This window comes from Aegilops tauschii, chromosome 2 (assembly GCF_002575655.3).
Source record: "Aegilops tauschii subsp. strangulata cultivar AL8/78 chromosome 2, Aet v6.0, whole genome shotgun sequence".
Taxonomy (NCBI): Eukaryota; Viridiplantae; Streptophyta; class Magnoliopsida; order Poales; family Poaceae; genus Aegilops; species Aegilops tauschii.
The window spans coordinates 526,023,856-526,095,944 of NC_053036.3; the positions used below are offsets into that span (position 1 = coordinate 526,023,856).

General features: G+C 48.9%; 2 protein-coding genes across 2 annotated transcripts; both read left to right on the plus strand.

Moving 5' to 3' along the window:
• The first annotated feature begins 29,283 nt into the window (after window positions 1–29,283).
• Window positions 29,284–34,303, plus strand: LOC109772218 (putative glucuronosyltransferase PGSIP8). Its single transcript, XM_020330911.4, has 5 exons — window positions 29,284–29,912; window positions 31,876–32,131; window positions 32,682–32,883; window positions 32,960–33,107; window positions 33,535–34,303. Exons 1-5 carry the CDS (start codon window positions 29,635–29,637, stop codon window positions 34,070–34,072), a joined length of 1,422 nt encoding a protein of 473 aa, XP_020186500.1. The 5' UTR covers window positions 29,284–29,634; the 3' UTR covers window positions 34,073–34,303.
• A 2,176-nt stretch (window positions 34,304–36,479) lies between these two features.
• On the plus strand, window positions 36,480–39,392 carry LOC109772217 (serine carboxypeptidase-like 7). The gene is made up of 13 exons (XM_020330910.3): window positions 36,480–36,758; window positions 36,854–36,999; window positions 37,095–37,171; window positions 37,255–37,377; window positions 37,488–37,590; window positions 37,694–37,731; window positions 37,816–37,917; window positions 38,031–38,114; window positions 38,208–38,390; window positions 38,486–38,679; window positions 38,809–38,922; window positions 39,021–39,066; window positions 39,155–39,392. Exons 1-13 carry the CDS (start codon window positions 36,598–36,600, stop codon window positions 39,236–39,238), a joined length of 1,455 nt encoding a protein of 484 aa, XP_020186499.1. The 5' UTR covers window positions 36,480–36,597; the 3' UTR covers window positions 39,239–39,392.
• The last annotated feature ends 32,697 nt before the right edge of the window (window positions 39,393–72,089 follow it).

Here is a 72,089-nt window from a genome sequence, read left to right on the forward strand (position 1 = left end):
AGATGCGGTGAAGGATGTCCAAATAGGTAGACAACTCATAGGTTTCCTTCCTGGTCTCAGGGTGGACCTTCCGAGTACAGTAGGGCCAGAGGGCTTGCTTGTGAGTGGAGGTGGTATTCTGGTGAGGACGAAAACCAACTGGAGTCTCGAGCCCTTGATCTTCCACCTCAAGCAGCCCCATGAAGGCCTGCCACTTGACAGCTAGCACCTTTCCATTTGTCATCCAAGTCAGAGTCATGTCTGCGTCAGTCCCTAGGTGAACAGTGGCAAAGAACTGTGCCAGCAAATCTGCATCAAAGTCCTTGTTGAACTGCATGATCCTGAGAATGTTCAACTGAGAGCACATCTGTAGAGCATCACCAAGGTACTCAAGGTCCTTCTCCATAGCATCCGTGTTGATGGAATGAACATTGACAAAGAGATTCTTCTTAGCCTTGATCACATCAAAGTATGTGGAATACTAAAACCGGTTCCAGAACGGGCGGTTGACAAGATTGGGTTCTTGTTCTTCCTCATAGGGGTTGCGCCGACGCCTGTCCCAGAATTCCCTGTTAGACATCTCAGTCACTTTCCTGCCACTTGGCTTTGGTCGGCTGGCAATCTTCTTCGTGCGAGGAGGATTAGCACTTGAGGAAGCACCCCCTGCCGGCTGTGGAGCACTGGAAGAACCACTTGCAGTCTCAGATGAGCGGTACCGCTTCGACGTTGAACGCCCGGGGTTGACACGACGGACTTGCTGCTCAGGATGTTCATCACCTGGAACCAAACACAAGGACACAAGAAACAACCAGTAGAAACGATCAAAACCAAATAAACACAACAAAGATGGATCAACATGTGGTAGGAAACAATGGAACTGGGCATCCAGCGGTAGTACCGTGCCTGCTCAGCGGTAGTACCGCTTATCCACATAAGCGGTAGTACCGCTCCGTGGAGCGGTAGTACCGCTCCAGCGGTAGTACCGTGCCATATGGGCGGTAGTACCGCTCGAGACGGGGCACGGCGGATCCCTACTGCCGTGGTCAGATCCGGCACTACCGGGGATGCCAAATTCAAAAATAAACCTACCAAACATCAATCCAAAGAGTCTAGTTGCCTTCTCCAACCTACTCAAGCCTAGATTTGGCCAAAAATCTAGAGATGCAACTACTATTGCCCCTAAAACGCAAGATCTGAAAACTAGACACGAAGAGAAGAGGAACGGGGGCAATACCGGCATCCATGGCAAGAGGACGAGGTGGGGATCGACTCCACCGAAGGAAATGGAGAGGAACGGTCCGGAGACGGAGGGCCGCCGGAGCCTTCCCGCGGCGAGATGGCGCTGGAGAGAGGAAGAGGAACCAGGGGACGAAGCAAATGGGTATGGGGTGGAGGAAACCACCCCTGCCCACGACTTAACCCCCTGGCCCCGCCCCTCAGCGGTAGTACCGTGGTGAGGGGCGGTAGTACCGCTTAGCCGTATAAGCGGTAGTACCGCTCTGTCCAGCGGTAGTACCGCTCCTTCACAACGGTAGTACCGCCCAGCGCAACACAACCAGACTAAACACACATGGTGCAAAACGAAAGACGGGAAACAACGGCAAGAAGACCAACAAGAGCACTAGCAAGAGAACAAGAATCACACACCTCTATACGAGAGGGCGGTGGCCGAGGCCACCTATGTTTGAGTCACTTGGTATGGCACCGCGAAGAATTATCCTTGGGCCCATGACCAAAGCTCGTCTATGAAGCACAAGTACCATCAAAAATGGCTAATGTGAAAGAGTGAGATTAGTTTATGCATTGTGGGGGGAGGGAAAGTTCATTGAGAGAACAACACTCCCCCTACGTCCATGCCTACACCTAGACAAGAAAGCACAATGAATGTGAGGGGTGTGCAAAGATTCAAACCACATTGCTCGAATCAATGATATTTAGCTCATGCCTTAACTCGCGAAATCTTGCTTCATCCAATGGCTTTGTGAAAATATCTGCAAGGTTATCATGAGTGTTGACATAGTTGAGCTCGATCTCCCCTCGCCTAATATGATCCCGGATGAAGTGATACCGAATCTCAATATGCTTTGTCTTGAAGTGTTGCACCGGGTTGAGAGAAATCTTGATAGCACTTTCATTGTCACACCAAAGAGGCACTTTGTCACAAATGACACCGTAATCCTTTAAAGTTTGTCTCATCCATAAGAGTTGTGCACAACAACTTCCGGCCGCCACATACTCCGCTTCGGTGGACGAGAGAGACACACAACTTTGCTTTTTGGAAGACCAACTTACCAAAGAGCAACCAAGAAATTGGCACCCTCCGGAAGTGGACTTCCTATCCACTTTGTCTCCCGCCCAATCGGAGTCCGAAAAACCTACAAGCTTGAAGTTTGCTCCTCTTGGGTACCATAGGCCAAAGTTTGGGGTATGAGCCAAATATCGAAAGATTCGCTTGACCGCCACAAAGTGGCTTTCCTTAGGTGCGGCTTGAAACCGTGCACATATTCCCACACTCAACATGATATCCGGTCTAGATGCACAAAGGTAAAGCAAGGATCCAATCATAGAGCGATATACCTTTTGATCCACCGCTTTACCATTGGGATCAATGTCAAGTTGGAACTTGGTGGGCATTGGAGTGGAAGCCGGCTTGACATCACTTAGCTTGAATCTCTTTAGCATGTCTTGAGTGTATTTGGCTTGGTTGATGAAGGTTCCTTCTCTTCTTTGTTTGATTTCGAATCCGAGAAAGAACTTCAACTCTCCCATCATAGACATCTTGAACTTTGAGGTCATGAGAGCGGCAAATTCTTCATTGAAAGCTTTGTTAGGGGAACCAAAAATAATATCATCAACATATAGTTGGCACACAAACAACTCCCCTTTGACCTTCTTAGTAAAAAGAGTGGGGTCGATTTTCCCGATTTCGAATCCACGATCTTGTAACAACTCCGTAAGATGCTCATACCACGCACGTGGGGCTTGTTTAAGGCCATAGAGCGCCTTGTGGAGTTGATACACATGATCGGGGAAATAGGGATCTTCGAACCCGGGGGGTTGTTTGACATATACCAACTCATTTATGGTACCATTAAGAAAGGCACTCTTCACATCCATTTGTTGCAAAGTGAAATTATGATGAGAAGCATAAGCAATCAACAAACGAATAGATTCAAGGCGAGCAACGGGGGCAAAGGTTTCACCGTAGTCGATACCCTCGACTTGGGAGTAGCCTTGTGCCACCAGACGAGCCTTGTTGCGAACAATGATTCCATGAGCGTCTTGCTTGTTCTTGAATATCCACTTGGTTCCAATGACATTATGATTCCCGGTTGGCCTTGGCACTAACTTCCACACTTGGTTATGTTCGAAGTTGTTGAGTTCTTCATGCATGGCGTTGAGCCAATCCGGGTCCTCAAGCGCTTCATAAACCTTTTGGGGTTCGACACAAGAAACAAACGCATGATGTTCACAATAGTTTGCTAATTGTCTACGAGTGCTTACCCCCTTTCTTAGGCTTCCAACCACATTCTCCATGAGATGACCTTTGGTGGTGAGCTTGGAAGCGATCTTAGCGGCACGACGCTCCAATTCCTCCTCGGAAGTGAAGTGAAGAGGGGTAACTTGATCATCTTGAGCATCGTCTTGAGCTTGTTCTTGATCTTGAACTAGCTCGAGGGGAAGAACTTGACCTTGGGCATCATTTGGTGGATCAACACCATCTTGAGGTTGATCTTGCCCTTGATCTTGTTCATGAGGTTGAGGGCCTTCACTTTGTTCTTCGGAAGCGTGTGGGTCTTGGGTTGGTGATGGCTCCACTTGAGTGGAGCATTGTCCTTCTCCTTCGGCCACAAGGGGTTCCTCAATGGGTAGGATATAACCAATACCCATTCTTCTTATGGCTTGGGGAGGAATTTCATCACCTACATCACAAGTACCACTTTGCTCCACTTGGGAGCCGTTATTTTCATCAAACTCCACGTTACACGTCTCCTCAATAAGTACCGTGTGAGAACACGGTAAGCATGGGAGTTTGTAGCATAACCAACAAATATGCCCTCATGAGCTCTAGTCTCAAATTTAGACAAATGAACACCTTTCTTGAGAATGAAACAGTTACACCCGAACACCCGAAAGTACTTGAGGTTGGGCTTGTTACCGGTGAGGATCTCATATGGAGTCTTGTTCAAGCCTTTGCGAAGATAGAGCCGATTTGAAGCATGACACGCGGTGTTGATGGCTTCGGCCCAAAAGTTGTATGGAGACTTGAACTCCGCCATCATGGTCCTTGCCGCATCCATCAACGTCCGATTCTTCCTCTCCGCGACACCATTTTGTTGAGGGGTGTAAGGTGCGGAATATTGATGCTTGATCCCCTCATCACTGAGAAACTCATCCAAGGTGTAGTTCTTGAACTCGGTGCCGTTGTCACTTCTTATTGTCAAGATCTTTGTATTGTGTTGACGTTGGGCTTCATTTGCAAAGTCAATGACTGTTTGTTGGGTCTCACTCTTCCTCTTGAAGAAATACACCCACGTGTATCTAGAATAATCATCCACAATTACCAAGCAGTACTTTCTACCCCCAAGACTATCAAAGGATGGAGGCCCAAAGAGATCCAAATGAAGGAGCTCCAACGGCCTCTTCGAGTAAATAAGAGTCGTGGGAGGGTGAGCCTTCTCATGAAGCTTTCCTTCGATACAAGCACTGCAAGCACGATCTTTGGCAAAACTAACATTCGTTAGTCCACGGACATGGTCCCCCTTGAGAAGACTTTGCAAAGATCTCATATTGACATGGGCTAAACGGCGATGCCACAGCCACCCCACGTCAACTTTAGCCATTAGGCATGTCGCGGTCTTAGTGGGTTGCTCCGAAAAGTTAATCACATAGAGACCGTTCTTGACATGCCCAACAAAGGCTACTTTAAGAGTCTTGATCCACAAGAGGGCCACGGTATCAATATCAAAGAAAGTGGCAAAGCCCATGATAGCAAGTTGACGAACGGAAAGTAAATTGTATGCAAGGGACTCAACTAGCATGACCTTCTCGATCGTGAGATCATGAGAAATGGCAACTTTGCCGAGTCCCAGTACCTTAGAAGACGAGGCATCACCCCACTCGACATTGGTGGGCATAGATGGATTCTTGTGCACGTCCACCACCAAGTCCTTGCTTCCGGTCATATGATTTGTAGCTCCACTATCGAGCAACCATGATCCCCCACCGGAAGCAAACACCTACAAGAGATCAATGCTTGGTTTTAGGTACCCATTTTGTAATGGGTCCTTTGATGTTAGCAACAAGGGTCTTAGGAACACAAATAGACCATTCAATGTACTCATGAGGAGAACCAACGAATTTGGCATAAACATGCCCATCACTAGCACGGCATAACACATAAGAAGGATTAAAGTCGCCGGCTTTGTTGGAAGGAGTGGCATTGCTCTTCTTGACACCTCCACCCTTCGCATTGTTCTTCTTCTCCTTGGAAGCACCCTCTCCCTCCTTCACAAAAGTTTGCTTGAGAGGAGGAGGTCGCTTGGTCTTGTCATTCTTCTTCTTGTTCTTGGGATTGGGTGCGAACCCAATCCCCTCCTTGGCCACAACTTCCTTTTGATTGCTCAAGAGGTCGTTGAGGTTCTTCTCACCTTGTATGCATGACATAAGGCCTTTCTCAAGTTGCTCCTTTAGCTTAGCATTCTCCTCAACAAGATGCACATGCTCACAACACGGGTTAGTAGCATTTGCATTATCAATTAACACCATATGAGGAAAGGTGGCTTTCTCCTTTGTTAGCTTCACTTGGAGTTGATCATGAGACTCCTTGAGGCTAGCATGAACACCCTTCAAGACTTTGTGAGCCTTGTCGAGAATGCCAAACTCCTCTTTGAGTCTAGCAAGATCAACCCCAAGTTTTGCCTTCTCGGAGTTTAGCACACGAGACACAACAAGAGCATGATCAAGATCCTTCTTTAACTTAGCATGATCATCGTTGTATGACTCCTCAAGAGCCAAACGAAGACCACGCTCTTCGTCAAGAGCATTGGAAAGATCCGAAATCTCATCAGCATAGTCACGACTATGCCCCTCCATCTTAGAGATGGTATCTTCGTGAGCCTCGATCATGTCATTGGCTTCACCAAGTTGTTCCAAGAGAGCAACGAAGTGCTTCTTGGATTTACCCTTGAGTTTACTCATAAAGATCTCAAACTCATTTTCCTCCACATTTGTTCCCTCATGTTCATCAATGCTATCCGTCGAAGAAGGATGATTAATGATGGTAATTTTGATGTTGGAGGTTACCTTATTGGTGGCTTTAGCCATGAGGCACTTGGCGGTGATGTTCTCATTGGGTGAGTCGAAGAGAGACACCCGTGGAGTCTTCGCAATGGCAACGGAGGCCATGGCAACCGACTCACTATCTTCATCATCGTCATCATCCTCATTGTACTCTTCTTGAACCACCAACGCCTTGAAGGGAGTCTTCTTGGTGAAGTTGCTCTTGTTGGGGAACGACTTGGCCTTGTCTTTTCTAATGAGCTTGCCACCATTGTCTTCCCTCTTCTCGTAAGGGCACTCCGCAACAAAGTGGCTCACATTGCCACAATTGAAGCAAGTCCTCATCCGTTGCTTGACCTTTGCGCCACTTGAGTTGCTTTTGTTGAAGTTTGGCCTCGTGTTCTTCTTGCTCCAAAATTGCCTTGAAGCAAGAGCCATGTGTTCATGATAGGCATACTTCGTATCTTCGAGGTTGCCCTCCTCTTCTTCCTCTTCATCCTCTTCCTCCATACTAGCCTTGGCCTTTAGAGCAAGGTTGGGCTTCTTTACTCTTTGAGAGCGAAGAACCGCATTGTCGGCGGTCTTGTCCAAGATGCTCATAGCAACAAACTCATCCAACACTTCACTTGATGACAAAGTGTGGAAGTCCGGCCTTTGACGAATTACAGAGGACATGGCTTTGTGGTAGGGAATCATTGCCTTGAGGAATTTGCGCTTGATCCAATTGTCATCCGTGTCCTTACTTCCATGATCTCGGAGAGAGACCGCGAGTTTGGTCACTCTCCAAAAAAGCTCACGAGGTTCTTCATCTTCTTTCATTGCAAACTCGTCGGCTTCATCTTGCACCACTTCATAGTTGGAGCGTTGAATGCTTGCGCTTCCCCGATAGAGGGAAACAACTTGGAGCCAAGCATCTTTGGCCACGGTGTAAGGCCGGGGATGAGGAAGATCTTCGGGCGGGATTGCTTCTTGGATGATGAAGAGAGCATTCTCATTGAATTGATGATCCACAACTTCTCTAGGAGTGAAGTTGCTTCGGTCATGCAGATAAAAGCCTTCTTCAATGATTCTCCAAAGGTTAGTGTTCACATGATTTAAATGATGCTTAAAACGATAGACCCAAGAATCAAAATCTACATTCTTCTCAATCTTAGGGGCCGGGCCGGCATGATTCAAATGAGTGGAAGGAAGCGGTCCACCATAGACGGGTGGAGGTTCCACATGGGCAAAGATGCCGGTACCATTTTTATCACTAGAACAAGGAGCCTTCTCGCTCGAAGCTTCCCCCTTGTCGGAGGTAGCATCCGTCACCTTGTTAGCGGGATCACCCACTTTCAACGGTGCGGTTGTAAGTTTAAGCCCTTCTAAGAATTTATTCAACATGCTTTCGACCTTGGTCGTCATGGAGGTTTTCAATGTGTCCAACGCCACATTGAATTCCTCACGAGAGACCGCGGTTCCCCCATCTCCCGTAGACGAGACAGGATTCTCACCGGAGTGCTCCTCCGCACCGTCTACGACGTCAACCATACTCTTTGGACGGTAAAGTCCTTAATAAAGAGACGAGGCTCTGATACCAATTGAAAGGATCGATATAGTTGACTAGAGGGGGGGTGAATAGGCAACTAACAATTTTTAACTTTTCTTTACCAAATTAAACTTTGCATCAAAATAGGTTGTCTAGATATGCAACTAAGTGAGCAACCTATATGATGCAACGACAACAAGCACGCAAGCAAGTAAGAGATATAACACAAGTAAACTAGCGAAAGTAAAGGAACAAGATAACCAAGAGTGGAGCCGGTGGAGACGAGGATGTGTTACCGAAGTTCCTTCCTTTTGAGGGGAAGTACGTCTCCGTTGGAGCGGTGTGGAGGCACAATGCTCCCCAAGAAGCCACAAGGGCCACCGTATTCTCCTCACGCCCTCACACAATGCGAGATGCCGTGATTCCACTATTGGTGCCCCTGAAGGCGGCGACCGAACCTTTACAAACAAGGTTGGGGCAATCTCCACAACTTAATTGGAGGCTCCCAACGACACCACAAAGCTTCACCACAATGGACTATGGCTTCGCGGTGACCTCAACCGTCTAGGGTGCTCAAACACCCAAGAGTAACAAGATCCGCTAGGGATAAGTGGGGGGAATCAAATTTCTCTTGGTGGAAGTGTAGATCGTGGCCTTCTCAACCAATCCCGAGCAAATCAACAAGTTTGATTGGCTAGGGAGAGAGATCGGGCGAAAATGGAGCTTGGAGCAACAATGGAGCTTTTGGGGGAAGAGGTAAGTCAACTTTGGGGAAGAAGACCCCTTTATATAGTGGGGGGAACAAACCAACCGTTACCCCCCCTCTGCCCCGAAGAGAGCGGTAGTACCGCTGTGCCAGCGGTACTACCGCTTGCAACAATAAGCGGTACTACCGCCCAAAAGCGCGGTACTACCGCTTGGTCCACAGCGGTACTACCGCGGAGGGAGGGCGGTACTACCGCACAGGAGCGGTACTACGGCCCCCCACAGCCGCGGCTAGTACCGTAAAACCCGACACGAAAAAGGAGCCCTCGAATCGAGGCGGTACTAGCACGAGACCAGAGCGGTACTACGGCTTGGGGCCACCAGCGGTACTACTGCTCTGGAGCGGTACTACCGCGCCCAGAGCGGTACTACCGCTTGTGGCACCCAAGCGGTACTACCGCTCCATCCCGCGGTACTACCGCTGGGACCAGAGATAGCACACACACGGAGCTACTAGCGGTACTACTGCTCTGGGCGGTACTACCACTCTGGCCCCGGTACTACCGCTGGGACCAGAGGGGGCACAAAGAAAGGAGAACCAAGCCCATCATCGAAACGGAAAGGCTCGGAGGGAGGGGCAAAGGAAGTGTACGTGATGATTCCGCCCTAGCCTTTCCAAAACGGACCCCCTCTTGATAGTACGGTGATCCCTATGAAACTAGTCCACCAAACTAATCCGAAAGGACTACACCGTCTTCGCTTTAAGCTCCGAGGGGAGGATATCATCTCGTGCCCAAAAGAATGAATCTCTGAAAAACACTCAACGCACACGATTAGTCCGCAAAAGCATTGTCATCAATCACCAAAACATCTTAGGGATAAATATGCCCTTACACCTGTTATGCCTAACAAATCCTTCATCTGGTAAGTGCAAAAACTTTAAAAAGTCTTTCAAAAATTGTAAAGCAAGGTCAGTTCCAATATTAAACTCATGATGAAGATTTTTCATCTTGTCGGTCTTAGCGAAGAATTTAACACTACCATAACCAGGATCAATCTTCTTGAGCATAGGAAACGACTTTCAGCGTTTTGGAGCATCTTATCAAGTAACCCCCAATATTGAGAAATATTAGAATCCATAAAGGATCCATGCGAAATAACATCCAACACCTGCTTACTCTATTGATCGAGTCCCCCATAAAAGAAATTCACAATCAAGTAAGGAGGGTACCAATGATCAGGACATTCAGAGAGTATGCCTCGGTACCTTTTATAAGCGTCAACCAAATGCTCACTTGGACGTTGCCCAAAGCTACCAATTTTTCTTCTTACTTTATAAAGTTTATCTTGAGGATAAAAGCAGGCTAAGAACACAAATGACAACTCCTTCTAGTCATTTAAGGTACTTGCAGGTTGATCTTGTAGCCACTTTGCAGCTTCATCAACGAGAGTGTAAGGAAATAATTTCAATTTATTTTTTTCATGAGTCAAATCATGTAACTGAAATGTAATGCATAAGTTTTCGAATTCCTTCATGTGTACATACGGAATTTCAGTTCTATCACGTCGGAATCTCTTCTTTTTCAACATAGCTAGGAACCGAGGGTTTATCTTCAATGTTTTACCAGTTAGGTCGGGGCCAACGGATATAAAGTTCTCTCCTCGAGATGGACCCGGAACCATTTCCACACCTACCTGGTAAGTTTGTTCTTGTACGACCATTGTTGCCTCTAACCTGAAAAAACTATTAGTACACAAGATAATTCTAAACTCAAAGCAAAGCCCAAAAGCACTCAGCTCCCCGGCAATGGCGCCAGAAAAAGCTTGATGGCTTGCAAGTGCACATGGTTTATTTGTAGTCTTTTCGAGGTGATTGTATCGATTCCATGGGGAGCACATGAACTAAGTGTTTCCTCTTGTAGTGAATTATGGATTTGTGCCTGCGAGTAATTGTGGGCTCCATACAAATTGAGGGCGGAAATAAATGATTGTTTTGGTGAAGAGGGAACTGAAAGTAAATAACATAAAAAGTAATAAAAACAGGAGCACGAGTAACAAGTGGAACTGACGGAGGAGTAAGGCATTCTCAGGGAGTCTAGAATTCCCACTGTTAAGTCTCTAACACATCCTATGCATCCGCATAATATAGTCTTGGTACTTTAGCCACGCTTGACGATTATGTTGGGCGGAGCCGGGTACAGAACTCGTTCTACTCTAGGTAGACTTCGTGCCATGCACGCCACTACCGTAGTCTCCCCCTGCAGGTTGCAACTATGGTAATTATGGGTTAACCTGTGGGCACTGCCTCTATAAGGATTCTCTGTAATTCCTCTATCAATTGCAAAAGCGAGGGGTGAAGGCTTTTACTATCACCTCAAATTACCTTCACATCCTAACCTTTGGAACGGCAGTGATATACTTCGTGGCCTTTCGGCGATAAAACCGAGTGGGTCCCCTTCATAATATTCACGGAGTTTATTAAACTAAGCATTCAACAAGGGACCTCATATCCAATGTAACGTTTCAAATCCTATACATACCAAGGTTCATCCATATCCCCGAGAACTAATGGTGTAGTCACACATGGAGACAATAAGCATCATGAAAGTGGTAATGTTAAATATGGATGAGTCACACACGTAACAAACAACATGATCTTCTAGGGTATCTGATGTTACAATGAGATGGAGATGGATGTCGATGATGATGATGATGATAGTGGTGATGATGTTGATGACAGTGGTGACGATGTTAGCGTCCCTTGCGCATGATTGTGAAGATGACGATCTCCTCCTTGCCAATCCCTCCTCCAGATGACTCCGAAGGCTAGGGCTCTGCCTTCTGGATGTGTTTATAGTGCGTATGTTCATGTCCTCCCCGATCCGACTTCATGGGGTGGAAGTAGTGGATGAGGTGGCGGCGCTGGCACCTCATACGACCGTGCATACGAGCGGGAGCACTCATATGCTAGGTGGTCTTTTGCTCTGGAGCTTCCATGTGAAGTCCTCCTTTAGCCCTTTGCTTCATTATCTTTATGGTGTAGATTAACACACTGAATAATGTGATTCACCATAATTTTCTGGGATATCTTACATAAAACTTTATTTACCCCAGAAGACGTTATCTGGGGAATGCCGACAAAAAGTAGTGTGCGAACGCGGTAAAATTTCACAAAGCCTATCATGTAGACACAAAATAACTATTAAAATCATCACATATATTGGACTCATCACTTCACTGCCGTGCAAATGATTATCTTCAAAGTATGTACCAAACTCCTCGACTCCAGGGACCTATAATCTTTGTGTGCACTAGCAAATACATTAATCTCTCACCGTTTTTGACAACAATCTCCAAAACACAAGAGGCAAATTATTGCACCAACAATTACGTTCTAATGTATGCAACTACATTCACATCCAAACCATAATTTGGAAATAGTCTATTTACCGCTTGATAGGAAACCGGTAAAGGGGGGGTTAACTAAAGTAGAGAAAAGAAGGTAAAAACAGTAATAGAAGGTACTAAGTTCAATGAGAAATACTTGAGTAATAAAGGCCCTCTCAGGATAGATTCTTCACTGCTAGTATGATTTACTCCCTCCATCCACGAATAAGTGTACATCTAGTTTTTGTACCAAGTCAAAGTTTTAAAACTTTGACCAACTTTATAAGGAAAAGTAGCAGTATTTATGGCACTAAATTAGTGTTAGTGTCACTGGATTAGTTTTGAAATGTACTTTCATAATATACCAATTTGATGTCATATATGCTACTAATCTTTTCTATAAAGTTGGTTAAAATTTTAAAATTTTGACTTAAGACAACAAAGGGAGAAGTACACTTATTCGCGGACGGAGGGAATACTTAATTGCGCGGATGCACAATTCTAGGTTCAAATACGTAATCCATACTTAATTGTCATCACTCGCCCTTATTCATACTTTTAAGGGCCAATAGTTCATATATACCATCAATTTGCTGGGTCTTTATAATAGTTTCCAAAACCTAGCCAAATGAATAGGTGTGACAGGCAGAACTTAAGAACTAAACAACTATTATAGACTCTAGTAGAGTCGCCATATTGGCAGGCTTAGTAACGCGCTCCATATGCATATGGAGGTTGTCAAAGTGATGCAGAAACTACTCGTCAATATTGATTGTCCATATCATGAGACCTACTCGTCAATGTGACCTCTTTTTCCTCTAACCTCTTCGAAGTATATCCACTGTGAGGTGAGGGCTACGTGAAGTTTCCTTCACGCCGCACACAACCACTAGATGAAGTGAGCTCCAAAGTTGATTCCAAGAACCAAATATGGAGGCTAGGAGGTCACATATGGAAGGCACTCCGTAAATTATGGTGATTCTGACAGGTATGGCGACTCTGCTAGAATGCATTTTTTGTCAGAATCACCATATTGACAATTACTATGGCGATTGAGCCAGTATAACGACTATGCTAAGCCACATCAACCTGTGGACACAGATTCCATGTTAAGTTGTGTCACATCAACCTTGTTGTAGGACAATACATATGGCGATCAATTATTTCACTAGAGCAACGTCTACATGAAAGAGCTGAGGGCTCATTCATTCTACATGATCCTTAAATCATGAGAATAGGAAGAATAAACGATTGGGATGTCATGTCCACTCCAACCCTTACAATTTTTTGTAAGGTCTCACCTAATGCTAAGAATCCTTAGGAATTAGACGATATGGACACAATCCTTAGAACTTTAGCACATTCATTCCTATGAAATGAATGCTCGGCATAGGAAAAAAATCCATGAAAAAAATCCCGTACGAATCCTTCAAAATTCTGCCAAAATGAATAAACTTTTTTTCTTTTTATTATCAAAAGTTGACGTAACCACACGAAACAAAACATCACCGCAATAAACCACTAAAATACGTATGTACGTGAAAATATAGTCCATGCTAGTCCATCAGTGAAACTCCAATTCAGATCACCAAAAAGAACTTATCAAATATCCATGGAACGTCCAGATGTGTCTGTGGACAGCAATGGGGGTGGAGGCCATCCAACCGTAGGCACCAAATGTTTGCTTCCAATTGTTTTTCTATTTCCATAGTACTCAACATAATCAAAGATAAATAACACAATTCTTAAGCAGTTGAAAGATAAATATTCCAATACAAAATAATTCAATAAAATATTACAATTCAAACATAAAGTTCTAAACATTACTTTAAGTTTCAATTCAACTTGGTCAGAAGCATGTTCTAATTGTCCATATGAAATGCCCAAAGATGCTCAACTAGATCATTCTGAAGTTGCTCATGAGTTTCTCGATTATGAATCTGATGATGTATTCTGGATTTTGCTCTGGAAGCTGCATAGGATCACCCTTTCAAAATCATGACCATGACGAACTCCATCACCCTCACCCTCCACAATAAGGTTGTGCATGATCACACAAGTTGTCATCACCCCCCACAATATCTTCGGTTCCAATAGTTTAGCAAGTCCGCGAACAAGTGCAAAACATGGTTGGAACACTCCAAATGTCCTCTCGACATCCTTTCTAGCAGTTTCTTGTCTTTGGGCGAAGTAGCAATTTTTTACCCCTTGGTTTAGAGGCGGTCTTCATGAAAGTCGCCCGCGGATGATAGATACTATCATAAAGACAACACCCCATGTTGTAGTCATGAACTTGATGGTATATTTGCACTCAGAAGCTTCGCCCACACATAACCTCGCAAACAATGGAGACCGCTACTGCTTCAAGAATGATGGTGGTCTTTTTGCAGTGGCCTTGGTATTGCTTTTGTTGAACATATGTGCAATTCTTCCATGTTCCAGTGGATGCAACCTAGGGATCTGAGCATACATGGGGACCCTCTTGATTCTTCAATTGCCATGGGCCTTGTTGTGTCTGCAGGAGTTGGTTCTCTCAAGTACTCCTGTCCAAACACCTTCACCACTGAATTAGCAAAATTCACCATCGCTTCTAGGCATGCGCTTTCAAACATCCAAAGGTACTCGTCTCGCGAATCTGCGGTTGTGCCATAGGCAAGCATCCTCATTGCAGCTGTACTCTTCTGGTTACAAGAGAAGAACCCAATGGTTTCAACGACATCCTTCTTCAGGATGAAGTAATCATCATAAAACCGGGCACCATGGTAAATGTGGTCGAACTGCATCTGAAATCATGGCCGAAAATAGTGCTCGAATAATATATCGGAGGCAAAGTAGTCATCAACTAACATGAGATACCCCCCTGCCCTATTCTAATTGAACACTGGATGTTCCTTTAGTGATCTCTTGTAGCTGATACATGCTCCTCTGGATGCAACATGTATGCAAATACCGTCTTCATCACCGACTTATCATCCTCATATTCCTTCTCCTCATCTGACAAAGACGAATCCATGAACTCGTTGGAGAAGTACTCCTCTTTTGATTCATCATGTTTGCTTCAAGGTAAACAAAGAGAAACTCAAAAAATTGGCAATGACATTTGACCGAGCACTTGCTACCTTGCCGGGCATGGTGTCCGTCATGGACAATGTCAGGAGAGGGCACACGATAGCTAGGCTGCAGACGGATCTGGAGTGGAACGACTGTGTTGTCCAAGACGAGAAGGCGCCTGGGTGGAGGCGATGGAGGTCCGACAAGGTTTGGTTGGCGGTCGGGGTGGTACAACGACATCGTCGATCGCAAAGGATGCCGATACGAAGCACAGGGGAGGGGCTGATTGGGGGAAGAAGGGCTTCGGGTAGGATTTCTAGATGGGCCGATGGTGTTGGAGTCCGACGTGGCAGACGTGTGGTTGTCGCGAGACCTTCCTTAGTTTGGTGCCAGTTTGCGAGATTTCAAACATCCGGTCCATTCCGAACAATTTTGACGACCGCAGTTGAATTGGAAAAAAATGTTTGAATTATCTGGCGTGAACATTTGCGAGCGTCGAGCGAGGTTATCCGCGTTAGAGTTACCCTCACAAAATAGCATCTGTTTTCCTATATAAAAGAAAAAACCAGAGTAGCATCTGTTGCAGCTTTGTGAACGATTCCAGCACCGATGCTCTGTGCGTGTTTTATAAACAGCTTGGTCGTGTCACGTCATGATGTTGAGGCGTGGAGGCCGAAACGATTAGTTATCCTCGCGTGATTTATAATTAAAGAAAACATGAATTGAAACCTGCACGAAAGAGATGTCATTGCCATCCATCCATGAAGAGGCGAAAGCATCAAGCCGCCACTTCATATTTTGACTCACGGGCTGGCGCCCCGCATCGTTATCCGACCCAGCGGCGCCCGTGACGTGTTCGTCCCTATCCATACTCCGCGCCGCACCGCAGCTCCCTCTGTCTGACGAGAGCACCGCCGCACGTACGCCGGGTCTGCACGAGTCTACGAGCACGCAGGGCCGGCCACGGCGAGAGAGCGACACGCCACGGATGACGCGAGCTGACAGCCGAGTTTACTACCGCATTTTTTCACGGAGACCCAGCACGGACTCCGGGGCCCTTCACGTGGGAAGGTGGCCTACCGGCACTATTTATTCCCCTCCGTTTACTTTCTCCCGGTTTGGTTCTTGCAAGAGCAAGTACAATAGAGTCAGCTGGCTATAAAAAATAAATTAGTATATTCCTGCTTAGTTGAAGAAAAGAGAAGAGGAGAGAGGATAAGCGGGCTCTTGGTGAAGAGTCAGCTCTAGCACGTGTTCCTAGGCACTTTGTGAGAGTGAAAGATGGGTCATATAATAAAAAGTAGTACACTTTTCTAATCAACTATTGTACATATAGAAGATGGACTATAAATGATATGACAATGGCTTATAACCAGCAGTTGGCTGTACTATTAACCATGCACCAAGTACGTTTCATGGTCACCTTTCGCGCTGGCCAGCTGTTTCGTTGGAGACGAAACGAAAAAGGATGATGCGCCGGCCCGACTAAAGAATGCTCCCGTTTTTTAGGGAACCGCCTTTGCTGGAGGACTTGCAAGTGGCGGCTAAAAGTGTGCTGGTAAAATTTTGATGGCCACTTTTGGCTTGAGATGAGGTGTTTGCTCGGAAGAATATGTGCGAGGGGGACAATGGATCGAAGGAAAAGGGTGGATCACCCGAGCGCGCCACGTTGCTGCCGACCTGGACAACGAAAGATGCGAGCGAGCAGAGCCCAACAACCGCTGGCTGCTTCCGGAGTTCCGACTTCCAGGCAAGACTCGTCGAGAGTCTCATCACTACGCGGTGTGAGCCTTGCTGAGAAAGCATCGCCCAGCTTGCAATCAGTGCCTTTTTTTTCAGAGTATAATCGGGCAGCTAGCTTCTTCCGTATCTACGGCCGGACCCTCTATTTCCTCCTTAAATGTCCAAAATATCCGCTCGATCAGTGTTCGGACAAAAAAAACGTGACCCTTCACTTGCTCACTAAACTCCGGACTGACCGGCACTCCTCGAACCGTGATCAATTCTGAGGGCAACATGAGGAGTTGCGGACATGCCCGGACACGCCAAGGCACCCCGCTCCATGTCATAGCCATCTCACACTCTCCCACCTGCAGCCATCCAATCCTCCTCCTTCCCTCATCTCTATATCGTGTGGAGCAGGCAACAACGCGGGCGGAGGAAGCGGTGCCTCGAGGCGGCGACGCCATGGACAGAAAAGGGGGCCGACAACAACGTGGACAACGACGGGAGAGGCGGTTGATGACCTCACGTGCCCGTGTTGTGCTTGTCAGCCTCGTCTTTTGCGCTCGCCGCACGTGTGGGCCGTGCGTGTGCTGGTGGGTCGTGTACGTGTTGCCTGGAGCTCACGCGCACGTCGCTCTGAGAGGCATTGTGTGTGCCGCCGCTACATGCGTCCGTGTTGAGTGCCCGTGTGGTGCCGCTGCTTGCTTGCTTTGGCCGGACAACAATGCCGCACATACACTGTTTCATGGAATGATCAAAGCAGGGAGGACGATTTTGAGGAGTCTGGTTGTGCACGCATGTAAATGAGGGATCGAAGTGAACGCGCCCGGGCACTCACCGGTCGTGTCCCCGGACTTTGAGGGTCCATATTTGTCCATCCTGCATGTAGATGCTCTTACCTCCACCTCCCTTTGTGTAAATGTACTTTGGTCTTTTCAGGCCTTTGTAGCACCGTTTAAAAAAAAATATAGATAGAACATATTTCTTTCCTCCAATTCAGGGAAGAGGCAGCGGCGGTAAGTTTCCTTCGTATTTCGTTGGTCAACCCGTGGATTCTCCTTCCCTTTGCATGTGTTGGAAATATGCCCTAGAGGCAATAATAAAATGGTTATTATTATATTTCCTTGTTCATGATAATTGTCTATTGTTCATGCTATAATTGTGTTATCCGGAAATCGTAATACATGTGTGAATACATAGACCACAACATGTCCCTAGTGAGCCTCTAGTTGACTAGCTCGTTGATCAACAAATAGTCATGGTTTCCTGACTATGGATATTGGATGTCATTGATAACGGGATCACACCATTAGGAGAATGATGTGATGGACAAGACCCAATCCTAAGCATAGCACAAAGATCGTGTAGTTCGTTTGCTAGAGCTTTTCCAATGTCAAGTATCATTTCCTTAGACCATGAGATCGTGTAACTCCCGGATGTCGTAGGAGTGCTTTGGGTGTACCAAACGTCACAACGTAACTGGGTGACTATAAAGGTACACTACAGGTATCTCTGAAAGTGTCTGTTGGGTTGACACGGATCGAGACTGGGATTTTTCACTCCGTATGACGGAGAGGTATCTCTGGGCCCACTCGGTAATGCATCATCATAATGAGCTCAAAGTGACCAAGTGGTTGGTCACGGGATCATGCATTACGGTACGAGTAAAGTGACTTGCCCGTAACGAGATTGAACAAGGTATTGGGATACCGACGATCGAATCTCGGGCAAGTAACGTACCGATTGACAAAGGGAATTGTATACGGGATTGATTGAATCCTCGACATCGTGGTTCATCCGATGAGATCATCGTGGAACATGTGGGAGCCAACATGGGTATCCAGATCCCGCTGTTGGTTATTGACCGGAGAGTCGTCTCGGTCATGTCTGCGTGCCTCCCGAACCTGTAGGGTCTACACAATTAAGGTTCGGTGACGCTAGGGTTGTAGAGATATTAGTATGCGGTAACCCAAAAGTTGTTCGGAGTCCCGGATGAGATCCCGGACGTCATGAGGAGTTCCGGAATGGTCCGGAGGTGAAGAATTATATATAGGAAGTCCAGTTTCGGCCACCGGAAAAGTTTCGGGGGTTACCGGTATTGTACCGGGACCACCGGAAGGGTCCCGGGGGTCCACCGGGCGGGGCCACCTATCCCGGAGGGCCCCATGGGCTGAAGTGGGAGGGGAACCAGCCCCTGGTGGGCTGGTGCGCCCCCCTTGGGCCTCCCCTGCGCCTAGGGTTGGAAACCCTAGGGGTGGGGGCGCCCCCCACTTGGCTTGGGGGGGAAGCCACCCCTTGGCCGCCGCCCCCCCTGGAGATCAGATCTCCCAGGGCCGGCGCCCCCCCCAGGAGGCCTATATATAGGAGGGGGAGGGAGGGCAGCCGCACCACAGCCCCTGGCGCCTCCCTCTCCCTCCCGTAACACCTCTCCCTGTCGCTGAGCTTGGCGAAGCCCTGCCGAGATCCCCGCTACTTCCACCACCACGCCGTCGTGCTGCTGGATCTCCATCAACCTCTCCTTCCCCCTTGCTGGATCAAGGAGGAGACGTCGCTGCTCCGTACGTGTGTTGAACGTGGAGGTGCCGTCCGTTCGGCGCTCGGTCATCGGTGATTTGGATCACGACGAGTACGACTCCATCAACCCCGTTCACTTGAACGCTTCCGCTCGCGATCTACAAGGGTATGTAGATGCACTCATCTCTCTCGTTGCTAGATGACTCCATAGATTGATCTTGGTGATGCGTAGAAAATTTTAAATTTCCGCTACGATCCCCAACAATGGCATCATGAGCCAGGCCTATGCGTAGTTTCTATGCACGAGTAGAACACAAACTTGTTGTGGGCATAGATGTTGTCAATTTCCTTGCCACTACTAGTCTTATCTTGTTTCGGCGGCATTGTGGGATGAAGCGGCCCGGACCGACCTTACACGTACGCTTACGTGAGACAGGTTCCACCGACTGACATGCACTAGTTGCATAAGGTGGCTAGCGGGTGTCTGTCTCTCCCACTTTTGTCGGAACGGATTCGATGAAAAGGGTCCTTATGAAGGGTAAATAGAAATTGGCATATCATGTTGTGGTTTTACGTAGGTAAGAAACGTTCTTGCTAGAAACCTATGGAAGCCACGTAAAAAACTTGTAACAACAATTAGAGGACGTCTAACTTGTTTTTGCAGCATATGCCTTGTGATGTGATATGGCCAAAAGGATGTGATGAATGAGATATATGTGATGTATGAGATTGATCATGTTCTTGTAATAGGAATCACGACTTGCATGTCGATGAGTATGACAACCGGCAGGAGCCATAGGAGTTGTCTTTATTTTTTTGTATGACCTGCGTGTCATTGAATAACGCCATGTAAATTACTTTACTTTATTGCTAAACACGTTAGCCATAGAAGTAGAAGTAATCGTTGGCGTGACAACTTCATGAAGACACGATGATGGAGATCATGATGATGGAGATCATGGTGTCATGCCGGTGACGAAGATGATCATGGAGCCCCGAAGATGGAGATCAAAGGAGCAAAATGATATTGGCCATATCATGTCACTATTTGATTGCATGTGATGTTTATCATGTTTTACATCTTATTTGCTTAGAACGACGGTAGCTTAAATAAGATGATCCCTCGCAATAATTTCAACAAAGTGTTCCCCCTAACTGTGCACCGTTGCGAAGGTTCGTTGTTTCGAAGCACCACGTGATGATCGGGTGTGATAGATTCTAACGTTCGAATACAACGGGTGTAAGCCAGATTTACACACGCAATACACTTAGGTTGACTTGACGAGCCTAGCATGTACAGACATGGCCTCGGAACATGGAAGACGGAAAGGTCGAGCATGAGTCGTATAGAAGATACGATCAACATGAAGATGTTCACCGATGTTGACTAGTCCGTCTCACGTGATGATCGGACACGGCCTAGTTGACTCGGATCATGTTTCACTTAGATGAACTTAATTATCATGAACTTAGTCTAAAAATCTTTACAATATGTCTTGTAGATCAAATGGCCCACGTTGCCCTCAACTTCAACGCGTTCCTAGAGAAAACCAAGCTGAAAGATGATGGCAGCAACTATACGGACTGGGTCCGAAACCTGAGGATCATCCTCATAGCTGCCAAGAAAGATTATGTCCTAGAAGCACCGCTAGGTGAAGCACCCATCCCAGAGAACCAAGACGTTATGAACGCTTGGCAGTCACGTGCTGATGATTACTCCCTCGTTCAGTGCGGCATGCTTTATAGCTTAGAACCGGGGCTCCAAAAGCGTTTTCAGCAACACGGAGCATATGAGATGTTCGAAGAGCTGAAAATGGTTTTCCAAGCTGATGCCCGGGTCGAGAGATATGAAGTCTCCGACAAGTTCTTCAGTTGTAAGATGGAGGAAAACAGTTCTGTCAGTGAGCACATACTCAAAATGTCTGGGTTGCACAACCGCTTGACTCAGCTGGGAGTTAATCTCCCGGATGACGCGGTCATTGACAGAATCCTTCAGTCGCTTCCACCGAGCTACAAGAGCTTTGTGATGAACTTCAATATGCAGGGGATGGAAAAGACCATTCCTGAGGTATATTCAATGCTGAAATCAGCGGAGGTGGAAATCAAAAAGGAACATCAAGTGTTGATGGTGAATAAAACCACTAAGTTCAAGAAGGGCAAGGGTAAGAAGAACTTCAAGAAGGACGGCAAGGGAGTTGCCGCTCCCGGTAAGCCAGTTGCCGGGAAGAAGTCAAAGAATGGACCCAAGCCTGAGACTGGGTGCTTTTATTGCAAGGGAAGTGGTCACTGGAAGCGGAACTGCCCCAAATACTTAGTGGACAAGAAGGCCGGCAACACCAAAGGTATATGTGATATACATGTAATTGATGTGTACCTTACCAGTACTCGTAGTAGCTCCTGGGTATTTGATACTGGTGCGGTTGCTCATATTTGTAACTCAAAACAGGAGCTGCGGAATAAGCGGAGACTGGCGAAGGACGAGGTGACGATGCGCGTCGGGAATGGTTCCAAGGTCGATGTGATCGCCGTCGGCACGCTACCTCTACATTTACCTACGGGATTAGTTTTAAACCTCAATACTTGTTATTTAGTGCCAGCTTTGAGCATGAACATTGTATCAGGATCTCGTTTAATTCGAGATGGCTACTCATTTAAATCCGAGAATAATGGTTGTTCTATATATATGAGAGATATGTTTTATGGTCATGCCCCGCTGGTCAATGGTTTATTCTTAATGAATCTCGAACGTGATGTTACACATATTCATAGTGTGAATACCAAAAGATGTAAAGTTGATAACGATAGTCCCACATACTTGTGGCACTGCCGCCTTGGTCATATTGGTGTCAAACGCATGAAGAAGCTCCATGCAGATGGACTTTTGGAGTCTCTTGATTACGAATCATTTGACACGTGCGAACCATGCCTCATGGGTAAGATGACCAAGACTCCGTTCTCCGGAACAATGGAACGAGCAACCAACTTATTGGAAATCATACATACTGATGTGTGCGGTCCAATGAGTGTTGAGGCTCGCGGTGGCTATCGTTATGTTCTCACTCTCACTGATGACTTGAGTAGATATGGGTATGTCTACCTAATGAAACACAAGTCTGAAACCTTTGAAAAGTTCAAGGAATTTCAGAGTGAGGTTGAGAATCAACGTGGCAGGAAAATAAAGTTCTTACGATCAGATCGTGGAGGAGAATATTTGAGTCACGAATTTGGCACACACTTAAGGACATGTGGAATAGTTTCACAACTCACGCCGCCTGGAACACCTCAGCGAAATGGTGTGTCCGAACGTCGTAATCGCACTCTATTAGATATGGTGCGATCTATGATGTCTCTTACCGATCTACCGCTCTCATTTTGGGGCTATGCTTTAGAGACTGCCGCATTCACTTTAAATAGGGCTCCGTCGAAATCCGTTGAGACGACACCGTATGAATTATGGTTTGGGAAGAAACCTAAGCTGTCGTTTCTAAAAGTTTGGGGATGCGATGTTTATGTCAAGAAACTTCAACCTGAAAAGCTTAAACCCAAGTCGGAAAAATGCGTCTTCATAGGATACCCTAAGGAAACCATTGGGTATACCTTCTACCTCAGATCCGAAGGCAAAATCTTTGTTGCCAAGAACGGGTCCTTTCTGGAGAAAGAGTTTCTCTCGAAAGAAGTGAGTGGGAGGAAAGTGGAACTTGATGAGGTGATAGTCACCCCTTCCGAACCGGAAAGTAGCGCAGCGCGGGAAGATGTTCCTGTGGTGCCTGCACCGACTGGGGAGGAAGTTAATGATGATGATCATGAAGCTTCAGATCAAGTTACTGCTGAACTTCGTAGGTCCACAAGGACACGTTCCGCACCAGAGTGGTACGGCAACCCTGTCATGGAAATCATGTTGTTAGACAACGGTGAACCTTCGAACTATGAAGAAGCAATGGCGGGCCCGGATTCCAACAAATGGCTTGAAGCCATGCAATCCGAGATAGGATCCATGTATGAAAACGAAGTATGGACTTTGACTGACTTGCCCGATGATCGGCGAACATAGAAAATAAATGGATCTTTAAGAAGAAGACAGACGCGGATGGTAACGTGACCATCTATAAGACTCGACTTGTCGCTAAGGGTTATCGACAAGTTCAAGGGGTTGACTACGATGAGACTTTCTCACCCGTAGCGAAGCTGAAGTCCGTCCGAATCATGTTAGCAATTGCCGCATTCTATGATTATGAGATATGGCAAATGAACGTCAAAACGGCATTCCTTAACGGCTTTCTTAAGGAAGAATTGCATATGATGCAGCCGGAAGGTTTTGTCGATCCTAAGAATGCTAACAAGGTATGCAAGCTCCAGCGCTCCATCTATGGGCTGGTGCAAGCATCTCGGAGTTGGAACATTCGATTTGATGAGATGATCAAAGCGTTTGGGTTTACACAGACTTATGGAGAAGCCTGTGTTTACAAGAAAGTGAGTGCGAGCTCTGTAGCATTTCTCTTATTATATGTGGATGACATACTATTGATGGGAAATGATATAGAATTCTTGGAAAGTATAAAGGCCTATTTGAATAAGTGTTTTTCAATGAAGGACCTTGGAGAAGCTGCTTATATATTAGGCATCAAGATCTATAGAGATAGATCAAGACGCCTCATTGGTCTTTCACAAAGTACGTACCTTGACAAGATATTGAAGAAGTTCAATATGGATTAGTCCAAGAAGGGGTTCTTGCCTGTATTGCAAGGTGTGCAATTGAGCACGGCTCAATGCCCGACCACGGCAGAAGATAGAGAAAAGATGAGTGTCATCCCCTATGCCTCGGCCATAGGGTCTATTATGTATGCCATGCTGTGTACCAGACCTGATGTAAACCTTGCCGTAAGTTTGGTAGGAAGGTACCAAAGTAATCCCGGCATGGAACACTGGACAGCGGTCAAGAATATCCTGAAGTACCTGAAAAGGACTACGGATATGTTTCTCGTATATGGAGGTGACGAAGAGCTCGTCGTAAAGGGTTACGTCGACGCTAGCTTCGACACAGATCTGGATGACTCGAAGTCACAAACCGGATACGTGTATATTTTGAATGGAGGGGCAGTAAGTTGGTGCAGTTGCAAGCAAAGCGTCGTGGCAGGATCTACTTGTGAAGCGGAGTACATGGCGGCCTCAGAGGCAGCGCAAGAAGCAATCTGGATGAAGGAGTTCATTACTGACCTAGGGGTGATTCCCAATGCGTCGGGCCCCATGACTCTCTTCTGTGACAACACTGGAGCTATTGCCCTTGCCAAGGAGCCCAGGTTTCACAGGAAGACCAGGCATATCAAGCGTCGCTTCAACTCCATTCGTGAAAGTGTTCAAAATGGAGACATAGATATTTGTAAAGTACATACGGACCTGAATGTAGCAGATCCGTTGACTAAACCTCTCCCTAGAGCAAAACATGATCAACACCAGAACTCTATGGGTGTTCGATTCATCACAATGTAACTAGATTATTGACTCTAGTGCAAGTGGGAGACTGTTGGAAATATGCCCTAGAGGCAATAATAAAATGGTTATTATTATATTTCCTTGTTCATGATAATTGTCTATTGTTCATGCTATAATTGTGTTATCCGGAAATCGTAATACATGTGTGAATACATAGACCACAACATGTCCCTAGTGAGCCTCTAGTTGACTAGCTCGTTGATCAACAGATAGTCATGGTTTCCTCACTATGGACATTGGATGTCATTGATAACGGGATCACATCATTAGAAGAATGATGTGATGGATAAGACCCAATCCTAAGCATAGCACAAAGATCGTGAAGTTCGTTTGCTAGAGCTTTTCCAATGTCAAGTATCATTTCCTTAGACCATGAGATCGTGTAACTCCCGGATGCTGTAGGAGTGCTTTGGGTGTACCAAACGTCACAACGTAACTGGGTGACTATAAAGGTACACTACAGGTATCTTTGAAAGTGTCTGTTGGGTTGACACGGATCGAGACTGGGATTCGTCACTCCGTATGACGGAGAGGTATCTCTGGGCCCACTCGGTAATGCATCATCATAATGAGCTCAAAGTGACCAAGTGGTTGGTCACGGGATCATGCATTACGGTACGAGTAAAGTGACTTGCCGGTAACGAGATTGAACAAGGTATTGGGATACCGACGATCGAATCTCGGGCAAGTAACGTACCGATTGACAAAGGGAATTGTATACGGGATTGATTGAATCCTCGACATCGTGGTTCATCCGATGAGATCATCGTGGAACATGTGGGAGCCAACATGGGTATCCAGATCCCGCTGTTGGTTATTGACCGGAGAGTCGTCTCGGTCATGTCTGCGTGTCTCCCGAACCCGTAGGGTCTACACACTTAAGGTTCGGTGACCCTAGGGTTGTAGAGATATTAGTATGCGGTAACCCGAAAATTGTGCGGAGTCCCGGATGAGATCCCGGACGTCACGAGGAGTTCCGGAATGGTCCGGAGGTGAAGAATTATATATAGGAAGTCCAGTTTCGGCCACCGGGAAAGTTTCAGGGGTTACCGGTATTGTACCGGGACCACCGGAAGGGTCCCGGGGGTCCACCGGGTGGGGCCACCTATCCCGGAGGGCCCCATGGGCTGAAGTGGGAGGGGAACCAGCCCCTGGTGGGTCGGTGCGCCCCTCCTTGTGTTGGAAATATGCCCTAGAGGCAATAATAAATGGTTATTATTATATTTCTTTGTTCATGGTGATTGTCTATTGTTCATGCTATAATTGTATTGTCCGGAAATTGTAATACATGTGTGAATACATAGACCACAACGTGTCCCTAGTAAGCCTCTAGTTGACTAGCTCGTTGATCAATAGATAGTCATGGTTTCCTGACTATGGACATTGGATGTCGTTGATAACGGGATCACATCATTGGGAGAATGACGTGATGGACAAGACCCAATCCTAAGCATAGCATAAAAGATCGTGTAGTTTCGTTTGCTAGAGCTTTTCCAATGTCAAGTATCTTTTCCTTAGACCATGAGATCGTGCAACTCCCGGATACCGTAGGAGTGCTTTGGGTGTGCCAAACGTCACAACGTAACTGGGTGACTATAAAGGTGCACTACGGGTATCTCCGAAAGTGTCTGTTGGGTTGGCACGGATCGAGACTGGGATTTGTCACTCCGTGTGACGGAGAGGTATCTTTGGGCCCACTCGGTAATGCATCATCATAATGAGCTCTATGTGACTAAGGCGTTAGTCACGGGATCATGCATTGTGGTACGAGTAAAGAGACTTGCCGGTAACGAGATTGAACAAGGTATTGGGATACCGACGATCGAATCTCGGGCAAGTAACATACCGATTGACAAAGGGAATTGCATACGGGATTGATTGAATCCTCGACACCGTGGTTCATCCGATGAGATCATCGTGGAACATGTGGGAGCCAACATGGGTATCCAGATCCCGCTGTTGGTTATTGACCGGAGAGGCGTCTCGGTCATGTCTGCATGTCTCCCGAACCCGTAGGGTCTACACACTTAAGGTTCGGTGACGCTAGGGTTGTAGAGATATATGTATGCGGAAACTCGAAAGTTGTTCGGAGTCCCGGATGAGATCCCGGACGTCACGAGAGGTTCCGGAATGGTCCGGAGGTGAAGAATTTTATATAGGAAGTCCAGTTTCGGCCACCGGGAAAGTTTCGGGGGTTACCAGTATTGTACCGGGACCACCGGAAGGGTCCCGGGGGTCCACCGGGTGGGGCCACCTATCCCGGAGGGCCCCATGGGCTGAAAGTGGAAGGGAACCAGCCCCTAGTGGGCTGGGCGCCCCCCATGGGCCTCCCCCCATGCGCCTAGGGTTGGGAACCCTAGGGTGGGGGGGGGGGCTTCCCCCTTGCCTTGGGGGGCAAGGCAACCCCTTTCCACCCCTTGGCCGCCGCCCCCCAATCCTAGATGGGTTTTGGCCGCCCCCCCCCTCCCAAGGGGGCCTATATAAAGGGGGGGAGGGACGGCAGAAACCTACAGCCTTGGGCGCCTCCCTCCTCCCCTGCAACACCTCTCTCTCTCTCGCAGAAGCTTGGCGAAGTCCTGCCGGAGACCCGCTACATCCACCACCACGCCCTCGTGTTGCTGGATCTCCATCAACCTCTCCTTCCCCCTTGCTGGATCAAGAAGGAGGAGACGTCGCTACACCGTACGTGTGTTGAGCGCGGAGGTGCCGTTCGTTCGGCACTCGGTCATCGGTGATTTGGATCACGGCGAGTACGACTCCGTCATCCACGTTCATTGGAACGCTTCCGCTCGCGATCTACAAGGGTATGTAGATGCACTCCTTTCCCCTCGTTGCTAGTAGACTCCATAGATGCATCTTGGTGAGCGTAGGAAAATTTTAAATTATGCTACGATTCCCTACACCTTGGGCCTCCCCCTGCGCCTATGGTTGGAAACCCTAGGGGTGGGGGCGCCCCCCACTTGGCTTGGGGGGGAAGCCACCCCTTGGCCGCTGCCCCCCTGGATATCAGATCTCCCAGGGCCGGCGCCCCCCAGGAGGCCTATATATAGGAAGGGGAGGGAGGGCAGCCGCACCACAGCCCCTGGCGCCTCCCTCTCCCTCCCGTAACACCTCTCCCTCTCGCTGAGCTTGGCGAAGCCCTGCCGAGATCCCCGCTACTTCCACCACCACGCCGTCGTGCTGCTGGATCTCCATCAACCTCTCCTTCCCCCTTGCTGGATCAAGAAGGAGGAGACATCGCTGCTCCGTACGTGTGTTGAACGCGGAGGTGCCGTCCGTTCGGCGCTCGGTCATCGGTGATTTGGATCACGACGAGTACGACTCCATCAACCCCGTTCACCTTGAACGCTTCCGCTCGCGATCTACAAGGGTATGTAGATGCACTCATCTCTCTCATTGCTAGATGACTCCATAGATTGATCTTGGTGATGCGTAGAAAATTTTAAATTTCTGCTACGATCCCCAACAGCATGACGCTCCAGCAGTCGGTGATGTAGAGGAGAATCATGGTGACTTGGCTCAGGCTAGTAGTTTATATTAGGGTTTTTCTCCTCGCAGGACGACGTTCAGGCAAATGACAGCGTCTATTCTTTGAGTTGGTCATTTGGGTTTCGATCCTCCTCGAGTTCGTCTGTCAGGATGGAATTGACGGAGCTTCCTCGTAGATTTTGCTATCTTCTTCGGACGGCAATGTTAGTGGAGCTTTAGATCGATTTAAGGGTTAAATGGCGACGACTGCGGATTCACAACACGTGCACGAAGACTTTTTGGCTCCACTGACAGGGTCAGACTGGGTTCAGTAGGGGAGAGGTGATAACGACACGTCGGCGGCTCATTCTGACACTGATAATGGTGGTTTGGTGGTTCAGAAATCTCGATGCAATTTTCATGAGATATTGAAAAGCTTCGCATTTCTGATGAATTTTGGATCCACACCTTTTTGCCAAAGATAAAACAAACTAGGACTTTGGTGTTAGCCAGGAGACCACTTAGACCGGTGGCGTATGATGACATGCAACAGCTGGTTGGTTCGGTGATCTTCTGCAGCGCCATCCATGTCTAGTTCTTTGTCAGAGTCGGAGTTGCGTTGTCTGGCCGCGGGTGATTGGGATTTTGGCGCGAATCTTCTTATCACTCGACACGACCTGTACAGTGCAGCATGGGTTGCGTCGACGATTGCATTCGGCGAAGTCGGAGTCGTTTGCTCAAGGTTTAGGGATGACGATGGCGCCTCTAGGGGAGAAGGGGTGATCATGACGCTTGCGTACTGTCTCGGTTAGGCCCTTATTGGGTGGCGTGTGCGGATAGTATCTTATGTGTGCCGCTCAGCTCAGCGGTTGTGCGGATTTTTGCTCGGTTTTGTAGAATTAACTGGATACTTGGTTTTCGCATGGTTTTCTCTAATTAACCAAGCAATTATTCTCTCCTTAACGAATACAGGAGTTCTGTCATTTTGAGGTAAAAAACGGATACTGGTCAACTTCACCTCTTGTTAAAACCGGCGGACTCTGCTTTGACTAACGTGACTGACCTGACCAGGGTTAACCCACCCTGAAGCAACCGGCCAGTAGCACACCATGATTAGTCTTCCACGTGCCGCGTGTACTGTACCAGTCTACGGGGCACGGAGTTGTACTCCTACTTGAGCAGCTCCATTCTCGCCGTCTCCCCTTCTCTGCTACTCCCAGCAGCTGACCAGCTCCACCTTTCCCACTCCCGCTGAAGCCGACCTGCCTGCAATCACGGAGGAGAGGAGAAAAACACAAAGAAACAACAACAGCGCGCCGCTCCAGCTCCAGCTCCCGAGGCAGCTCACCGGCGGCCACCGTCCGCCCCCTCCCCCTACCCCGCCCATTCCCGCGGCGCCCCCCTCCGTCCGCTCGCCGCCGCCTGCTGATGCTACGGGCACCTGCCCCCGCCGCGTTGATACCGGCTCGCAGCTAGATCTGGCCCGCAGGAGGTTCCCGGGCGGCATGGGGCGGCTCGCGGGCCTGCGCTGGCTCCTCGTCCTCGCGTGGGTGACGGCGCAAGCGCTGGCCGCGGCGGGCGCGGAGGACAGCAAGGCGGCCGTCGGGGAGCCCGGGCCGCGCCGGCACGCGTACGCGGCGATGATGTACATGGGCACGCCCCGCGACTACGAGTTCTACGTGGCCACGCGCGTCATGATGCGCTCGCTGCGCGGCTTCGGCGCCGACGCCGACCGCGTCGTGATCGCCTCGCTCGACGTCCCGCCGCGCTGGGTCCAGGCGCTGTAAGCCCCCCCCCCCCCCCCCCCCCCCCCCCCCCTGTCTTTTCTGCCTTGGATCGTTGGGCGGTGCCAAAAATTTCACCCCCTGTTGACTATTGAGTAGATATTCGACGCCGAGCTGGGTTGCTTGAGTGTTTCTCTTTCTTGAAAAAACCCTATTGCTTCACTGGTTGACTTCGGGCTTGGTTCGTTGCTTGCTGCATATTTATAGCTACATCTATGTTCTGTTAGTAGCAACTTGGGTAGTTCCATGCCATATTTGATTCGACCCCCTTCGTCTGAACTTTGGTTGGTCAGTGGAACGCCTTCGTTTCTACCCAACGCCGATTAATGATTATTTGATTATTTCGCAAAAAAAGATCAGTGTATATTTGATTGATTGATGTTTCAGTGCATGGACATATATATTCATCTTTCTTCTTCTTATTTGGTTCAAAATTGATTTTCTTTCTGTACAACTCTCTGAACATATCGGGTATCCGGTAAAGGTGGCGCTACTCTGTTTCTGAAATATGTAAAGTTCTTACAGTTTCATCTTGCACTTTTGTGAACAGTTTTGGCGCGCGGATCATTTAGTGCACTTTTCGCATTGTCCTGTTGGTTACTGTTTCTTCCAGTACTTCCGGATGCATAGACGATATATATGTTACATGCTTGCTTCTTGGAAATGGTCTTCTCTAATGGTTACTGTCTTTGAGTCGGTTGCTCTCGTATGCTTCTTGGAAATGGTCGTCTCTAATGGCACAAAGTCACTGAAGTTTGTTAAGAATAATACCTCACCTGCGTTTTGAAATATTTGTTGATAAATTGCGAGACCTGAGCTGCGAATTTCCACCACCAATTTGCACACATTTTACCTACCTTATTGTTAACCAGTATTTCTTCACTGTAGAACAGTTCGTGTTAGACCATTGACTTGGTGTTTCTGCTAGATATTTGCTGAAAGTCACAAGGTTTGACCAGTCAACGTTCTATAACTTATAGAGTCCTTGTTAGGTGATTAACTGACTGTGACCGCATATAGCTGTAAAAGGTAATTTCAGTTGGGCATATATGTCGTGCTGTTTAAGTGACCGCATCTGGATGTCAGACTAGGTTGATTTATCTCTGTTATGGCTTGTTAGTCCTTGCCTACAAGATTGCGTTTCAGGAAATCCTAGCTTTGTTTTGTGGTTTTGCAAGTTTTCTCTGTATCTTGGTGGCCAAAACTTTCTCCCCTGTTCCAGAGAATATCAGCCTGTGAATTATTGTCAACTTTGGGCATTTTCATAAGTGGGCTTTAATATATGGACTAATGCATTCAAAACTTCAAACTGTATTGTGAGAAGTTGAGAGTTGTTTCAGGTTTAGAAGCTTACTACATCTGATCCAAAATGCAGGTCCTTATAGCATTTTGCCAGTCAAACATTTAAGAATTACTGCATTCAGGACATCAAACAGTACTAGATTTATCATGAAATATACTTTTATAATATATGGTTATCATGATGTGAGACAACATATTCACATGGAAATCTACGGTTGAAGTACCTACCACCTTGAAGACTCTGTCAATGTCCTAAAGACTTGCATTTTGGATCAGAACAGATAGTTACTATCGAGCTGTGTATTCAACAGTATTTTTTATATGAGAACTATAACCGATCATGAACGAAAAATAGTGGCAGTATAGAGGAAAACTAAGGCGACCAGGTTGCAATAAAAATGAAGCCGGGTGGGGTCACTCTCTAGTTGTGTGACAACAGTTATTATGGCAGTGCGTGAAGCATTATGCTTTTTATTTTATCTTTCAATGTAACATTCTTGTAATGCCTCATGCTACTGCTAGAATTCACATGTATTCTGAAGCAAATCATGCAGCATACATTAATTACTGTTAAATATGCTTAATCTGGAATGTACCTTTTTTTGGCATGCCGAGTCTTGATTCTGTTATTTATTTATGCATCTCCAACTGTTTCTGTAGGAAAGATGATGGTGTGAAGGTGGTCTCTGTGGATAATTTGAAGAACCCATACGAAAAACAAGATAACTTCAACTCACGATTCAAGTTGACCTTAAATAAGCTGTATGCTTGGAGCTTAGTTTCCTATGACCGAGTTGTTATGCTAGACTCTGACAACATGTTTCTCCAGAACACTGATGAGTTATTTCAGTGTGGCCACTTCTGTGCAGTCTTCATCAACCCTTGCATCTTCCATACAGGCCTCTTTGTACTGAAGGTAGGATTACTTAATCAGCACACATCTCCTTTCTTCTGTAAACATTATTATCCTTTTGCAGATCTAAGACTAAAGTTGTGCTATTCCTTTGTTATTTGCAATGGTTATGCATGGAACCTTTGAGATCATTTTTGGATGCTTTGTTTGTTGTTCAGTATTTCATTTTACGAGCGACCTAGCTGTCATTTGCTGCTTCGTACTACTTTATTTATTGTGTTGGGTTAAAAATAGATCTTTGTGGTTTTGTTGTCAACTTGTTTAGTACAGGTTGTTCGTTTATCTAAATGTATTTTTTGACATAAATGCTTTTATCTAAGACGCGTGATGCATAAGTTTTAAAAATATGTATTGTGCAGACTAACTTACTTAGAAAATTTGAACCCATCTTTGTGCTGTAGAAGGACTGGTCATGGTTCTAAAACATTGAAACCCCTTTGTTATGCGCCAAAATAATTATTGTCGACACTCTCACAGTTATTAATCAACTTTTTTTTTTGTGTGTTTTTTTTACAAAAAGCATGACTATTCTTATGATCTCTTTTGTTTCTAGCCTTCTATGGATGTTTTTAAGAACATGCTACATGAGCTAGCTGTTGGGCGTGAAAACCCAGATGGTGCAGATCAAGGCTTCCTTGCTAGCTATTTCCCAGACTTGCTTGATCAGCCAATGTTCCATCCACCAGCTAATGGAACCAAACTTGATGGAAATTATCGCCTTCCTCTAGGCTATCAGATGGATGCTTCTTATTATTGTGAGTATGACTACCGGTATATCATTATTCCATATGCATTTTCTTGGCTAAGACTGATAAACTGCACTTCTTTCAGATTTGAAGCTCCGGTGGAGTATTCCGTGTGGACCGAATAGTGTGGTTACATTTCCAAGTGCTCCATGGATGAAGCCATGGTACTGGTGGTCTTGGCCAGTTTTACCTCTGGGACTTTCTTGGCATGAACAACGTCGTGAAAACCTGGGGTGGGTAGTTTCTTTAGAAACTTTTTTTGTCATCCATATCTCTATTACATTCTCAAACTGTGATACTAATAGTACCTTGCACGAAATGTAGTCCCAGTCTCCCAGATAAGAAAAAGGCTATTTTGTCAAATGGTAGTAGCACACTAGCACTCGTGTGTATTGATATGATTGGTGGCATGTCTTTCTGGAATCACCATCGATCTTCTTTAGAATAAAGATACACAAGACAGCGCATTATGATGCTTCTTTAATCTTTTAGGATAGAATTCCATAAAGTAGGGGTTGTGAACTTGTGATGCCCTTAAAAATTCGTATGGGTAAAGAAGCATCATTAATTGCTATGTAGAATGATGTTGCACAAAATTTTAGTTTGGAAACACATCATCAGTTACTTTTTCTGACAATGTTTGAACTTGGTGCCAAACAGGTATTCATCAGAGATACCGATGGCATTATTCCAGGCTCTACTGTACATTGGAGTCATCGCAGTGAACCGACTAGCACGGCCTAGTTTGTCGAAGCTCTGCTACAACAGAAGAATGGAGAAAAGCACCATGTTCTTACTCACCACGCTCAGAGTAGTGGCGGCATGGTCTATACTTGCAGCCTACACCATTCCCTTCTTCCTCGTCCCACGGACCGTCCATCCGCTGCTAGGCTGGCCACTATACCTGCTCGGTTCTTTCTCCCTCTCTTTGATCGTCATCAACTTCTTCCTCCTCCACCCCCTTGCCGTCCTCACGACATGGTTCGGGATCATCGGCACGCTCTTTGTGATGGCATGCCCATGGTACATGAATGGCGTCGTCAGGGCACTGGCGGTGTTCGCGTACGCGTTTTTCTGCGCGCCGGTGGTCTGGGCATCCTTGGTCAAGATAATGAGCTCCTTGCAGGTCCTGATCGAGAGGGACGCCTTCAGGCTTGGGGAGCCTAACCAGACGGCCGAGTTCACCAAGCTTTACTGAGGTGGGCAGGACAGATACATATATGGTGACTTGTAGCGTCGTTCGATTTGATCAGCTAATCCCAGTTCATGTTGGCAATTCTGATGGCCATTTCAGCTGTACAAGTAAAACCGCAGAGTTTGGGAACTACAGTTGTTGAACCTATGTAACACGAACTGGAACTATTGGAACCCATGATTGTCCTCTTGGACGTGTAGATGATATATATATGGTGCCGAGGAAAGGGGGAAATTGATGCTTGTGCGCATGTGTTGGTTCTGGTTCTGCTGAGGAACAAACTAGAGTAAATGCTTTTTGGTTTCTTGATTTGCTTTTGCTGTTGTCGAGGAAAAATGGCCAACACACTACACATTCCTAGCTTTCCTCTAATTTATCCGATCTTTTCAGTTGTACTATCATGAGAAATGGCCAAATCTTGTCACTGTTACTGTACATGATTTTGCCTCTCCATGTCCTGGAGGCCTGAATTTTTCTTTTTGTTTCTATAATCACCTCGGTTCCGAATTGCTTGTCTTAGATTTGTCCTCAATTACTTGTCAGTAATTTGGGACAGTGGGAGTGCATTTTACGTGTTTAAACTTGGGACTTCAAAATTCGTGATTGGCAGCATGTTTCTTAACACCCAGTTATGGCGTTTTTTCTTCTGTTCGTCTGTTTTTTTTCAAAGGAGGGCCCTAAGAGCATCTCTAGCAGACCCCGTATAAGCGGTCAAACCTTTATAATTTTTGCGTTTTACAGTTTTGGTCGAAAAAAGTGTCCAGAACAGAAACTGTAAAAGAGGTCCAACCCATAAATTTTTTAAGGGCCACAAAAAATGCACACCCGAAACCCTTACATTTGGATGTTGGAAGGCCGAATCTAAGGGGCCCCGTGTACCGGTCAAACCTCGTCGGAGCAAACACGCAGCCATGGAGTTTGCTGGAATCCGCCCTAAACTCGCTGGAATTCATCACCGTACACCGAAAAAGGCCGCTAGACGGTGCAATCAATCGCCGCCGGTTTGAATTGGATGAGCTCGACATCGCCGTGGCCTCCCATGACCTCAGCCTGGCTGTCGGAATTCTCCCGGCGCGGCAGGCAAAGGGGCACGTCTCGGCCGGCGCGGCTGGCAATAGAGCAAGGCGCGGACGGCGGAGGCGACGGGGCGTGGCCGGCGAGGCTGGGCGCGGTCGGCGTGGTGATGGGGCGCGACCGGCAGGGACGAGGCGCGGCCGACGGGCGACGGGGCATGGCCGGCTGGCGACGGGGCGCGATCGATGAGGTTGGGCGCGGCCGGCGCGGCTGGCTGAGGGAAGGCCGGCAGCGGCTGGACCGGAGGATGGAGCTCTTTATCCCAGTTTTACAGTTTGTTTTACAGTATCTGTTCGGCCGTAGCTAAAATGAATCCTTAAAATGCATTTTTCTTGACCCGTATCCCGGTTTTACAGTTTGCGATTTTAAGGTGTCTACTGGAGATGCTCTAAAGGGGTGTTGGAGTGTGGGGTGTAAAACTGTAAATTAAGCCAAAGTAGACTAGAGTAGGTCTTTAAATGTGCAAGATACTCCGTTGGATAACTAAGCATGTCTGACAAAGATATCCTCCATCGTTCAAATACAAGGCGTGTTTAAGAATTTCAGGTCCAAGCATTAGATATCTAATACTTCCTCTGTAACATAATATAAGACTGTAAAAAAGGGTCTTATATTATGTTATGGAGGGACTAGCATGCAGGTTGTTTGGCATGAAATGTAAAGTTGGTGAGTTGTATGATGGGCAACTATCTCCTGTGGTTCGAAAGGACTCAATTGTTAGTTAGTACCTCTTTCGTTTTGGGATGGACCCTTTCACTCTGTTTTATTATATACGCTTAGCGAAAAGAATATTTTCTGATAGACCTTAGCCCATCAGATATGTATTAGAGGTGGCCTCTTTTGATTGCAATTTTGCAATATTTTTAAACTAATAATGTGCAAAACAAATGATCAAAGTCAGAATTGTTCAGTCATACTTTTTTCATCCAAAAATACTTGTCATTAAAATAGATAAAAAGAGATGTATCTAGAACTTTTCGGACGGAGGGAGTACATTATTATTTCTGCCTCCTTGTCGATAAGAACGTGTTCTGTGTGCCGTGTGACCACTTACAATATTGCACATGCTGTGCACGATTTGACTTTTTTTGGCGGGTCGCGTGATGACTTATCTTGAGATTGATCTGATCCATTTTTCTTGTCGAGACAAACAGCCACGCCTGACGCATGATATATTGAATTTGTTTTTGAACGAACGCATGATATATTGATTAGCAATCTAATTTGGCTGTCATTAAAGAGATAAGAGTGCAGATCATGCTCACTAATATTATACTACTTCCGTCATCCCATAGTATAAGATCGTACATTTGAAAAAGTCTCACGCAGATCAGGCCCACGGTTGTCGTTCTGCTGGCATCTACACAAGGCGGTGCCTTGTCGTCTCAGCCTCCCTTGCAGAGAGCTACGAAACAGAGCAAAAGGAAGCGGTTCGCCACTACCCATCTCCGAGAATGAACGGGCGGGGGCGGCTGCTGCTCTGCCTCTTCCTCTCGGCCGCGCTGACCCCGCCGCGGCAGCTCGCCGTCGCCGGTGCAGCCTCCAGTTCCAGTTCCAAGGTGGTGACCAGCCTCCCCGGCTTCCAGGGCCGCCTCCCCTTCCACCTCGAGACCGGGTACCCATTTCTCGCTTTCTTCTTCAGCTTAATTTTGGTTTCTCCACGCACCAAGGCGGATCACCTTGATCGACTCCATTAATTGTCGACTCAAGGTACGTGGAGGTGGACGAGGAGAACGGCACAGAGCTGTTCTACTACTTCGTAGAGTCTGAGGTCGGCGGCGACAAGGCCCCTTTCCTCCTCTGGCTCACCGGCGGCGACCGCTGCTCCGTGCTCAGCGGCCTCGCCTTGGAGATCGGTACACCATGTTTGCATCCTTCAGGAGTTGACTGCTGGCCGATGCCATTACTCTTTGACATCATATTATTCCATGCATGTGCACGGCAACTGCAGGTCCATTCCAGTTCGTCGCAGAGCCCTACAACGGCACCATACCGCGCCTGCAAATCAACCCCTACTCATGGACGAAGGTCGGTCCTGTTTCTTGCATACATATCATATGCAAATGCAATGCCGGATCATTCCTGTGTTGACGGCGTCCATCTGCATGCAGGTGGCAAATGTCCTTTTCGTCGATACACCGGTCGGGGCAGGATTTTCGTTCTCCAGGCGACCCCAAGGCTACGATGTCGGGGAAGTATCTACCTCGTTGCAGCTCCATGAACTCCTCATCAAGGTACAGTGGCTACTCCGATCCACTAATTAGTCTAATTCGATTTAGTACAATTGTTTTTCTTCGAGGGATTGAATACTAATAATTAGTTCAATCCACGTGACAACGTCTAGTGGTTCACTGACCATCCCGAGTTCCTCGCAAACCCTCTCTACATCGGGGGAGACTCTCTTGCTGGACAACTTGTACCGTTTATCGCTCAACAGATCTCAGAAGGTAGGTATTTAGATTCTCAAATGTATAACTGACTAAATTTCAACCTCGATTTTCAATTAAGCTCACCTAGTTCAACTATATGTCCATGATTTGTATTCTGCAGGCATCGAAGCTGGAAGGAACCCCATCCTTAATCTCAAGGTAACCATCATAATTTTGGCCAAAGAGTTTGCATATACGTCGATATATCGCATGTCATAATTACGTTAATTTCCTCGCTCCCAGGGCTATCTGGCAGGCAACCCGGGTACCGGCGAAAACATTGATATTAGCTCTAGAGTGCCGTATGCTCATGGACTTGGTATAATATCAGATCAGTTATATGAGGTAATTAAACGCAACCACATCCGTTTATTCCAATATATCTGCACGCATAAAAAATTTCTGCACTGCAAATGATATGCATGTTACTCTGTCTCTCTTTTTTTTTTCTTCTGTAGACAATATTGGGGCATTGCCAAGGAGAAGACTACATGAATCCTAGAAATACACTGTGTGCTCAATCTCTAGGCACTTTCAATAATGTAAGAACGAGATATCCTACAAATACTTTCACGCTGCAATTCAAATTACTTGACTGAAGGTTGTGTATGTACTGTATGCAATTCAAATTGCAGCTCCTCTCCGAAGTTATGACCGCCCAAATTTTGCTGGACAAATGCGTTTATGCATCTCCTAGACCAGGCACTGAGACGGACAAGTCAGCTGGTGCTGGCCGGAAGATCCTAAGCGAGGAGGCAGTAATCGTAACGGGGAAACGAGTAAAACACCCGCCGCCTCGTGTGCCATTGGGCTGCATTGTAAGCCAACATACAGAGCCACAACCTCTCACCATTGTATCTGTTTCCATTGCTTGAGTTTGACCTAATGCTACACACCCGACTCATGGATTCAGAGCTACACGGCTTATCTCTCGTATTTCTGGGCAAACGACGCGCTCACCCGAGACGCCCTGGGGATCAAGGACGGCACCGTGGACGAGTGGGTGAGGTGCCACGACGGCGACCTGCCGTACGCCGTGGACATCGGGAGCAGCATCAAGTACCACCGGAACGTCACCGTCAACGGTTACCGTGCGCTGGTGTACAGGTAATAACAGAGACTCGGATACCGTATCGCCTCGAGGTGGTTTGTTCGTTCGTTGCAACTGAAACAAACTGGGGCAATTGATCGGCTGAAAGCTGGAACCTGACTGAGTTTCTTGATTGGTGCCGGCAGCGGCGACCACGACGCGATTGTGCCGCACCTGGGGACGCAGGCGTGGGTGAGGTCGCTCGGCTTCCCCGTCGTCGACGACTGGAGGGCCTGGCATCTCGACGGCCAGTCTGCCGGGTTCGTCATCCTTGCATTTCGATTGCCTTGCCTGCTCTGTTTTTTCTCACTCGCTAACAGTGATGCCTCTGCTTTGTCTTCCCTGGGTTTGCATGCAGATTCACCATAACTTACTCCAACAACTTGACATTCGCGACCGTCAAGGTAGTGACATTTTCTGACCGCGTATGTGCTGCGCGTGGTTATTCATGGATTGTCGGTTCTGAGTTGTTGTTGCGGGTTGGTTTTGCAGGGAGCCGGGCACACGGCGCCCCAGTACGAGCCCGAGAGGTGCTACGCCATGTTCAACCGTTGGATCCTGGACCAGCCGCTCTAGTCCACCTGTATGTAACATTATCTAGTAGGTCTAGGATATATATGTTCGTCTACGCATACCTTATTTGGTGAAGTTGTTTGGATTACAGTGTGGCCTAAACTTGTTTCTTACTTATAGTGGGAACTGAATAATTTTGTGTCTGGTTCACTGCAAAGCCCCCCCCCCCCCCCCCCCCCCCCCCCTCCTTCATTTTCACAATATGGAATGGCTGAGATATACGTGGGTCAGATTTCCTGTATAGGCTTTATTAATTTAAAGCCGAGCGGTTGCCTTTTTTCCTTCTGCCACCGCCTTTAAACTAGAACTCCTTTTGGATGTCGATGTGATGCTCCCATGGAATTACAATAAGAGACCGTAGAAGGAATTTCTTGTCTCCGTTGGTGTCCATGCTAGCGAAAGTTAACCTTTTTCGTTCCAGAAAATCATCCAGCCCTGACACCGCGCCTTCGCCCTGCAAAAATTGTAGAAGAGTACGTGTTCTGGCATTGATAGTTGCAGGACGGCGAACGATTGTCGCTCGTGAAGATGCTTACAGGTGTACTCAGTGTCTACCCTACGAACTTGTACTTTTCTTACTGCAACCATTGCTCGTACAAGGCGACGGTGTCCTTCACTGTGTGATTCTCGTTGTGCACAACACATGCAACTCAATGGTATCATGAGCAGTGACCTTGTAGTGTTGCGCGGTCTGTCCATGGTCGTCCATGCCAACAAGGAGGGCTGTGGCGATGGTAGTCTCTCTATCCGTGGTGTTCATTAGTAGAATGTCGCAGGCAATGGGGGTTGGGGGGGGGGGTGTGCGTAGAGGTGAGTTGAAATGAGTGAGAAGCCTCAGAGAGTTTGAGTTTAATGCAAGCGGGTTCAGTTACGTATCCGTCAATTGGAATTAGAACCGCGGTGAAGAAGGTGTCACTATTAGGGAAAACTTATACATAGAATTTTAGCAGCAGCGCGATACAGAAACAAGCGCTACTGCTAATTATCAGTAGCGCGGGAGCGAAACAGGCGCTACTGCTACCCGGTTAGCAGTAGCGTGGCCCGCTGGAACCACGCTGCTACTAAAATCCACTGGCAGTTCCCGCCACCCTAGGCTTAGCAGTAGGGCGCTCGGGATAACCGCGCTACTGATAAAGAAATATTAGTAGCGCGCTTTTTTGGTGACGCTACCGCTAATTTTGAAACTGGCCACATGGCGGGCCCCGCTTAGCAGTAGTGTGTGTGCAAGAAGCGCGCTGCTGCTATAACTTTAGCCGCAGCATATACCACCTTCCCCCTCCCCCATCCTCTCTTCCTCACTTTCCCCACCTCCCACCTCCTCTCTCCTTCACTTTGCTTCTTCCTCACTACTTCTCCCCCATTACTCTCCTTCTACCAACCTTTCTCTCTCTTTATTACTCCTAGTTAACTACACCACCTCCATTAATGCATCTCCTTCTCTTTTTCCTTCCCCCTCCACTAGTTGAAGTTGTCTCCTCCCAAATTAGCTAGCTAGGTAGATGTAGCATTTAGTGAAGTGACCTATGTACCCCCTAACTAGATCTAGCTTTGTCAAGAAGAGCTCTGTCCACTTTTGATCTCCCTACTACATCATCATCTCCACCGTCTGCTCGATCTCGAGATAGGTGATTAAAAATTCATGCTTTTGCAAGAATGGAAATATGTGTATGTGTGTGCGATATGATAATCGGGCGATATGATGGAAATTGTGTGTGTGGCATGAGTTGACGCCGAATTGTGCTTGTGAATTGCCTATGTTTTGCCGAAATGTCGATTTATTTCCGTTGCGGCGAATTCCGGGCAAACTCTAGATCTATATGTCCTATTTTTATGGAAGGTCATGCCGAATTTTTGTATGACTTTGATGCATGCACGCATTTTTATAATTAATTTGTTTATTATTACCGTGTAGGCGTTCATGATGATCAGTGGAACGATGGTGGACAGGTGGTTGCGGTCGGCGGTGCAGGACATGAAAGAAAATAACCTGAACGAGGTTTTATGTCCGTGTCGAAAATGCAAAGGGATAGTTTGGCTCAACCCCTATGACGAAGGTCGTGTCGAAGCGCACCTGCTCATGACTGGTTTCATGGATGGCTATACTCGGTGGATAATTGAAGATGAGGATGATGATGTTGAGGACGCCGAAGGGGCAGGCAATGATGACACGGGGCAAGACGAAGAGATGATCGATAATGGCGGCGGGGAAGAGGCCGGATATGGCGGCGAAGAAGGGGCCGGACATGGCGGCGGAGAAGGGGCCGGACATGGCGGCGGAGAAGGGGCCGGACATGGCGGCGGAGAGAACGTGGACTCCACGCCGCAAAGTTCGTCGGTACTAAGTTCAATCGTGCGGGACCCTCATGTTCAAGCACTGCTTCGCAAGGAGACGAGTACTGAGAGAGCTGCTTCTAGAGAGGAGGCTAAGCTACAGCAACTGGTGGTAGACTCGAACACTCCATTGTATGATGGTTGCAATCCTAAGGTGACCCGCTTGAGTTTCACGCTCCAACTCCTGAAGACGAAGGCTAGAAACAAATGGAGCGACACTAGCCTCGATGAGCATCTCAAGTACCTAAAGGATGTTCTTCCCGCTGGGAATCTATGTCCTACTAGTGTGGATGAGGCCAAGAAGATCGTGTGCCCTCTTGATCTGCCGCACGTTAGATACCATGCATGCATCAACGATTGCATAATTTATCGGAAGGAGCACGCGAAAAAACAAGCTGTCCGGTGTGCAATGCTTCTCGATACTTACCGATCACTCCCTGTCTCCAGCGGTATTTCGTAGATCCCAAGGAAGCAAAGCTCATGCGCTGGCACGCGAAGAGGAAGAAGCCCGGCGATGGAGATGATCCGAAGCTGAGGCACGTCAAGGATGGAAGCCAGTGGAGAGCGTTGAACGGCTTCTATCGGTATTTCGAATGTGATGCAAGGAACATCATGCTCGGCGCGTGTACCGATGGCATTCCGTTTGGCAACCAGAACACCAACCATAGCACATGGCCCGTGTTTGTATGGATGTACAACCTCCCCCCTGGTTGTGCATGAAGTCGAAGTACATTCACATGAGCATGCCGATTCAAGGGCCGAAACAACCAGGAAATAATATTAATCTGTATCTGGGGCTACTTCAAGAGGTGTTAGACATGTTATGGAAAACACCGGCCAAGACATGGGACACCAGCAAAGGCGAGTATTTCTACATGAGAGCCACGCTGATCACGATGGTGCACGACTATCTCGGTTACGGATATGTTGCAGGCCAGGTGTGCCATGGATATTGCGGATACACGCGGTGCATGGATGATACGACGTCTCAGCAGCTAACGTCAAGGAAAGATGGCGGGTCTGGGAAAATCGTGTACAAGGGGCATCGAAGATGGCTCGATCAAGACAACCCGTGGAGAAACCGTGGAGATCTATTCGATGGTCACGCTGAGCATCAAGGACCTCCACGTAAGCGGAGCAGCGCCGAAATCGATGGGCTGTTCAAAAACTGGGAACAGTGCCCCGTGTCGGGAAAGACGATGAAAAAGGCGCCGGAGCCGCTGCTGAAGGTATGGAAGACGAGGTCTGTATTCTGGGACTTGGAGTACTGGCACTAACTCGACACACCTCATTGCCTTGATCAAATGCATATCTGTAAGAATGTCCTTGAGAGCTTGCTCGCGACACTGATGAACATGCCGGATAAGAACAAGGATGGGCCGAAGGCAAGAAAAGACTTGCAAGATTTGAATATCAGGGAAGATCTGCACATGCCGCCCCGTAAAAAGTCAGACAAGACAGAGACGGAGACAGATGCGCGGGAGAAGAAGGGCAAGAAAGTAAAGGAGGAGGATTGTTGCCCCCTTCTTGATTCACCTTAAGTCAGGCTGAGATCGATCAATTCTTTAAGTGCCTTACCGGAGTTAAAGTTAGTTCCGGTTACCGTGGCAAGATAAGCAGATATCTAGACACGCAGAAGAAAAGGTTCAACGGGATGAAGTCCCGTGACTGTCATGTGATGATGACGCAGATACTACTTGTTGCCCTTAGAGGGATAATGGACAAGCACGTCCGTGACACGCTTATTGGTCTCTGCAACTTTTTCGACGTCATCTCTGAAAAGTCGATCAGTGTGAAGCAACTCCGAAGGCTATAGGAAGAGATCGTTGTGATACTAAACGAGCTTGAGATGTACTTCCCGCCCGCGTTCTTTGACGTCATGGTGCATCTGTGTGTCCATATTGTGGACGACATAATAGACCTGGGGCCGTCATTCCTGCACAACATGATGCCGTTTGAGAGGATGAATGGGATCATCAAAGGATTCGTTCGTAACATGTCCCGTCCGGATGGAAGCATCGTCCAGGGCTATCTGACACAAGAGTGCATCTCTTTCTGCGAGAATTTTCTATATGGCGCAGACCAGCCGCCTGGTGTTGGTGTTGGTTTGCCCGTAAACAAGCATGATGGGAGGCTCGAAGGAGAAGGTCACTCCAACGGTCGCAGGGAACTACACGTGGCATACTCAGATTGATGCAACGACTTTGATAGAGCAAACTTGGTAGTGCTACAACACCTAGACGAGGTAGATCCTTTCATGGCACTGCACAAAGAAATTATCGCAAAGAAGCATCATGACCGGGGGTAGCACAACTCCACTTTCCTGCATTGGTTCAAAGAGCATATTATTGCTAATCCCCCGGAAGAGGGCTCTAAGGACGGATTGCTCATATATGCATTAGCACATGGCCCCTCGCCCAACCTTAACACATATCAGGCATACGATATCAATGGATACACGTTCTACACGGAGGCCAAAGATATGGACAGTGATGATCAGAACTCTGGGGTGACGATGGAATGCATGACCGGCAGCGACAATGGTGCAACTGAGAGATTTTACTGAAGGGTCGAGGAGATATGGGAGCTTGACTACTCTGGACTGCACCACGTGACGATGTTCCGTGTCAGATGGGCTAAGAATGTCGAAAGAGAAAACCGGTATTTCACTACCATGACTATACCCGACGCCAAGAGCTCTACCGTGAACGCTATCACAGAAAACGAGCCATGGGTACACGCTAAGCACGTGACACAATGCTTCTTCATAACCGACCCGTGCAATCCCAGCCGTGTTGTCGTGAGGAGAGGCAAAAGGAGCATCATTGGAATGGATGGAGTCGCCAACAAGGAAGACTACGACCAGTACGACAACCCAATGAGGGAAGATGGTGATGACGATGAAGTATACCTCAAAAGAAGAATCAATACTACATTACCTAAGAAAGATCGTACTCGATGGAAAAGGAAAAGTCACAATGAGGGGCTCAATTATTCTCCAACGAACAAGAAGGGAAAGAAGCTCACTCAAAAACGAAAAATTCAACGCTAAGGAACCGTATGTTATCGGTCAAATGATGTAATATATATGTTCCTATTTTGTGTACACACTTAGCCATTTTGCATGGGTCAAATGATGTAATATATATGTTCCTATTTTGTATACATACTTAACTGTCAAATGATGCAATATATATCGCCTTAGTTATATACATTGTATCACCTTCCCTTCGTTCACTGCTCTTGGAAAAAAGGAAAAGAAAAGTCAGACAAAATAAGGGAAAAGAAAATAGAAGAAACAAACAGAAAAACTGCTATAGGTACTGGTTATAGCAGTAGCGCTTTTCTGAAAAAGCGCTACAGCTAGTCAAGGTAGCAGTAACGCTTTCACTATAAAACTGCTATAGCAACCTGTATTAGCAGTAGCGCTGTCTGTGTAAAAGCGCTATAGCTAACTTAGCTACAACGCGTTTGTTCTAAATGCGCTACTGCTACGTTGACTTAACCCCCAAAATCCTCACTCTCTCTGCTTCTTCCCGCCTCATTTGCCCCAAATTCTCTCTCTCTTCCCCCGTTTCGTCGCCGCCGGAGCCCTGCCCTCGCCGTGCCCCTGCACTCGCCCCAGACCCCGGCGCTCGCCCCCCGTCCCGGTGGTCGCCCCTGACCCCGGCCCCGACCCCGTCCCGGCGCTCGCCCCCGATCCCGGCCCCGACCCCGACGCGCCACGCCTCCCTCCTCTGCTTCCTCCCCTGCCAACCTCGGCCGTCGTCGGGCCTGCCTCCTCGCCCCTGCACCCTCTATAAGCCCCCCACCGCTCCTCCTCTCTCTGCTAGCTAGGGTTCTTCGGTTAATTTACTTAGCTTTTAGTTAGGGCAGTAGGTTAATTAGGTTATCTATTTAGTTATGAATTTAGCAAGGTTTTTATGAACCATAGGTTTCAAAATAGGACAGAAATTTAGGGTTAAGCAATTGTAGTTAAAAGAAATGGCAGAATTTTTCTTCAAGTTCTATATTTTCTTCCTTGTTAAAGCAAATTTAGGTAGGCTGAATTTACTTTCAAATATTGTGAAGAAAAATGACTTCTTGCATGTTTCTTCAAGTTCTATATTTTTATTCCTTTTATATGCAAATTTGAAGTGGACATGTGATATGTGGACATGTGATGTTTTGGACATTGTCGGATTCCGGGTTCCGGCAAAACCCTTGAGGTTCGAACACTGGGGTGCGCACGAAGATCTCCCCCTACCTAATCACACCCTCAGCCTCACCGCGATCTCAAGGCCTAGCTCAACGAACCTGCAACACAAGAGACACGAGATTTATACTGGTTCGGGCCACCGTTGTGGTGTAATACCCTACTCTAGTGTGGTGTGGTGGATTGCCTCTTGGGCTAAGGATGAACAGTACAAGGGGAAGAACAGCCTCCTGAGGAGAGGTGTTCTTGTGCTTGGTGAACTTGTGTGGGTGAGGATGATCTCAATTGGTTCCTCCCCTCCTACTGTGGTAGCTAGTCCTATTTATAGAGGCCCTGGTCCTCTCCCCAAATATTGAGCGGGAAGGGAGCCAACAACGGCCAAATTCGAAGGGAGACAACTAGTACAAGTTATCCTGACTAAAGGTGGTCTTTGCCTGCCAAAGGCTCTGGTGGTGACGCCGTCTTGGGCTCCACGGTGACCTTCGTCCTGCCATCCTGCTGGTCTTGGTCTCGTTGCACCGATATGGAAACCTTTGCCTGATGCCTCGGGACTCCTCGCCTGTGCTTGCCCCTTTAGCACCAAAGAGGAAACGAGGACACTGCGCGCGCTAGCACCCGCCTGGCTCCAGTCGTCATGGCTTGCATCACAAGAACCTCGTGAGGTGTCCCTTGCCTTGATCTCTCCACCCCTCGCGAGCCAGCCTGGTGAGGCCGCTCCCAAGGAGGTCTTGTGTCGTCCGCCTCGCGAGGCTTGGCCCCTCGCGAGGCTTGGCCCCTCGCGACGGTCTTGAGTGTTTGCTGGTGAAGATGGGCCGTATAGGGCCGTTGGTGGAGCCCCGCCGTGGGCCGCAGGCAGGCAAGTCTGGGGACCCCCGTTCCCAGGAGGCCGACAGTAGCCCCCGGGCCTAAGGCACGCTCGAACTTGGCTTCGAGGCGAAGCCAAAGGGCAAGTGCGGAGCGCCACAGGTAACAACAGCCTAGGCCTTGGTCGACGCGTGGCGATTGATTGGACGTGGGCGTCTCCGCTTCCCCACACTGCCTCGGCAACTACCCGACTTGATGAGTCCCTGCTGCATGCAGAGAAATATCATCATTACCTGTGATCGTGGGGATCGCCGGTTGGCCTTATCTTGCTATAAAAGAGGAGGGGGGCGGAGCCCCCGTTGCTCATCTCTTCCTGCTCGCTTCTCCTTCCTCGTCTCATTGCTAGCGGCGACATCCATGGCGCCTGTGAAGAGGTTGTCGGCCGCGGAGAAGGGGAAGGCTCGCCAAGAGGGGCCCGGCTCCCCGCCGCCCAAGCGCGGGCGCGGCGGCCCCCACAAGCACACCGCGACCCCCACCGTGGCCGTCCGCGGCCGCGGCGACGCCCCTTCGCGTGGCGGGAGTCGCCCATGTCGTGGCAGCCCCGTCAATGAGGGGAGATGCGCCATAGTCGCACGGCCTCCCCGGCCGTGCTTCCACTCGGCGGAGGTGCTGCCGGAGTTCATCGTGTGGTCGGAGAACCCGGCCGGCACCTGGCTTCAGCTCCCGCGCTTCTTCGTTGGCGAGCTGCCGGCCACAGGTTCAGGCGGGCTCTGGCTGCAGGCGGACGACTGCTGCAGCAAGGCTTCGTGGGTCACAGTCGAGCTCTCCGTCGCAAGCAACGCAGCCCGCGGGTGGCAGACGTTTGCCAGCGCGCGCGGGCTGGGCAGGCGGTGCACCCTCCACTTCAAGTATGACGACAACGCGGCCCTCTACGTGAGGGCGTTCGGGGAAGACGGCCGTTGTGTCGGGTGCTGCCCCGAGGACAACGAGGGCGACGAGGTGCTTCTCCTTGGCGACGGTCGAGACAAGGGCGAGCATGGCCTTGCCTTCGGTGCTGGCCGCCGCACGCCCAACTACGTCGACTCCCCCTCCGGCGACAGCTCCAGCAGCGGCGGCTAGGATCAGCCGCCACGCCGCCGCGCCCGCTTCGAGGGCGGCAGCGGGTTGTCTCGTCGCCGCGCCCCGGTAAAGCGTGAGGAGGGGTCCGGCTGAGCCCGTGAGAGCGCCATGGGTCCATCCTCGTGAGATGCCGCAGGGGCATGCGCCGCTTTTGTTTTGTTCTTCCTTTTCTTCCTGCATTAAGAGAGATACAAGTATGGGGCCCCACGGGGGCGTGCAACAAACTATGATTTCCAAGTCGTTATGCTGTGTTTATTGTTCCTGTGTCGCGTCGCAATAAAAATGTCTTATATAGGCACGTAGGAATAACTTAGCTTGACGCGCTTGAAGTAGTTTCCGCCTCACGAGGCACGCATTTCTCAGTACCTGGCGAGGCGTCTAGGAACTGCAAAAATTTGTTAGGAGATCCCGAGCCCTGGTCGCAGGCGCCGCTGGCCATGACCCAGCGCCTCGCATCGCAGTACTCGAGGGGCACGGATTGAGAGAGGAGCGCTAACTTGCGGCTCGAACGAGAGTGCCTCGCGAAAAAATAAACAAGACGCTCACGAGGGCACCTTTCCAGCCCCCTCGTGAGGGACGCGCGAGAGAGTACAGGTCAAAAAGAGAACCGAAGGCAGAAACAGAGGCAGAAGGCGATGGAACAAGACCGGCAAGGAACACCAGAAAGCAAATTTTGATTAAAGACGGGCAAGCCAACTACGGAAAGCAAATGAAAAGCCGCGTCCGGCACCTAGTCTAGTATTCTTGTCTTCTCACCAGCGTGGAGCTAAGTGCTGCCACTAGGACGTGGGAGGGAGCCCCAGAGGCCCGAGGGCGGCACTTCTGAGACTCCGGGGCGTGTACAGCCCCACTCATTATTACGCGAGAGTGTCACGAGCGGAGACCTTCACAGGCACTGGGCCTTCTTCACAGGCGCTGGGCCTTTCTTCATGGGTAGAACTTCCGGAGGTGCTGGATGTTCCAGGCGTTCTGGATGGGTACCCCGTCCTGCGTCTCCAGGCGCACGGCGCCAGGCCTGGAGACGTGGGCGACCCTAAACGGGCCATCCCACATGGGTGAGAGCTTATGCAACCCTTCCCTGGAGAGCACCCGCCTTAGGAAGAGGTCACCCACCTCGAGCGTCCTGGAGCGGATGTTGCGACAGTGGTATCGTCGCAGCGCCTGCTCATATCTTGCCGCCCATAGTGTGGCTTCACGGCGGCGTTCCTCCCCCAGCACGAGGTCCATCCCCCGCATGGCGTCCTGCTGCGCCTCATCAAACGTTAGGACCCGCGCAGAGCAATGCTTGACCTCGTGAGGGAGAACCGTCTCTGCTCTGTAAACGAGGAAGAATGGGGTCTCGCCCGTTGGCTTGGTGGCGGTGGTGCGGATGGACCACAGCACGGACTGGAGCTCGTCGTGCCAGCCCCTGCTGCAGGCCTCGAGCTTCTTCTTGAAGGTCCTGGTCTTGAGGCCTCTCAGGACCTCCGCGTTGGCGCGTTCGGCCTGACCATTGCTCCGGGGGTGCGCCACCGAAGCGTAGCAGATCTGCGTTCCAAGGTTAGCACAATATGTCTTGTAGAGATTGCTAGTGAACTGTGAGCCGTTATCAGTGATGATGCGGCTGGGGACCCCAAACCGGCTCACGAGACCTTTAATGAACTTGACCATGGAGCCGGCCGGGATGGTGCGGACGGCTTCTACCTCCGCCCACTTGGTGAACTTGTCGATGGCGACGTAGAGGTAGTGGTAGCCCCCGGGCGCTCGAGGGAACGGGCCCAAGATACCCAGCTCCCAGACCGCGAATGGCCACGAGAGTGGGATGGTCTGGAGGCCCTGAGCCAGCTGATGGACCTGCTTAGCATGGAACTGACAGGCCTCACAGGACTTCACCAGCTTAGTCGCGTCGTTGAGTGCCGTAGGCCAGTAGAATCCGCTGCGAAACACCTTGCCGACGAGGGTCCGTGACGACGAGTGGTGCCCGCAGTCCCCACCGTGTATGTTGGCTAGCAGCTCTTTCCTCTGCTTCCTGGAGATGCAACGCAGGGAAACGTCATTTGGCCGCTTCCTGTATAAATCACCGTCCTGGATGCAGTATGCCGTGGCCTGTCGGGCCACACGCTCCACGTCCTCCTCCTTCTCCGGCAGCATCCCTTGTGTCAGGTATTCCTTGAATTTCTTGGTCCAGCACCCCTCCTGAGGCTCGAGCGCCAAGAGTAAGCGCGCTCCCGAGGTCGGGCCGCAAGCCGGCTCCCGAGGCAGGTGGTTGAGGGAGCTCCTCCCGAGGCAACGCCGTTCTTGAAAGTGGTGGTGTTGCCGATGGCTTGAAGAGCCGCTCCTCGAAGACGCCAGGCTCTTGGGGTAGCCGCTTGGATGCTTTCCTGGCGATGTTGTCAGCTTCTTTGTTGGTGCCACGAGGCACGTGCTGTAATTCCAGGCCCAAGAACTGCTTCTCCATCTTGCATACCTCCGCGAGGTACGCCTCCATGTGCTCGTCCTTCGGCTCATATACCTTGTTTGAGAAGTTGACGAGGAGCTGCGAGTCGCCCTTGATGGTGAGGCGCTTCACTCCCAGTGCCACTGCAGCCTTGAGACCAGCTATGAGGCCTTCGTACTCTGCTATGTTGTTGGAGACCTTCTTGCCCTGCTAGAAGCAGAGCTGCACGGCGTAGTAAAGCTTGTCCTGAGTGGGTGAGATGAGCACTGCTCCAGCCCCCGCGCCCTGGCGCGCAAAGGCGCCATCGAAATACATAACCCAGCCGTCTGGCGCTTCACTCCCTGGCGAGAGGGACCGATCCTCGCCTTCTTCAAGCCCCGGGGCGCCTGTCCATTCTGCCATGAAGTCAGCGAGCGCGGCTCCCTTGATGACCCTAGTTGTGCTGAACTCCAACTGAAATGCCTGCAGCTCGATGTTCCACTCAGCGACTCTCCCGGCAGAGTTGGGGCTCCTGAGCACTCTCTCCAACGGGTAGGCTGAGACGACCTTGATGAGGTGACCTTGAAAGTAGTGCCACAACTTACGCGAGGCCACCAAGAGCGCGAGCAGGAGCTTCTAAGGCATGGGGTACCGTGCCCTCGCGTCCCGCGACACCGTGCTGACAAAATACACAGGGTGCTCGACGAGCCCGGGTGCATTGACGAGGCTCACGGCTTCCGGAGGTTGGGGCGCCTCCTGAGACGACGAAGCCCCCAGAGCCTGGTCGCTTGTTGGGGCCTCCGCAAGCCCAAGTGCGCCGTCTTGCTGAGCTCGGTCCATTGCTGACGTCGCCGCAGCCCTCGCGGTGCCCTCTGGGTCTTGCGCCGGCTCGGCTGGGGGAGCGGCTTGGCGCGACGCATCCCTGACCCGGCGCTCCTCCCGGACCGCCACCAGAGCTGCGCTGGCGGAGTAAGGGGTGGCGGCAAGGTACAACACCAGGGGCTCGAGAGGTCGGGGCGCCACCATCACTGGAGGGCTGGTCAGGTATCTCTTGAGGTCTTGAAACGCTTGGTTGGCCTCCGGGGTCCACTCGAATGGGCCCTTCTTCTTCACCAGCTTGAAGAATGGTAGGGCACGCACTCCCAGCTTGGAGATGAAGCACCCCAACGCAGTCACGCGACCGACAAGCTTCTGCATCTCCTTAAGGGTTTGTGGTGGACTCATGTCTTCGATTGCCTTGACCTTCTCTGGGTTGGCCTCGATCCCTCTGTGGGACACGAGGAAACCCCGCAGCTTGCCGGAAGGGACACCAAACACGCATTTCTCCGGGTTAAGCCGCAAGTCCACCCGGCGCAGGCTTTCGAAGGTCTCCTCCAGGTCCTGAATCAAAGTTCTCGCCTCCCGAGACTTCACCATAATGTCGTCGATGTAGGCTTCGGCGTTCCTCCCGAGCTACTGACCCAGGGCGATGTGCATCAGCCGTTGGAAGGTCGCGCCCGCGTTGCGCAGCCCGAACAACATGCAAGTGTAGCAGTATACCCCGCACGGGGTCAGGAAGGCCGTCTTCTCGACATCTTCTACCACCATCTTGATCTGGTGGTAGCCTAAAAACGCATCCAGAAAGCACAACAGGTCGCACTCGGCAGTGGAGTCGATGATCTGGTCGATGCGAGGAAGCGGGAACGGATCTTGGGGGCAGGCCTTGTTGAGATTGGTGAAGTCGACACACATGCGCTCCTTTCCGCCTTTCTTGGGCACAACGACTGGGTTTGCCAACCATTCAGGGTACCAGACCTCGTGAATGACACCTGCTGCCTCCAGCTTACGGGTTTCTTGGACGATGAAGGACTTCTTCGTGGACTGCCACCGTGCCCTCTGCTTCACAGGGCGTACATTGGGGCACACCTTCAAGTGGTGCTCAATCACTCCCCTTGGGACCCCTACCAGCTGATCGGGCTCCCTGGCGAATACTTCCTTGTTTTCACGCAAGAACTTCACCAGTGCCTCCTCTTGGTCGGGGTCGAGGTTGGCACCTATGGTGAAGGTGGCCCCCGAGGACCCATCTTCCTCGACCGGCACCTGCTTGGTTTCCGCCCAGTCTTGAGTGAACAACTGCTTCTTCTTGGTTGGTGCGGCTTCCTTAACTCCGGAGGTGTCCCCGTCGACTGGTTGCGCCGTCGCGGCGGTCTTGAGGGCAAGCATGAGTGCCGCCAGAGCCTCCTTGGTATCTCCTACTATGGTGAGGACGTCCCTGCTCCCAGGCATCTTCATGAGGTTGTAGGCCGGATGGGTCGCCGCCATGAACTGAGCCAGAGCCGGGTACCCGAGAATGGCGTTGTACGGGAGGCCAATGTGGGCGATGTCGAAGTCGATCAGCTCGGCGCGGTAGTTGTCGCAAGTGCCGAAGGTCACAGGCAGGCGGATCTGCCCTAGAGGACTGGCGGAGCCGCCGCCGACTCCAGAGAAGGGCTTGCTAGGGCGAAGCCGCTCGAGTGGTACGTGAAGAAGGCTAAAAGCTTCCACAGAGAGCACGTTGAGGCCGGTGCCGCCGTCGATGAGAGTCTTGGTGACGGCTACGCTGCAGATGGTGGGGGTGCAGAGCACTGGGAGCACGCCCGAGCCGACAGTGGTGACAGGGTGATCCCCCGAGTCGAAGGTTAGGTCGGTCTCGGGCACCGCCCAACCCGGGGGAGCCCCCTGCCGCATGGAGGTGGCGCCAATCTGGCGGAAGAACGGCTTGGTGTGGCGGTCCGAGGGCGGCGCTTGCGAGCCGTTGAGGAGGGCCGCGACCGCGTGGGGCGCCGGTGCCGCGAAGCGCGCGGCGAAGAGGCCGCGCAACTCCTCCCAAGATGCCACCGTGGATCCGGCGAGGTTGAGCAGCCAGGCGCGCGGCACGCCAGTGAGGGCCATGGGAAGCCAGTTGGCCATGACCTTGTCGTCGCCCCCAGCCTTAAGGACGGCCTCCTCGTACGCCAGCAAGAAAGCCATCGGGTCCGCCGCGCCGTCGTAGCGCGGTGGCATCTCCAGCTTGAACTTGGGCGGCCACCGCACCTGCCGTAAGGCGGGGGCCAAGGCTCAGAGCCCCCTGGCCTCGCCACTGGCACCAGTCGTCGGAGCCAGAAGTGCGACGCCTGCCATGGGGGCGAAGCGCGGTGGTGGCGAAGCACAGATCGACGGAAGGAGAGCTCCGGCGCACCCCTACCTGGCGCGCCAAATGTCGGATTCCGGGTTCCGGCAAAACCCTTGAGGTTCGAACACTGGGGTGCGCACGAAGATCTCCCCCTACCTAATCATGCCCTCAGCCTCACCGCGATCTCAAGGTCTAGCTCAACGAACCCGCAACACAAGAAACACGAGATTTATACTGGTTCGGGCCACCGTTGTGGTGTAATACCCTACTCCAGTGTGGTGTGGTGGATTGCCTCTTGGGCTGAGGATGAACAGTACAAGGGGAAGAACAACCTCCTGAGGAGAGGTGTTCTTGTGCTTGGTGAACTTGTGTGGGTGAGGATGATCTCAATTGGTTCCTCCCCTCCTATTGTGGTGGCTAGTCCTATTTATAGAGGCCCTGGTCCTCTCCCCAAATATTGAGCGGGAAGGGAGTCAACAACGGCCAAATTCGAAGGGAGATAACTAGTACAAGTTATCCTGACTAAAGGTGGTCTTCGCCTACCAAAGGCTCTAGTGGTGACGCCGTCTTGGGCTCCACGGTGACCTTCGTCCTGCCGTCCCGCTGGTCTTGGTCTCGTTGCACCGATATGGAAACCTTTGCCTGATGCCTCGGGACTCCTCGCCTGCGCTTGCCCCTTTAGCACCAAAGAAGAAACGAGGACACTACGCGTGCTAGCGCCCGCCTGGCTCCAGTCATCATGGCTTGCGTCACAAGAACCTCGTGAGGTGTCCCTTGCCTTAATCTCTCTGTTGGGTAACGTAGTAATTTCAAAAAAATTCCTACGAACACGCAAGATCATGGTGATGCATAGCAACGAGAGGGGAGAGTGTTGTCCACGTACCCTCGTAGACCGAAAGCGGAAGCGTTAACACAACGCGGTTGATGTAGTCGTACGTCTTCACGATCCGACCGATCAAGTACCGAACGTACGGCACCTCCGAGTTCAGCACACGTTCAGCTCGATGACGTCCCTCGAACTCTGATCCAGCCGAGTGTTGAGGGAGAGTTTCGTCAGCACGACGGCGTGGTGACGATGATGATGTTCTACCGACGCAGGGCTTCGCCTAAGCACCGCTACGATATTATCGAGGTGTAATATGGTGGAGGGGGGCACCGCACACGGCTGAGATCAATAGATCAATTGTTGTGTCTATGGGGTGACCCCTGCCCCCGTATATAAAGGAGCAAGGGGGAGGCCAGCCGGCCCCTGTTGGCGCGCCAGGAGGAGGAGTCCGCCTCCTAGTAGGAGTAGGACTCCCCTCTTTCCTACTCCTACTAGGAGGGGGAAAGGAAGGGGGAGAGGGAGAAGGAAAGGGGGGCGCCGCCCCCCTCTCCTAGTCCAATTCGGACCAGAGGGGGAGGGGGCGCGTGACCCCTCCTGGCTGCCCCTCTCTCTCTCCACTAAGGCCCATAAGGCCCATTACTTCTCCCGGGGTGGTTCCGGTAACCCTCCGGCACTCCGGTTTTCTCCGAAATCACCCGGAACATTTCCGGTGTCCGAATATAGTCGTCCAATATATCATCTTTATGTCTCGACCATTTCGAGACTCCTCGTCATGTCCGTGATCACATCCAGGACTCCGAACAACCTTCGGTACATCAAAACATATAAACTCATAATATAACTGTCATCGTAACGTTAAGCGTGCGGACCCTACGGGTTCGAGAACTATGTAGACATGACCGAGACACATCTCCGGTCAATAACCAATAGCGGAACCTGGATGCTCATATTGGCTCCTACATATTCTACGAAGATCTTTATCGGTCAGACCGCATAACAACATACGTTGTTCCCTTTGTCATCGGTATGTTACTTGCCCGAGATTCGATCGTCGGTATCTCAATACCTAGTTCAATCTCGTTACCGGCAAGTCTCTTTACTCGTTCCATAATACATCATCTTGCAACAAAATCTTTAGTTGCAATGCTTGCAAGGCTTAAGTGATGTGCATTACCGAGAGGGCCCAGAGATACCTCTTCGACAATCGGAGTGACAAATCCTAATCTCGAAATACGCCAACCCAACAAGTACCTTCGGAGACACCTGTAGAGCACCTTTATAATCATCCAGTTACGTTGTGACGTTTGGTAGCACACAAAGTGTTCCTCCGGTAAACGGGAGTTGCATAATCTCATAGTCATAGGAACATGTATAAGTCATGAAGAAAGCAATAGCAACATACTAAACGATCGAGTGCTAAGCTAACGGAATGGGTCAAGTCAATCACATCATTCTCCTAATGATGTGATCCCGTTAATCAAATGACAACTCATGTCTATGGCTAGGAAACATAACCATCTTTGATCAACGAGCTAGTCAAGTAGAGGCATACTAGTGACACTCTGTTTGTCTATGTATTCACACATGTATCATGTTTCCGGTTAATACAATTCTAGCATGAATAATAAACATTTATCATGATATAAGGAAATAAATAATAACTTTATTATTGCCTCTAGGGCATATTTCCTTCAGTCTCCCACTTGCACTAGAGTCAATAATCTAGTTCACATCGCCATGTGATTTAACATCAATAGTTCATATCACCATGTGATTAACACCCATAGTTCACATCGTCATGTGACCAACACCCAAAGGGTTTACTAGAGTCAATAATCTAGTTCACATCGCTATGTGATTAACACCCAAAGAGTACTAAGGTGTGATTATGTTTTGCTTGTGAGATAATTTTAGTCAACGGGTCTGTCACATTCAGATCCGTAAGTATTTTGCAAATTTCTATGTCTACAATGCTCTGCACGGAGCTACTCTAGCTAGTTGCTCCCACTTTCAATATGTATCTAGACCGAGACTTAGAGTCATCTAGATTAGTGTCAAAACTTGCATCGACGTAGCCCTTTACGACGAACCTTTTGTCACTTCCATAATCGAGAAACATATCCTTATTCCAGTAAGGATAATTTTGACCGCTGTCCAGGGATCTACTCCTAGATCACTATTGTACTCCCTTGCCAAAATCAGTGTAGGGTATACAATAGATCTGGTACACGGCATGGCATACTTTATAGAACCTATGGCCGAGGCATAGGGAATGACTTTCATTCTTTTTCTATCTTCTGCCGTGGTCGGGCTTTGAGTCTTACTCAATTTCACACCTTGTAACAGAGGCAAGAAACTCTTTCTTTGACTGTTCCATTTTGAACCACTTCAAAATCTTGTTTAAGGTATGTACTCATTGAAAAAAACTTATCAAGCATCTTGATCTATCTCTATAGATCTTGATGCTCAATATGTAAGCAGCTTCACCGAGGTCTTTCTTTGAAAAACTCCTTTCAAACACTCCTTTATGCTTTGCAGAATAATTCTACATTATTTCCGATCAACAATATGTCATTCACATATACTTATCAGAAATGTTGTAGTGCTCCCACTCACTTTCTTGTAAATACAGGCTTCACCGCAAGTCTGTATAAAACTATATCCTTTGATCAACCTATCAAAGCGTATATTCCAACTCCGAGATACTTGCACCAGTCCATAGATGGATCGCTGGAGCTTGCATATTTTGTTAGCACCTTTAGGATTGACAAAACCTTCTGGTTGCATCATATACAACTCTTCTTTAATAAATCCATTAAGGAATGCAGTTTTGTTTATCCATTTGCCAGATTTCATAAAATGCGGCAATTGCTAACATGATTCGGACAGACTTAAGCATAGATACGAGTGAGAAACTCTCATCGTAGTCAACACCTTAAACTTGTCGAAAACCTTTTGCGACAATTCTAGCTTTGTAGATAGCGTCCGTCTTCCTCTTGAAGATCCATTTAATCTCAATGGCTCGCCGATCATTGGGCAAGTCAATCAAAGTCCATACTTTGTTCTCATACATGGATCTCATCTCAGATTTCATGGCCTCAAGCCATTTTGCGGAATCTGGGCTCACCATCGCTTCTTCATAGTTCGTAGGTTCGTCATGGTCTAGTAACATAACCTCCAGAACAGGATTACCGTACCACTCTGGTGCGGATCTTACTCTGGTTGACCTACGAGGTTCAGTAATAACTTGATCTGAAGTTCCATGATCATCATCATTAACTTCCTCACTAATTGGTATAGGCGTCACAGAAACTGGTTTGTGCGATGAACTACTTTCCAATAAGGGAGCAGGTACAATTACCTCATCAAGTTCTACTTTCCTCCCACTCACTTCTTTTGAGAGAAACTCCTTCTCTAGAAAGGATCCATACTTAGCAACGAATGTCTTGCCTTCGGATCTGTGATAGAAGGTGTACCCAACTGTCTCCTTTGGGTATCCTATGAAAACACATTTCTCCGATTTGGGTTTGAGCTTATCAGGATGAAACTTTTTCACATAAGCATCGCAACCCCAAACTTTAAGAAACGGCAACTTTGGTTTCTTGCCAAACCACAGTTCATAAGATGTCGTCTCAACGGATTTAGATGGTACCCTATTTAACGTGAATGCAGCTGTATCTAATGCATAACCCCAAAACGATAGTGGTAGATCGGTAAGAGACATTATATATCGCACCATATCTAATAAAGTACGGTTACGATGTTCGGACACACCATTACACTGTGGTGTTCCAGGTGGCGTGAGTAGTGAAACTATTTCACATTGTTTTAACTGAAGGCCAAACTCGTAACTCAAATACTCTTCTCCATGATCAGATTGTAGAAACTTTATTTTCTTGTTACGATGATTTTCCACTTCACTCTGAAATTATATGAACTTTTCAAATGTTTCAGACTTCTGTTTCATTAAGTAGATATACCCATATCTGCTCAAATCATCTGTGAAGGTCAGAAAATAATGATACCTGCTACGAGCCTCAATATTCATCGGACCACATACATCTGTATGTATGATTTCCAACAAATCTGTTGCTCTCTCCATAGTTCCGGAGAACGGCGTATTAGTCATCTTGCCCATGAGGCACGGTTCGCAAGCATCAAGTGATTCATAATCAAGTGATTCCAAAATCCTATCAGTATGGAGTTTCTTCATGCGCTTTACACCAATATGACCTAAACGGCAGTGCCACAAATAAGTTGCACTATCATTATTAACTTTGCATCTTTTGGCTTCATTATTATGAATATGTGTATCACTACGATCGAGATCCAACAAACCATTTTATTGGGCGTATGACCATAGAAGGTTTTATTCATGTAAACAGAACAACAATTATTCTTTAATTTAAATGAATAACCGTATTGCAACAAACATGATCAAATCATATTCATGCTCAACGCAAACACCAAATAACACTTATTTAGGTTCAACACTAATCCCGAAGGTAGATGTAGAGGTAGCGTGCCGACCGCGATCACATCGACTTTGGAACCATTTCCCACACGCATCGTCACCTCATCCTTAGACAATCTTCGCTTAATCTGTAGCCCCTGTTTCGAGTTGCAAATATTAGCAACAGAACCAATATCAAATACCCAGGTGCTACTACGAGCATTAGTAAGGTACACATCAATAACATGTATATCACATATACCTTTGTTCACCTTGCCATCCTTCTTATCCGCCAAATACTTGGGGAAGATCCGCTTCTAGTGACCAGTCTGCTTGCAGTAGAAGCACTCAGTCTCAGGCTTAGGTCCAGACTTGGGTTTCTTCTCCTGAGTAGCAACTTGCTTGCCGTTCTTTTTGAAGTTCCCCTTCTATCCCTTTGCTCTTTTCTTGAAACTAGTGGTCTTGTTAACCATCAACACTTGATGCTCTTTCTTGATTTCTACCTTCGTCGATTTCAGCATCGCGAAGAGCTCGGGAATTACTTTCGTCATCCCTTACATACTATGGTTCATCACGAAGTTCTACTAACTTGGTGATGGTGACTAGAGAATTCTGTCAATCACTATTTTATCTGGAAGATTAACTCCCACTTGATTCAAGCGATTGTAGTACCCAGACAATCTGAGCACATGCTCACTAGTTGAGCGATTCTCCTCCATCTTTTTGCTATAGAACTTGTTGGAGATTTCATATCTCTCAACTCGGGTATTTGCTTGAAATATTAACTTCAACTCCTGGAACATCTCATATGGTCCATGACGTTCAAAACGTCTTTGAAGTCCCGATTCTAAGCCGTTAAGCATGGTGCACTAAACTATCAAGTAGTCATCATATTGAGCTAGCCAAACGTTCATAACGTCTGCATCTGCTCCTGCAATAGGTCTGTCACCTAGCGGTGCATCAAGGACATAATTTTTCTGTGCAGCAATGAGGATAATCCTCAGATCACGGATCCAATCCGCATCTTTGCTACTAACATCTTTCAACATAATTTTCTCTAGGAACATATCAAAAATAAACACAGGGAAGCAACAACGCGAGCTATTGATCTACAACATAATTTGCAAAAATACTATCAGGACTAAGTTCATGATAAATTTAAGTTCAATTAATCATATTACTTAAGAACTCCCACTTAGATAGACATCCCTCTAATCCTCTAAGTGATCACGTGATCCATATCAACTAAACCATGTCCGATCATCACGTGAGATGGAGTAGTTTCAACGGTGAACATCACTATGTTGATCATATCTACTATATGATTCACGCTCGACCTTTTGGTCTCCGTGTTCCGAGGCCATATCTGTTATATGCTAGGCTCGTCAAGCTTAACCTGAGTATTCCGCGTGTGCAACTGTTTTGCACCCGTTGTATTTGAACGTAGAGCCTATCACACCCGATCATCACGTGGTGTCTCAGCACGAAGAACTTTCGCAATGGTGCATACTCAGGGAGAACACTTATACTTTGATAATTTAGTGAAGGATCATCTTATAATGCTACCGTCAATCAAAGCAAGATAAGATGCATAAGAGATAAACATCACATGCAATGAATATAAGTGATATGATATGGCCATCATCATCTTGTTCTTGTGATCTCCATCTCCAAAGCACCGTCATGATCACCATCGTCATCGGCATGACACCTTGATCTCCATCGAAGCATCGTTGTCGTCTCGCCAACTATTGCTTCTATGACTATTGCTACCGCTTAGTGATAAAGTAAAACAATTACATGGCGATTGCATTGCATATATAAATCGACAACCATATGGCTCCTGCCAATTGCCGATAACTCGGTTACAAAACATGATCATCTCGTACAATAAATTTAGCATCATGCTTTGACCATATCACATCACAACATGCCCTGCAAAAACAAGTTAGACGTCCTCTACTTTGTTGTTGCAAGTTTTATGTGGCTGCTACGGGCTTAGCAAGAACCGTTCTTACCTACGCATCAAAACCACAACGATAGTTTGTCAAGTTGGTGCTGTTTTAACCTTCGCAAGGACCGGGCGTAGCCACACTCGGTTCAACTAAAGTGAGAGAGACAGACACCCGCCGGTCACCTTTAAGCAACGAGTGCTCGCAATGGTGAAACCAGTCTCGCGTAAGCGTACGCGTAATGTCAGTCCGGGCCGCTTCATCTCACAATACCGTCGAACCAAAGTATGACATGCTGGTAAGCAGTATGACTTATATCGCCCACAACTCACTTGTGTTCTACTCGTGCATAACATCAACGCATAAAACCAGGCTCTGATACCACTGTTGGGTAACGTAGTAATTTCAAAAAATTTCCTACGAACACGCAAGATCATGGTGATGCATAGCAACGAGAGGGGAGAGTGTTGTCCACGTACCCTCGTAGACCAAAAGCGGAAGCGTTAACACAACTCGGTTGATGTAGTCGTACGTCTTCATGATCCGACCGATCAAGTACCGAACGTACGGCACCTCCGAGTTCAGCACACGTTCAGCTCGATGACGTCCCTTGAACTCCGATCCAGCCGAGTGTTGAGGGAGAGTTTCGTCAGCACGACGGCATGGTGACGATGATGATGTTCTACCGATGCAGGGCTTTGCCTAAGCACTGCTACGATATTATCGAGGTGTAATATGGTGGAGGGGGGCACCGCACACGGCTAAGAGATCAATAGATCAATTGTTGTGTCTATGGGGTGCCCCCTGCCCCCGTATATAAAGGAGCAAGGGGGAGGCCGGCCGGCCCTTGTTGGCGCGCCAGGAGGAGGAGTCCTCCTCCTAGTAGGAGTAGGACTCCCCTCTTTCCTACTCCTACTAGGAGGGGGAAAGGAAGGGGGAGAGGGAGAAGGAAAGGGGGGCGCCCCCCTCTCCTAGTCCAATTCGGACCAGAGGGGGAGGTGGCGCGCGACCCCTCCTGGCTGCCCCTCTCTCTCTCCACTAAGGCCCATAAGGCCCATTACTTCTCCCGGGGGGGGGGGGGGTTCCGCTAACCCTCTGGCACTCCGGTTTTCTCCGAAATCACCCGGAACATTTCCGGTGTCCGAATATAGTCGTCCAATATATCAATCTTTATGTCTCGACCATTTCGAGACTCCTCGTCATGTCCGTGATCACATCCGGGACTCCGAACAACCTTCGGTACATCAAAACATATAAACTCATAATATAACTGTCATCGTAACGTTAAGCGTGCGGACCCTACGGGTTCGAGAACTATGTAGACATGACCGAGACACGTCTCCGGTCAATAACCAATAGAGGAACCTGGATGCTCATATTGGCTCCTACATATTCTACGAAGATCTTTATCGGTCAGACCGCATAACAACATACGTTGTTCCCTTTGTCATCGGTATGTTACTTGCCCGAGATTCGATCGTCGGTATCTCAATACCTAATTCAATCTCGTTACCGGCAAGTCTCTTTACTCGTTCCGTAATACATCATCTTGCAACAAACTCTTTAGTTGCAATGCTTGCAAGGCTTAAGTGATGTGCATTACCGAGAGGGCCCAGAGATACCTCTCCGACAATCGGAGTGACAAATCCTAATCTCGAAATACGCCAACCCAACAAGTACCTTCGGAGACACCTGTAGAGCACCTTTATAATCACCCAGTTACATTGTGACGTTTGGTAGCACACAAAGTGTTCCTCCGGTAAACGGGAGTTGCATAATCTCATAGTCATAGGAACATGTATAAGTCATGAAGAAAGCAATAGCAACATACTAAACGATCGAGTGCTAAGCTAACGGAATGGGTCAAGTCAATCACATCATTCTCCTAATGATGTGATCCCGTTAATCAAATGAGAACTCATGTCTATGGCTAGGAAACATAACCATCTTTGATCAACGAGCTAGTCAAGTAGAGGCATACTAGTGACACTCTGTTTGTCTATGTATTCACACATGTATCATGTTTCCGGTTAATACAATTCTAGCATGAATAATAAACATTTATCATGATATAAGGAAATAAATAATAACTTTATTATTGCCTCTAGGGCATATTTCCTTCACTCTCCGCCCCTTGCGAGCCAGCCTGGTGAGGCCGCTCCCGAGGAGGTCTTGTGTCGTCCGCCTCGTGAGGCTTGGCCCCTCGCGAGGGTCTTGAGTGTTTGCTGGTGAAGATGGGACGTACAGGGCCGCTGGTGGAGCCACGCCGTGGGCTGCGGGCAGGCAAGTCTGGGGACCCCCGTTCCCAGGACGCCGACAGACATGTCATATTTTGATTTTGGACATGTCATTTGGACATGTGATGTTTTGGACATGCCATATTTGGAAAATGGAGATTATGTGTAGGGTAAATGATCCAAGTGGCCTTTGTTATGCTGGAATGTTGATTCATTTCCGTTCCAGTGAATTTCAGGCGCTCGATATGTCCACTTTTTAGCAAAGGTCATGCCGAATTTTTTCGTGAATTTTGGCATGACTTGTGCTAGATAGTAGGCATATCGAGTGCTGGGAGTTGCTGGGAAACGGCATTCCGGCAAAGATAGATCTTTTTTTATGTCATTTCTCATTTTCTTTTCATAGTTTTAGAATTAAACAAGGAGACTTAATCATAGGAAACATGTCGAACAACGAAGAAACCGGGCCTTCTGACCAATATGCAAACGAGATGGATTATGATGGTGAACAAGAGTACCTCGACTTTTTGTCTGCTAAGCACAATCAAGGTTTGCAGGTCGGCCTCGATGATGGTACTGACGCTGACATCGACACCGACGGTGGCGCCGAGACCGGCAGGGAAGATACCGGCGGGGCAGGTACCGGCGCCGATGCCGCTACCGAAAAGAAGAAGCGAAAGAAGCAGAGGATACGAAAACCTAACAAACTTGGCATTGAACGACTGGTGATCACAAAGATGGCACCTGGCAAGTTTGAGCCATTAGAGCCGGAAGAACCTCGCAAGTGCTATGGGAACCAAGTAGGATGCATCCTACGTGAATGCGCGAGCATCAACGACGATGACTTAAGGAGTAAAGAACATTTGAGGTAGTTGCTCCTGACGAAGTTGCACAAGAGATTCAAGTTCCCCGACCGGGATGATAACATAGAACAACCATGGGATGATCCGAAGATGAAAAAGATTAACAATCACGCCATGGGCATGTTCAGCGATGATTTGGCCTCCGGGAAAGGGAGGGTGAAACGAGCTATTGAGTCTGAGGAACCCCTGTCCAAGATTCTGGAGGAAATCCGACACTTACAAAAGAGGAGTCCGAAAAGTTCAAGGACACTTGCGCTACCGAGGCAGCCAAGGCTAAGGCTGCGAAATTCAAGAGCCTTCAGCAAAGGAACATGGGGAAGCATCGCCACGGAAGCCGTGGCTACCTCGGTAAAAGGCCCATATGGGATCAGGAGGACGTGGAATATGAAGCCGTGGGTCTCCCAGACCCCTTCGTGAAGTTCACCAACCCCCTGGACGTGACTTCATCAGGGCCCGCTACAAGTGGGACAAGGAAAAGAAGGTTTTTTACACGGACCAGATCACAAGGAGATTGATTAGACTACTGGTAATTATTCTTTTACCACCTTACATTTAGCTCCAGATCAAGTCGACTACACATTCATAAATGGTTCACGTTCCTTCTGCAGGAGAAGCAACACCAGATTGCAGCCGAAATCCCTACTTCTCCAATGAGGCCCAAGTGGGACACCCCTCTCAACCGGGCCTTGAACGAACTTAAGGGACTCCCTTTGGGCCAGCGGCCGCAATATGGACGTGTGCACGGCGCCAGAGACGGCGCCACGTGGAAGGTGTTTTACAATGAGGGCCCGGAGGCCAAGAAGCAGAAAAAGAAGTTTAGTCAGGCGGACATCGACGAGAAGGTGAAGCTTGTGTTCGAGAAAAAAGCAGCTGAGGACGCGAAAAAAATAGCTGAGGAGAAAAATGAGTTGCTACAGCAGGCAGACAATGCAGCTGTAACTGCCTGCAGAAATGATTTTGCTACTAACTTGGTCCCGGCTATCATCAATTGGACGAAGGAAAATTCAGACAAGACGGTACATGATTTCCCGTTGCCCAGTTTCGTCGCGAGCAACTTTGTGAACAACACCATCGCACCATCACCTGCTATCGCACCCGCACCCGCACCCGCACCCGCTCATAGCAGCCTGTCCTCAGTCTCTCGCACACTAGGTGGGCCTTCATCTTTGGCTGAGCTCGAGGCCCTCACGGTAATTACGTGTCGCACGAACATATATATCTAGAATATTCCATTTCCGTTGCCTTTCGGATGTTTTATGCCGCAGGCACGTGTTTGCAGGCCGACGAAACCCCGTGCACCGTACTCTACTTGATCAAAGGCCAGAAGGTAGACGTGGGAAAGGGGGTGATAACGAAGCCCTTGAAACTCACGTTCCACAACCAGCCGATGTCCGCTAGGCACTTCAGGGTTACCTTGTCGAGTGTGATATCGGGGCACGCGGATTTGCCTCCTCCAGTACTCCTAGGGCATGAGGACGACGAGACCCCGCTGCGGATTGGAAGCTGCAAGGGTTGGGTGCTGCTATGGTCGAAGAATCTTCTTCGTCTGGAGCCGGCCGAGAGCACACCAATAACCACACATCAACAAGCATGTATGGAGACCACCACCCCGCCTACGCAATTACCAGCTCTTGTAGTGCCGGGTGAGAGCGGCGGATGACGTGATGAAGGGGGTCCAATAGTGGCTGATGTAATCGGCCCCGTAGAACAGAGAATGGATGATGAGATGGAGGAGACAGAGGACCCAATGGGTTTCCTCAATATAGGCGCCTATGACGGTGACTTAGATATGATGAGTCAGCCATATGAGGAATCGGGGTATCAGCATGCCGATGAGGATATGGATGATCTGCCCGACCAGGAAAGTCCTAGCAGGGATTGCAAGAAGTCTCTCTTCATGAAATCCTCACAGGACACGCCTGAAGATGCCAACTCAACACAGGCTCAACTAGCCGGGGGTCGTACAGTGCTTAGCCCGGCAACACTGGGGCAGGGGCTAAGGAAGGGTCCGGAAGGTCTGCCCAAGAAAAAGGAGAGGAAGAGACTGGAGAAGATAGCTGCCTCCAAACAAGCCAGAGCACATAGTAGCCACACGGTGGATTTTGAAGAGCGTGTACCCGTCAAAGGTGCGGCCATGTTCCATGTCATGGGCGAGCCGATGCTACCGCCGAAACCGCTGGAGGCACTATCAGGGGACCTCAGGAGACTGCACGACCATGTGCTGTCGACTGAGAAAAGCCAACTAGCCTCGAAGGATCCAGGATATCCGACATACGTGGCTCGTGTGCCTGAGTGGAAGTGCTACGTCGACACACGACCCGCGGAGGTGTTCTTCCTGCGGTTTGACCATATCTTCAAGATGTTTCTGACAAGGCGGCTCGATTTTACAATCGTCCGCCTTTTTGCACTACATATGAGCTGCATCATGAAGAGAGAAGAAGTCCCGCAAATCTATGTGGCGGATCGTACTACATGCATGAGTCCTTCTTGAGTCTCGGCGACTTTGAGCGTGAAACTGCTAGGGAGTACCTCCAAAACTTCATGGTACAGAATAAGGACCAGGAAATTGTCCCCCTGCCTTATCATCCAAAGTAAGTCAGTTCCGGACAACCTTTTCGTACATTTCAATCATTCCTTCTCGCTCATATGGAGAATAATTTGAGGTGTCTTTTTCCCCGCAGCAACAGCCGCGCCGTCCTTATTATTTTTACCCGTGAGTCTCCCACGCCGTGTATTTCGACTCTTCCAGAGACTACAAGAAGAAGGACTACACCCACATAATGAATATTCTAGATGATGCTCTCCAAGGCTTCAGCATTAGGGGTGGCCACCTGCAGATCAGGAAACAAAGGAACAAGAAGTTGGGTTTCTCGCATAAAACTAACTTCCGCTGCATCCATGTCCCAAAACCAAGCAAGAAAGATGGATTCTACCTCCTCCATCTCATGATTGAGTTCAACACGGATCACCAAAAGCTTCGCATGACAAGCAGAAACGATGATCATATCCGCAAGTGGGTAGACTCTCATGGAGAAGCGGATTATAAACTTAGAGATGACTTCTTTCGCATCCAAAGGGACATTGCGACGATCATCATGAAAGAAGACGCCGATGAGAAGGGGATGTTCCACCACGGCCCTATATCGCGAGCTGACGTCCGAACTCGCATAGGCATGCAATGTCATGACCGCACGCTGAGGGAATCCTGGACTAAGGGGTCCTCGGGCGTCCGGCCTGTTGGACATGGGCCAGACTAATGGGTTGTGAAGACACAAGACCGAAGACTCTCTCCCGTGTCCGGATGGGACTCTCCTTGGCGTGGAAGGCAAGCTTGGCGACCAAATATGAAGATTCCTTTCTCTGTAACCAACTTTGTACAACCCTAGTCCCCTCCGGTGTCTATATAAACCAGAGGGCTTAGTCCGGAAACGGGTACAGTCATACAGGCTAGACTTCTAGGGTTTTAGCCATTACGATCTCGTGGTAGATCAACTCTTGTAATACTCATATTCATCAAGATCAATCAAGCAGGAAGTAGGGTATTACCTCCATAGAGAGGGCCCAAACCTGGGTAAACATTGTGTCCCCCGTCTCCTATTACTATCGACCTTAGACGCACAGTTCGGGACCCCCTACCCGAGATCCGCCGGTTTTGACACCGACATTGGTGCTTTCATTGAGAGTTCCACTGTGCCGTCCCCAAAAGGTTCGACGGCTCCTTCAATCGTCAACAACAATGCTGTCCAAGGTGGAACCTTCCTCCTCGGACAGATCTTCGTGTTCGGCGGCTTCGCACTGCGGGCCAACTCGCTTGGCCATCTGGAGCAGATCGACAGCTACGCCCCTGACCATCAGGTCAGATTTGGGAGCTTGAACTATGTCGCGGACATCCGTGGAGACTTGATCTTCGACGGATTCGAGACCACGGCAGCCGCTCCCTATCCCTACGATGAACATGACTTAAATCTGTCATCGGACCATACTCAGGAAATTGCACCTGTAACCGCTCCGGCCTTAGATCCGGAGCAGATCGCTCCGTCCGAGGACGGGAAGCTCAACCCCGCCACGGAAGCCGCACGCAGACCTAACCTCGGTTGGTATCTGTGTCTCCGGAACCTCGGACTCGTTTCCGGTGATAAGTTCCGAACCATGTGCGTCCGCTTATGTCGAGCCGGATCGGTCATCGATCGCCGAATTCAGCGCCGCGGACATCTTCCGGCACTCGCCTTTAGGCGACGTGCTGAACTCATTACAAAATCTATCCTTAGCGGGGGACTCACATCCGAACTATGTTCAGTTCGAACTGGAGGCTGATGACGGGGAATTTCGCTTCCCACCCGCCACCCACTACATAGCCATTGTCGAGGACTTAACCGACATGCTCGATTATGGCTCCGAAGACATCGACGGTATGGACGACGATGCAGATGAGGAGCATGGCCAAAATCTGCCATTTACCGGACGCTGGACGGCCACTTCTTCGTACGACGTATACATGGTGGATACACCCAAAGAGAATAACGGCGAGGACAAGGAAAATCCAGTTGAGGATGAGCCTCCTAAAAAACAACCAAAGCGCCGGCGTTAGCGGCGCCTCTCTAAATCCCGCCGCAGCAAGGACAGTAACACCAGCACAGGAGACGATCACACTCCAGACGGTGCCGAAGACAGAGAAGATCCCGATGAACAAACGGCCGAACAGGACGATCGGGAAGATGGGCAAGTTAGCCCTGATGAACAGGCCATAAACGACGACTCGGAGGGCAGCACTTATCTTCCATCCTCCGAGGATGAGGCGAGCCTTGGCAACGAGGATTTTATCATGCCTGAGGAACCTCTCGAGCAAGAGAGCTTTAAGCGCCAGCTAATAGCCACTGCAAGGAGCCTGAAAAAGAAGCAGCAGCAGCTTCAAGCTGATCAAGATCTGCTTAACGATAGATGGACTGATGTCCTGGCAGCCGAAGAATACGGCCTTAAGCGCCCAGCCAAAAGTTACCCGAAGCGCAAATGGCTACCTCAGTTCGATGACGAGGCGCCGGAGCCTGCACCATCATCGCGCAATGCGGCTGACCGACCACCACGCGGTCGGGATAAAGCGGCAACTCAAGCCGAACACCAGACCGCCCCACGTCGTCGTAAAGGCAGGGATAAAACAGCTCGGGGTTACACATATGACCTTCGGCAGGACCTGGATAGTAGAGCAGGACATACAAGATCGACCTATGGATCGTGAGGACGTGCCTCGACACGCGACGACGGCTACCTATTCGGACATGACAAACCTAGTCACGCCCGGGCCGAAAACCGCAGACGGACTCCAACGGAGCTACGTCGCGATGCTTGGAGTCCGTCGCGATGCGGCCCGATATAGAGGCGCCGCACACCCTCTTTGCTTCACTGACGAAGTAATGGATCATGAATTCCCAGAAGGGTTTAAACCCGTAAATATCAAGTCATCCATGGAACAACCGATCCTGCGGTATGGATCGAGGATTTTATTCTCCACATCCATATGGCCCGCGGAGATGATCTTCACGCCATCAAATACCTCCCACTAAAACTCAAAGGGCCAGCTCGACACTGCTTAAACAGACTACCTAAAAATTCTATTGGCAGCTGGGAGGACTTGGAAGAAGCCTTCCTTGACAACTTCCAAGGTACATATGTCCGGCCACCAGATGCCGATGATTTAAGTCACATAGTTCAACAACCTGGAGAGTCAGCCAGGAAATTCTGGACTAGGTTCCTAACTAAAAAGAACCAGATCATCGACTGTCCGGATGCCGAAGCCCTAGCGGCCTTTAAACATAGCATCCGTGACGAATGGCTCGCCGCCACCTCGGCCAGGAAAAGCCGAAGTCCATGGCAGCCCTCACGGCACTAATGACCCGCTTTCGTGCGGGTGAGGATAGTTGGATGGCCCGTAGCAAAAACACAACAAGTGAAATGGGCACCTCCGAGGTCAAAAATAGCAACGGCAAGCTCCGACGCAGCAGACACAAACGCCAAAGCAATGGTGACAACACCGATGACACGACACTCAAAGCCGGATTCAGTGGCTCCAAGTCCGGTCAGCGGAAGAAGCCATATAAAAGAAACAATCAGGGACCATCCAGCTTGGACCGCATACTCGAACGTCCATGCGAGATCCATGGCACCCCAGACAAACCAGCCAATCATACCAACAGAGATTGTTGGGTTTTTAAACAGGGCGGCAAGTTAAATGTCGAGAACAAGGAAAAGGGATCGCAAAGCGAGGACGAAAGAAGTTTCCCCCTTAGGTCAATATGGTGAACATGATATATGCCACACACATCCCTAAGAGGGAGCGCAAGCGCGTGCTCAGGGACGTCTATGCGATAGAGCCAATCGCCCCAAAATTCAATCCATGGTCGTCATGCCCGATCACGTTTGATCGCCGGGATCACCCGACCAGTATCCGTCATGGCGGTTCAGCCGCACTGGTCCTCGACCCAATCATTGATGGATTCCACCTGACGCGAGTCCTCATGGACGGTGGCAGCAGCCTCAATCTGCTCTATTAGGATACAGTGCGCAAAATGGGCATTAACCCATCACGGATCAAGCCCACAAAGACTACCTTTAAAGGAGTCATACCAGGTGTAGAGGCCCGCTGTACGGGCTCAATTACGCTAGAGGTTCTCTTCGGATCCCCGGACAACTTCCGAAGCGAGGAGTTAATCTTTGATATCATCCCTTTTCGCAGCGGCTATCACGCACTGCTCGGACGAACCGCATTCGCTCGATTCAACGCGGTGCCTCATTATGCTTACCTCAAGCTCAAGATGCCCGGACCACGTGGCGTCATAACAGTTAATGGAAACACGAACGCTCCCTCCATACCGAGGAGCACACCGCTGCCTTAGCAGCAGAAGTACAGAGCGGCCTTTTCAAGCAGAGCTTTAATTCGGCGGCTGAGCCCCCGGACAATATCAAGAGGGTCCGGACTATTCTGCAGCAGGACAGCTCGACTCATCAAGAGCTCGACTAGCAATTTGGCCTCCGTCCCAGTCCCGATCAAGTGGCGGCATTTGCACCGCGCGTACATAACTACGCACTCAAAATACCATGGGCATAGACGGAGGCATAACTAGCTTGCGATCCACAATACGGCTCGACCGCTCCCGGACACATATACTTTCGCGGTTTCCTTTTTTCTTTTCAGGTTTCTTTTCCACAGGCCTTCCCTGATGGCTTGATCGCAGGTCCTTTCGAAGGACAAATACACCAAGCCGGCAGTCAGCTTGGACATAGAGGGGAATTTCTAGGTGGTTTCTTTAACGACCACTCTACCTGTTTTCACGGCCCACACGCAGCTCTCCCTTGGTTGTGGCATGTTAAATAGCCTGTTGCTTATCGCACTATTTGTATCAATGCGCTATGACGTATTAATCAAATTATAATGGAAACAGTTTGCGGCCCAAATTTTAGGGCCCCTGCTCATTACCTTTGCTCCTTTTCTATTTTCCCTTTTTCTATTAATAACTTTATCAGATAGCACCCATACACTATGGTACGTTCCAATTTGCCAGGGGCTTCATAGCGCCCCACACTATGGCAACAAAGTCCGAACACTTTCTACATTATAGTTCGGAACCCGAATTTAGCACTATATGCATTTGCTTCGAATCATGTATTTGGTCAATAGTTGGGTTGCCCGGCTCCTGTGCTTGCTACCTTACGTTCCGCTATATCGGCTAAGGTAGTAAAGGGAGCACTACTGCGATTGTGCCCTAGTTTACCCGAAGGAGCACCTCAGTAGAGAAAGCCGAAAACTGACTGTCATGATGCGGCGAGAGCCGGTCAGCTCTTCGTAGGTTTCAAATCGTTAGAGATTTTTTCCGCATTACGCGAGGGATCGGTACTTACCCGATCAGGTGCTTATAGCATTCTAGTTCGGATACTAGGGGCTGCGCCCACATTTTTATTTTCAAACTCCTATGGCTAAGTGAGGGTGCTAAAGCCGCATAGTCTGATTGCCCGGTTCGTTGCGCTAAACACCTCCTTCAAGGACCAAACAATTGGATCAAGAGTGTTTAGATTCCATCCCGAACACCCCCGTACTACCTACATGGGGGCAGAAGCCGACGACTGGCCAACTCTCAGATTTCATACAACACGGCCGCACAGGAGGTAAATTTTCTAAACATAACAAAAATTATATTACATAACAACTTTGTTTCATCATACAAGGCAGAGACAACATGTATGTATTCATTCAAAGATAATGTCTTTCGCACATTGCGTCGCCACAATGCGAGACCCCTCCAGGACGTCTTCAAAATATCGCTCGGGCATGCGGTGCTCCTTGCCCTCAGGCGGCCCTTCGGTCACAAGCTTGACGGCGTCCATCTTCATCCACCAGACCTTGATGCGGGCGAAGGCCATGCGCGCGCCCTCGATGCAGACCGACCGCTTGATGACGTCCAGCCGAGGACAGGCATTCACCAGCCGCTTCACGAGGCCGAAGTAGCTGCTGGGTATAGCTTCGGCAGGCCACAACCGAATTATTAAATCCTTCATGGCCAGTT

What these genes read in the sequence shown, in the direction of transcription:
- LOC109772217 (XM_020330910.3), top strand. Translation starts at nt 36,598, where the DNA reads ATGAACGGGCGGGGGCGGCTGCTGCTCTGCCTCTTCCTCTCGGCCGCG. An exon ending in CGCTCAACAGATCTCAGAAG is followed by an intron (nt 37,591 to 37,693) that starts GTAGGTATTTAG and finishes TGTATTCTGCAG; the next exon opens with GCATCGAAGCTGGAAGGAAC. An exon ending in TACCGTGCGCTGGTGTACAG is followed by an intron (nt 38,680 to 38,808) that starts GTAATAACAGAG and finishes TGGTGCCGGCAG; the next exon opens with CGGCGACCACGACGCGATTG.
- LOC109772218 (XM_020330911.4), top strand. Translation starts at nt 29,635, where the DNA reads ATGGGGCGGCTCGCGGGCCTGCGCTGGCTCCTCGTCCTCGCGTGGGTG. An exon ending in CAGGCCTCTTTGTACTGAAG is followed by an intron (nt 32,132 to 32,681) that starts GTAGGATTACTT and finishes TTTTGTTTCTAG; the next exon opens with CCTTCTATGGATGTTTTTAA. An exon ending in GATGGATGCTTCTTATTATT is followed by an intron (nt 32,884 to 32,959) that starts GTGAGTATGACT and finishes CACTTCTTTCAG; the next exon opens with ATTTGAAGCTCCGGTGGAGT.